This window comes from Dioscorea cayenensis, chromosome 19 (genome assembly GCF_009730915.1).
Source record: "Dioscorea cayenensis subsp. rotundata cultivar TDr96_F1 chromosome 19, TDr96_F1_v2_PseudoChromosome.rev07_lg8_w22 25.fasta, whole genome shotgun sequence".
Lineage (NCBI taxonomy): Eukaryota > Viridiplantae > Streptophyta > Magnoliopsida > Dioscoreales > Dioscoreaceae > Dioscorea > Dioscorea cayenensis.
In genome coordinates, this window is record NC_052489.1 from 13,270,539 (window position 1) to 13,342,627 (window position 72,089).

At 35.9% G+C, this 72,089-nt stretch overlaps 3 protein-coding genes, 1 long non-coding RNA gene and 1 other non-coding gene across 5 annotated transcripts; 2 read left to right on the plus strand and 3 right to left on the minus strand.

Annotated features, from left to right (window-relative positions):
• Nucleotides 1–1,767: 1,767 nt before the first annotated feature.
• On the minus strand, nt 1,768–7,077 carry LOC120250319. The gene is made up of 3 exons (XR_005532985.1): nt 6,986–7,077; nt 1,898–2,024; nt 1,768–1,821 (listed from the first exon to the last, which is right to left on the minus strand). It is a non-coding gene; the product is annotated as an uncharacterized LOC120250319 (long non-coding RNA).
• Nucleotides 7,078–29,757: 22,680 nt separating this feature from the next.
• On the plus strand, nt 29,758–31,553 carry LOC120250694 (beta-glucuronosyltransferase GlcAT14A-like). Its single transcript, XM_039259526.1, has 4 exons — nt 29,758–30,335; nt 30,424–30,499; nt 30,589–30,704; nt 30,996–31,553. The coding sequence occupies exons 1-4, from the start codon at nt 29,849–29,851 to the stop codon at nt 31,508–31,510; spliced, it is 1,194 nt and encodes a 397-aa protein (XP_039115460.1). The 5' UTR covers nt 29,758–29,848; the 3' UTR covers nt 31,511–31,553.
• Nucleotides 31,554–31,707: 154 nt separating this feature from the next.
• Nucleotides 31,708–45,782, minus strand: LOC120250693 (DEAD-box ATP-dependent RNA helicase 38). The gene is made up of 8 exons (XM_039259525.1): nt 45,535–45,782; nt 44,636–44,929; nt 44,336–44,563; nt 42,930–42,995; nt 34,720–35,136; nt 34,513–34,636; nt 32,143–32,228; nt 31,708–32,047 (listed from the first exon to the last, which is right to left on the minus strand). Exons 1-8 carry the CDS (start codon nt 45,760–45,762, stop codon nt 31,985–31,987), a joined length of 1,506 nt encoding a protein of 501 aa, XP_039115459.1. The 5' UTR covers nt 45,763–45,782; the 3' UTR covers nt 31,708–31,984.
• Nucleotides 45,783–46,497: 715 nt separating this feature from the next.
• LOC120284057 lies at nt 46,498–49,384 on the plus strand. Its single transcript, XM_039290878.1, has 4 exons — nt 46,498–46,695; nt 47,351–47,600; nt 47,657–47,736; nt 49,154–49,384. The coding sequence occupies exons 1-4, from the start codon at nt 46,624–46,626 to the stop codon at nt 49,331–49,333; spliced, it is 582 nt and encodes a 193-aa protein (XP_039146812.1). The 5' UTR covers nt 46,498–46,623; the 3' UTR covers nt 49,334–49,384.
• A 21,466-nt stretch (nt 49,385–70,850) lies between these two features.
• Nucleotides 70,851–70,958, minus strand: LOC120251008. Its single transcript, XR_005533333.1, has one exon. It is a non-coding gene; the product is annotated as a small nucleolar RNA R71 (small nucleolar RNA).
• Nucleotides 70,959–72,089: the final 1,131 nt, after the last annotated feature.

The window sequence follows — 72,089 nt, forward strand, 5'->3', positions numbered from 1 at the left end:
ATGTACTTCCGATGCTATTTTTATTTACAATGGAATTTCCATTATCATTTGTTATTTTGCAACGGAATATCCGTTGCTATTCTTTGTTATTAATTATCATAGCTATTAGCTACTAAATTTGTTTTTCACACAACCTGCATAATTTATTGCACAAATAAAAAAATTTACCCATTCAAACACGAATAATACAAATGATCCACAAAAAAATTATCTCATCAAGTATCCATAATCCATCATTTCAATCATACAAAAAATACAAAAATACAATTAATCCATACAAATGATCACAACATTCAATTCATAACAAAAACAAATTATCCATACAAATGATCCAACACTCCATCACAAACCATAAATCCATCATCAACAATTCTCTAATCCATCAATACACTTGTCACCAACAAACAAAGTGAAATAAGAAGTCATCGTGAACATTACTTTGATTTTCTCTGTTCCCTCTTCTTGGCCATTGTCTTCCTTTATTAAAATCATAAAAATTTAAAATCCATCAAATAAAATTGCTATAGAAATACAATTGTGAACAATAAACAAAGTAAAAGTAATATATGAAGGTACATTTAATTACCTTGAGTGTTGCTTCTTCTTGCCTCCAAGATCTTCCTCTATGAAAATCATGAAATTTTAAAATCCATCAATTTAAATTGCAAGTAGAAATCTATATGTAAAGCACTAAAACTTAAGAGAAGTAATATTCAATTTATACCTAAAATTATTTACTTGTTGGTGGAGGAATATTTGATCCAAATTTCTCCATCATGAAACTCATCATAATCTGAAATTGATTTTTTAAGTCGCTTATGTCACCTACGGCATTCTTCACTTGACTCACATCATTAGTCAATGATTCAAGCTTCTGCTCTAAACTCACAATTCTATCATCATTAAGAGAAACATCCATATGTGGAGTACTTGTAGAAGGACCACAAACTGAGTTAGTTGTGCTTGCAGCTGTACTAGAAGTAGCATCAAATAATGCTTTAGAATTGACCATGGTGCCAAACCCATATACATGAGTGCGTGTAGCTATCTTTCCTCCAATTGATGACGCCCATGCTTCTGGATCAAACTCAGGATGATCAGAAGTATTATCACCATATTTTTCGGATAATGTAGATTGATATTTATCCTATAACAAGTGAAAAACATTAAAAAAAAAAGTTAATTGATTTAAGTTTACCAAAATATAAAGTAACAATTCACAATTTAAGGAATGAATTACTAATAATTAACATACACTAACAACTTTGGATTTATTATCTACAAAATCGCCACTTCCTTTTGACCATTTATGAGTTCTCTCAAATAATTCTGGATAATGTATTGGTCGTTGAAGCTCTTCTTCCTACATAAGAAAAAATTTTAATTAGACTATACATATATTTTATTATTGCAAATATGTGTATAACAAATTGGCAAAATTAAATCCATGATATGAGTGAAGTGAAAAAATTATATACCATTAGCTTTTGAGTAGCAAGAAATGAACGAGAACCGCTAGTGTGTTTTGTAATACTTCCTTCTTTTTCAGTTAAACGATTGACCAATGCTTTCTTGGATTTGTTTTGCCAACTCTCTGTACTCCAAACTGTATCGATTAAAGCATCCCAAATTTCAGTTGGCATCCAATGCCTTTTCATTCCTTTACACTTCTAATATCAACAATATTAGTGACACCAGACTTTCTTTTCATAGCTTTTTGTTCTTTTCACCATTCAATGTATCCTTCAATCGCTCCTTACATGTCTTTTCCAATACTCTTCGTACATTAGGTTCCTCTTGTAGGGGCCAATTAAAATATTCCTAATATTGTGCATTAAAATTAAAAGTCACCTCCACAAAAGCAAGTTAAGATAAGATTAACACAATTGACAGTTACCCCAAATTTCTTCCACATAGCTTCTTTTACATCATCTGGAATTTTTCTCCACGTTGGCCACACCCCAGTAAAATAGTTTTTAATTATTTTAACAATAGTTGATGACACCCCTTTCTCCGCAAAAACACTGTACCAAGTTATAATTAGCAATTAAACAATGAACATATATAAACAAAAGAAATAGTTAATAAACCCAAAGAAAAAATCACTTGTGAATATATCACATTAAATACAAAAATTTCAATAAATTACCTATCACCAAGAATTGTCAAAGTACATTTTTTATTTGCATCTTCTCGAGCGATTCTATCCTAAAAGTAGGACCCCTTGTTCGACGTTGTCTTGCAACATCTTCACCCTGCAATGATAATCCACCGTAATCCTAATTCCAATGTCTCATTTACTATTGGTTCAATCGACGAATTGATGGCACTTCAAGTGGTGGATCATTATTTGTTGATGTTTGTCAGCTCGGATTACCCATAGAAGATGCCATCATAACACAGTTCCATGGTGGACTCGAACAAAGGAAGTTACTTTCAAAGGTGGACGATATGCGAATCCCTTTGTAGGACGATTGTTGCTTGTTTCAATTGCTTTGACCTTTACCTTTATTTTTTTGTCTTGGGATCTTTTTGGGTCTAACCATTATAGCACTATTGCAAAAAAACATTAATTGTTAAAACCAATTAAAATTGAAAATCTTTAGCTATAGATTAATACAAAAATTAACCAAAACACCATAGATAAGTGTAGATATAAAAATATATGTCCTTCACAAGTACTATATTAAAAGCTCTTAATTATCATTGGAGTAATGAAAAACATCTTCGTCATCATCTTCATATTCATCTCCATCATCTCCATCACCCACATTTTCTTCATCCCCGTCTTCATCACGATTTTCATCTTCATCTTCATTAACTTCATCTTCAGCTTCTTGTTGTTCTTCAACAAATGAATTTATCTCCTCAAATATACCATTAGCAAGAACAATTGGGTTTTCAAGTTCCTCTAAAGGAGTAACATATGTAGAAATGCATATTTCATTTTCTTGATAAATGTCATCAACAAAATCAGCTGTACTTTCTTCATGAGTCTTCCTTGTAGAAACATGAAATGTACTCCTTGCCTTTTGTTTTTGAAAAACAGCCCACCAATCACGGCGATCTCTCTTACTAGAGGGATAAGGAATATAACAAAACTTGAGTGAGCTTTGATCAGCTAAAAACAAATGGTTAATTGCTAAGAAGTGCTAATTTGTGTTTAATTTCAACAAGACCATGACGAGGATCAATCTTAACCCCTTTTTCCATATCAAACCAATGACATTTAAAAAGTATAACTTTATTTCCAACACCAAAATACTCTAATTGGATAATATCCTCCAAGACACCATAAAAATCTATCTCATAATCATTGTAAGAACTCCCTTTCACGCAAACTCCACTATTTTTGGCATTGCGATTATTCCCATAGTCTTGTGTATGGAACTTGAAACCATTTATGAAACAACCTTTGTAACATTGAGCAATTCGTCTAGGACCATATGACATTTCGACAACACGAGGATCAATTTCATCTTTATGTTACCCCACCTAAAAGTGTAAGACATAGATCAATAATGTGTCACATATATACACATTCACTAGTAATACAACCATATCTTTATTTAAAACTTACAAATTGTCTAAACTATTTTGGAAATCTTGTATCTCGTAATTTCTCTAGTTCCTTGTCAGAGATATTCACATCATTCTTTTGCCATTTCATCGAACATCCTATATTTAAGAAAATAAAGTTAGTGATACTGATTAAGTTTAAATTTGTATTTTGCGCCATAAATACTAGTTAGAAAATAATACTTACTCCACATATGGATATATCTCTTCACAATTCATAAGTACATATAGTTCCTCAAAGATAATGTTCTCCGCCTCTAGAAAATCTAGCATTATTCATCGGCCCAAAAAGGCTCGACTCAGATGAGAGAAAATTGAAAGTCGCCCCACTGATTCTACATCTCCACCATCGTCATTGCGAGGTACACAGATTTAATCTTGTTTCCACAAAGAGATTCAAAAATACATCGAACAAAATGATGAGATTTCTTGAATGATATATGCCCTCACATATAGATCCTTCCACACATGCTTGATTTTTTTCACCTTTTTCTTTAAATGATGCAAAAACCTAAACATCAAAAATGGAACTATAAAGTTTAAGTTAAAATGTAAAATATTAGAGTAGAAAATGCAATGGAATACTACCTTTCAAATGGATACATCCAACGATATTGCACCGGTCCTCCAACCTTAGCCCTCATAAGGTAAGTGTATTGGCAAATGTTCCATTGAGTCAAAAATCCAGGAAAATTTTTTCTAGTTTGCATATTGTTTCAACATTGGTAACTTCTAATTTGTCGACATGCACTCGTATGTAGTTCGAGTTGAGCATAAATCCCTAAAAATGTGACAGCTCAGCTGATTGCATCATATACGTAGTTTGGGCACCATATCAATGCGATGACAATTAGAGCAAACGTTATATGAAAAACATGACAACCATGACTTTTCAACCCATAAAACTTGCACTCAACTTCATTGACACACTCGAGATATATTTGATGCAAAACCATCGTGAAGTTTTTAGATGTTTCACCCATGTGCAAACACGCTTTCCTATCTTCTTTGCTCAAAGTGTACTGAGGCTTGTGGGATGTAAAATACGACCATTAGTTTCTACTAATTCCAATTCTTTATGAGAGTGCAATACACCGCCAAGTCCTTACGAGCTTTTTATGTTGTCTTTTTGTTTTGCCCTTTTATATCCATCATCATATTGAATACATTCTCAAAAATATTTCTTTCAATATGCATCACATCTAAATTATGGCGTATAAGATTTGTGTGCCAGTAAGGTAATTCCCAAAATATACTTTTCTTCACCCAATTATGACTTTCTCCAAACCCCATAAGCTTCTCTTCATTGCATTTAGTGCCACATGTAATATTCGGAAAACAATTCAACTGTGTCAATATTTCTTCACCTGATAATCGAGGAATTGGATAGTCACGCTCAACTCTTTTTGAAAAGTTATATTTTTGCCTCCTAAAAGGATGATCTCTTTGTAAAAATTGACGATGACAATCAAAAAGCATGGCTTCCTCCCATGAACCAAACTCAAGGACTTAATATGGCCCATACAATAGGGGACATGATAAAGTTCCATGAGTACTCCAACTGCATAACATGCCATAAGCTCGGGAAATCATTAATTGTCCACAACAATGATGCTCTCATTGTGAAATTTTTGTTTCTTAAAAAGCATCATATGTTAGGATACCATCATTCCATAATTGTTTCAATTCATCTATCAAAGGCACGTAAGAACACATCAATGTTTTGACTCGGACTTTTTTCCCTTGGAATAACCATATTAAGAAATATATATGATTGATTCATGCACATCCAAGGTGGCAAATTGTAAACAACAAGCATTACCGCCAAATAGAATATGGTTTTTGTCAGCAGTCCAAAAAGGACTAAAACCATCTGCACATAACCCAAGTCTCACATTGCGGGATTCTTGTGCAAAAGATGGGTACATTTGATCAAAGTGCTGCCATGCCTCCCCATCAACCGGATGCCTAAGAACTCCATCGTTGCTTTTTATTAGTCACATGCCATATCATGTTTTTCAGTAGCCTTTTATGGACATGTAAAAGCCTTTGAAGTCTCGGGTATAAGTGGCAAATAGCGTAAAATCTTGCAAGGAATTTGCTTTTGTTTCCCCTTTTTTGATTTCCCTAACTGTCTCATCTTATATCGTGGATGCCCACACATAGCACAATGGTCAAGTTTAGCAGCCTCTTTGTAAAACAACATGCAATTGTTTTTGACAAACATCTATCTTCTCATAGCCCATACCTAGACTTTTTCATCTTCTGCTTTGTTCTATAGAAGTTATCATGCAAGCATTCATCTTGTGGTAGCATATTCTTAATCATCACCATAAGACGATCAAAACATGCTTCACTCATGTTAAAATCAGATTTTAAATTTAGTAGTTGTGATAAAGCTGATAACTTTGAGTACTTGGTACAACCTTCATATAAGGGTTCGTCTGCATCATTCAAGTAAAAGAATAGAATGTGGATGCCTTGGGGTTTGGTTCTTCTTCCATGAAAACTTGAACCCGTATCATGATAACGAGGAATATTAAAAGTTGGTGAAATAAAATCAATCATCATTTGAGCATATGGATTTCGGGCTTCTATTTGAGGCATTGTGTGAATATGTTCATCTCCATATCTAGAGGATTGTCCAATTTCATGCTCTCCTAGAGAAGTCCAAGTTGTATAGCCAATCATAAAACCATTATAATAGAGATGTTTACGGACCATGTCGGCAATTTGAAACATGCTATTTTCACAACGGCGACAAGGACACTTTATAGAATCCCCACTTACAATAGTAGTTTGAGAATATGCAAAGGAAATAAATTCCTCAACTCCCTTAACAAATTCATCATTGATAAATGAAGCCCCATCCTTACGACAATACATCCAAGATCGATCTCTGTTCATGTTTCAAGTCTAACAAAGCTACCAAGTAAACAATCTGTTCTCACATAAAACAATAAATTTGTGTTACAATTTCAGCAAGGCTTATCTAACTTGAAATAAAAATAAAATCTATTGAAAATAGTTCAAAGTGATCAACCATATTTACTCTAACTAGTATATCATGCAAAGTATAATCACTTTTAATTTTCATAAACACATTAATTCACCATAAACAATAAATAAATACAATCAACTCAAAACAAAACATTAAAAATTAAAATAAAATATGTAACACACACAGAGACATACATGAAAACTTCAGTTGGCCACCAACAAAGAGAATCACTACCCATTCATCAACTTCCACATCATGAGATTTGTTTTATTCTTGCCGTCATGCATGTTGAAAGCATATAAACCTATATATTGTGATTATTATGGGCATGCATTTACTTTACTTATGAAATAAATAAATACATAAATAAATAAATGCAAGAAAATGAAGGCAATTTCAACTTACCAAATATGGTTTCCCTTCAATTGTTCGAGTAATGATGATTTTGTGCAAAAGAAATTCCAAAATCTTCACTCACACCAAAGAAATAGAAGATGTCTTCAATGAACCCGGCCTTCTCCTATAGATGAGAAAATAGAAGATAAATACTCTTTTTTATCTAAAAATAATTATAATCTTAAAATAAAAAAAATTCTTTCAGTTTAGAAATAATCAAGTTCATATATATAATCCCTATTACAATATCTTTTATTTATTATAATATGTATAGTAACATTCATTTAATTTATCAAAAAGGAAGAGAACATAACTAAAAAATATTATATTAACTTAATTAGAAAGACAAAGTCAAAGAAATTCCAAACTCCATATATAAAATAAATAATTTATAATAAAAAAACATTCTAATGAAAATTGACCCTATTTCATATATTAGGGTCAATTTTTGCCCAATAAGCCTTTGTATTTTGTAAGCGGTGCATGTCAAAAATTATCGGAATATATAACATCTAAATATATCATATAATAATTACATAATAATTAGCGGAAGCAAAAATATTTACCTCCATCCACAGCTATTAGACCAAGAGCTGTGAGGAAACCACAATAATATTTCCAATCTATTTTGTTCTCTCTTATAGATTTATAATAAAATGGGGTGGTGTTGGTTTATATATAATCACTCTATTTCAAAATTTAAATTTATAATTATTTAAAATAACAATTAGGATTAATATAGGATCTTAAAATTAAAGTCATAAATAATTTAATTTACAGGTGATTACCCGAGTAAAATAATAATAATCAATTAAAAAAAAGAATCCACTAACGAGGAGGTCCTGTGCATAGCCGCAAATAGTCCGCATGGCCACCGGTTTACTAATTAAAAATTATAGTTACTAATATTATATATATTTATATATAATATTTATAAAAATATCACAATTAAAACATTGTAAATTAACTTATACCCAAGCCAAATACCAATCTATTTCTGAACCAATGAAGATGTGGTGTAATAAATTCCATATCTGCATATCGTAGAAGAACTACCTAACATTGATATTCATCCATGTGTCCTCCCTGAATAACACCTCCCACAATTCAAAAATCTGGTTCATATCTAATTCCTCTTTCAAAATATATATATATATCATGAAAAAATATATATATATAACTTAAAATAAATTCCAACCACAAAAGTAAAAAAGAAAGCTTTTTTTTTATGATGATGATGACATATATTCCAATAGTTTTGAAAATTTCCATGTTGTTCACAAGTACTTTGCAAAAAAGAAAACGTTTAAAAAAGCATAAGAATAAATCTTCTCTCCAGACTCTTCCTTTGTTGCTTAGAAGCCAAGCAAAGAGAGTATCAAGTATAAACCCAAGAATATATCTCTCCATGCCCATTTCTTTGGAACCACTAATCCAATAAATTTACTTAATTAAATAAATAAAATATCAGAAAAAATAAAATAAAATAAAATAAAATAAAAGTCTTTTATTAATATACTCTTCTTTCATGTATACTATTAAAACCCCCGCTTACAAAAAAAAGCTATTTTTACAAAACTCCAAAAAAAAACAAAAACAAAAAATCAAAATACTCTCACAACATATGCACACAGTTAAAGTAGTCGTATATACATATATATGTATGTACATATATACGACCTCTGGATCCGTATATACATATATGTATGTATGTACATATATATATATATATACATATATATATGTATGTACATATATACAACATAAAATTTTATCGTAGAAGAACTACCTAACATTGATATTCATCCATGTGCCTTCTTCTTTAAAATTCCCACAGGTTCTCCCTCCTTAATGCTTCCGCTTTTTCAGGGGTGAAGTCATTCTGGATGCGGAATGTTTCCCGGAGTTCATCAGCAGTGTGATCCTTTATCAATTCCGCAAACTTTTTGCCGCAGAGGTGCAAGAGACTACTAATGAGGAGACTGTTAGCGGCCTGCACAGAAGGCATACAAGGCTATGTGATTCTGTGTAATGTTGGACACCATGCTTGGCTGAATTTTTCTCATGGAAGTGTGACAAACTAAAAAATGTAAAAGATCAAAAACATGGTTAATCCAAGTCAATGTGAAGTCTCACATGGTCAACACAAAAATATAAAAGTGGAGAAAAGGTGAAATGACCTTAGAATTTTAGATGAGTTTTGTTTTTCTTTAATTTATCTACTACAATGTGAAGCTCCCTCATTTGTGCTAATAAAAATTTAAAAGTAATAGTCACATTAAGAATATATTTTCTGTCATATTTTCATTATATGAACTTCCTAAATAGCTGGATGTCTCAGATTTTGCTCACTATATTCAATAGAATGTCATCCCAATAGATAAAAATCATTTTATGATCATTTGTACAAAAATTCACAGAGTTCCCTTTTCCTTTCCCCCAGAGCACATTTTGAAAATTTCCTGAAAGTAAAATTACCGCAATAGATTTAAATCCAATGGCAAATAATAGTTTTAAAGTGATTCAAATTGTTGGAGAAACATCCATTAAATGTTATGAAAAAAGGAATTGTGTCTAAAATCATAATCATGCAGTTGTTTGTACAAGAGGTAATACCTTAAGTTGAAGTTTCAGAAACTTGATATAGTCGATAACATCATCGAGCACAGATTCTTGAAATCGCTTTATGTTGTCAAAGGAGCACAGTTTCAGAAAAGCTTTCAGAGAATAAAAACTGTTGATATGGATAGGCAAACTATCTCCGCCTTCAAAACAAGATATACTATCAAAATCATTTCTGATAAAGTGCCTGTATTCTTGAAAAGATTTTAAATATATGCTAAGACACTGGGAGAAAAATCCAATAGTTTATGTTTCTTTAGAGCTAAGGACCAGGGCTCTTATTGAAGAGAAAAATATAAATAGTCTGCTTTGCATATATCAGACATAAATCCATAAACAATGACATTTCACACAAGCCTTACTAACCTTAAATTCCTAAATTGAAGGTCAATGAGCAACAACACCATAAATAATTGAGGGAAATTGGAGAACAAGAAGCTATTTATGCATTTTTCACCTTGTTTTTCAGCTTGGCAATCTTTGAGATCACGAAAATCCAAATATTTGGGAGGATTAGGGTCGTCAGGGTTGGGATCTACAGGGTTGATGAGGAAGCTGGAACGGAGGTTGACGTCGGAGATGAGGATGAGGCCGAGCTTGGCAATGCGATGGAGTTGAATGGGTGAAACTTCTCGAGGATGTCGTCGATCGGCAGATGAATCCACCACGCAGAGATGGGGTTTGGTGCTGCGATTGGGGATTAGGGTTGGGACTGTTTTGCAATTTTGCTTTCTGTTTTATGTCATTTACTTGGCGACCCGTAGAAATTGCCGAATCATCATCACCCCCTCATCTTTGATATTTCAGAGATTGTTAATTGTTTACCATCCTCATTTATTTATTCATTTATTTATTCATTTATTTTTTAAAGTGTGTGTTTTTTTGTCTTGACCCCTCAGTTTTTGTCAGAGCCATGGGTTAATTTTTTTAAATGATGAACTCGGGTCTTATTTTTTTAGAAAAATAATTGTTTCGATTGAGTTTTTAAAACTGAAATGGTAAGATCTCGGTCAATTAAATAAAGATATTATATCCAAATTTAATCACCGGAGATATTATATATTTATATACAAATTTAAAAAATATTAAAATGAATTTAAACGGACAAAATAAAATAATTTAAAAAAATATAATTAAAAAAAGGTTAAAAAAAGATTCTAAGCTCAATTTGAATAATTTTGAGTTTGATTTCTATTATGATTTTTAGATATACCAAATTAAATAATTTGTATTTGATCGGGATACAAATTTACAGCTAATCAAGTTTCTTAATTTTTTTATTTCTCTTTTTATTTTTTTTCCTTTTATTTTTGTTTCTTTTTAATTTAACTAAACAATGAATTCTTGCTTGTTTAATAGATCTCCAAATGTATACCCTGCATTTGTGTAACTCTGGGGAGATGTGAGAGAAATATGAATGTATCTACCAAAGGAAAGAAAAATAGATAACTTGCCACCAAAAATCTTCATATTCGAATATATTCTTATTTTTATATGCTGATTTTTGCTTTTAGAGGACTAAATATAAAAAAATTGGTTGAGTCATGATAGTCATTGAATGGTGGACGCTCTCTTGTTTTATATTAACAGTAATTATTTCATCAATCATTTTGAGTGTTTGAATCTTTGTATTTTTTTAAATTTATGGATTATACTAACAAATGTGACTTTTTTGAAGGGCATATGTGGGTAAACATTATTAATTTAATGTTGGTTTATTATGAATGGGAATTAATATTAGGTGGGGCATATGAAATTAGTGCCATGATGAAGCTCTGAGTGCTTGGATTGGGAAATGCTATTTTCACCTTTATTATTATTTATTAATAATCATTTGATTTGCTTAAAAATCTTAATTGATGATAATATTTTGGTAACACTATATTAGTTGATTTATGTACATTTATTTTGGATACTAAGGTAATTTAATTTTTAATTATAACAAACATTTTATAATTAAAATTTTTGTTATTAAAAGTGAAAATGTATTAATAAATAATATATAAATTACAAATATTAATAAATAATATACATATATATATATATATAAGTTTGGAATAGGAACTGATTTATTCCGTAGCTATTAATCTAAATTCCGTAGCAATATTTTACAATTCCGTTGGTAATGTAATAAAAACAAGTTGGACTTCTGAAGCTTTATTCGGTCGGTAATCTTATGATGATTCCGTTTCCAATACTTACAAATAGCGACGGAATGAATCCGTAGCTATTTATTAGCAACGGAAATAGGCGGGAAAATTAGGGCGCGTAAGCTCTAGCAACGGAATAGCAACGGACTTATTCTGTTGCTACGTTTCCGTTGCTATTAATCACACTTCCGTTGCTATATTATACAATTTCGTTGGTAATGTAATAAAAACAAGTTGAACTTCTAAAGTTTTATTTCGTCGGTAATCCGACGCTAATTCCGTCGCTAATGTTTACAAATAGCAACGAAACAAATCCGTAGCAATATTTCCGTTGCCTATTCCTATATTTCTTGTAGTGGATTGTCACGAGCTTGACATACCTATACGCATCAAGGAGGTTCATGAAATCAAGACCTTTAATGGCTACCTAAAATGCAGTTGCATGAATATGGTGCTAAGGTATCAATTAAATTGATCTCACCAAAATTCAGAAAGACAATTGTGTTACTCTCAGTGGTGGGGCGGGTGGCTTCCTTTTCCTCGGGATTACTTGCTTCCACCACCTCTTGGCAAGGGAGAATATTTTTTTGATGATTCACAAGGTAAGGGAGGTCCCGCAATCACTACATCTTGATAGCATAATTCTCCCACCAACTCTTCTGAATCATCGGCCTCAGGGTGGTCATTTTCCAATAGCTGCAATAGTTCATCCTTCATGAATGTGTCATGCATATACTCAAAAATAAAGTCATCGACAACATCAACACAATAACAAGTATCATCAAAGTCCATAATGTGTCTCATCGAGTCTCGAAGCTTGAAAATGACTTCTTCATCTCCTACTCGGAGTGTCATTTGACCATCCTTGACATCAATTAAGGCTATTGAGGTTGCCAAAAATGATCTTCCCAAAATAAGGGAAGCGTCAACCTTCTCATCAACATCAAGGATTACAAAGTCTACGGGAAATATGAACTTGTCCACCTTGATCAAAACATCTTCAATAATTCCTCTTGGTTGACGGATGGACTTGTCAGCCAACTGTAGTGTCATTGTCATGGACTTTGGTTCCCCGAGCCCTAGTTTTTGAAAAATTTTGTAGGACATTAGGTTGATACTTCCCCCAAGATCAACCAAAGCTTCTCATCCACAAATTCCCTGATAGTGCAAGGAATGATAAATCCCTCGGGGTCTTTTTCTTTCTTAGGAAGCTTATTGGTAAGTAACGTCAAGCACTCTTCACTAAGTGTCACAGAAGACACTTCCTCAAGCTTCCTCTTGTTTGTGAGCAGTTCCTTCAGGAATTTTGTATACCTTGGCATTTGAGCAAGGGTCTCAACAAATGGGACAATTATGTGCAAGGTCTTGAACACATCATGGAACTTCTTGTATTGCTCTTCTTGTAGGTCCTTCCTCACTTTCTCAGTATAAGAGAGTTTGGGGTTGGTACTTGGGTAACTCAGTTCCACCCTTTTCCTTTCCTTTCTTCTCAATGTCAACTGTGGTCTCTAAATCAATAATCCTAGACTACCTAGCTTCTAACTGAGGTTCAATAGGTTTAGCATCGAACCTCTTCAAAATAAGGCTGGGAAGTTGCTTACCACTTCTCAATGTTATGGCCTTTAGACATTCCTTAAGATTAACTTCCGTGTTACTAGGAAGAGAGCCCGAGAGTCTCTCCTCGATTAGTTTTGACATTTTGGCCATATGATGTTCTAGATTCCTAACTGTAGTGCTAGTGTTTCTCATCATTTCTTCGTGCCCTATGAGACGGATTTCATTGTCCTTGATATACCTGGTCAACAAAATTGTAAACTCAAGAGAAGGTCCCGGTGGAGAAGGAATTGACTGAACATCCTGTTGAGGAGGCCTAGGTTGTTGTGGCACTTGTCCCTTTCTGGGTCAACTCCTGGAAAAATTCGGGTGATTCCTCCAACCTGCATTATATGTGCCACTGTATGGGTTATTTTGATAGTGTCTATTCTACCCAACAAAGTCAACTTGCTTGGCTTGCCCTGAGGCTTGAGAGAGTGACTGCATGTTGTTCAACCTCTTTGTGATAGCTTCAACATGTGAGCTAGAGGAAGGACTACTAGATTCACTGTGAGACCCCCAACTTTTACCTGTTTGTTCCTTTCAAAACTCCACTGATAGCCATTGCTTGCCATTTTGTCAGTCGGATTATAAGCGGTACTTGATTGTTTGTTGCATAGGGACCCACCTGAGGCTCCATCAAGCATCTTCTTAGTGGCCCAGGTCAGCCCATTGTAAAAAATTTGGATTCGCATCCATTCTGCTATTCCATATTGTGGCCATTTCCTCGGCATCTCCTTGTACCTCTCCCAAGTGTCGTAGAAGGATTCAAACTCCAACTGCAAGAAGGAGGAGATATTACTCCTAAACTTGGTAATCTTTGCCGGAGGAAAATATTGTATAAGAAAGGTCTCAGCCATCTGCTTCCATGTGGTAATAAACCCTTGTGGCAAGGAATTTAGCCATTGCTTGGCCCTTCCTCGCACTAAGAATGGAAAGAGTCTAAGGCTAACAATATCCTCATACACGTTGTTTGCATTGAAAGTGCCACAGATTTCCAAGAAATTATTTAAGTGCTCATACGGGCTTTCAACCTGAAACCCATCAAATTGGCACATCTGTTGTACCACGTGTATGAATTTTGGTTACAACTCAAAATTGTTTATTGTAATTGGAGGACGAACAATACTGGACCCCGCTCCTTCCAAGTTTGGTCAGGAAAAATCTGATATGTTTTGTTACTGATTCCTGGCCATTTCTTCCCCTTGGTTTACCTCTATATTGATTTCCACAAACCTGGCTTCATTTAAATTGACTTGCCTCAGTCACCTTTGAAAATTTCTTTCAACTTCAGGATCTAGGCTTGCCAATAGAGTTGAAGTGCTTCCTCGGGTCATACAAGTGTTACTTTACAAAATAAGTTGAGGTAAAATCAGTTCATGATTCAAAAGTAAAATAAGAAAAGAAAATATAAGATGAATGATCAAACAAACAAAAAGAGATATTCACAAATAAGAACAATATAAATAAACTAGATCATCATAATCCTAATATTCTTAAAAGTTGTCAGTCCCAAGTAACGGCGCAAAAAAACTTGATGACCTCTCTGCAAGTTCATGGATCGTTACCAGTAATAAAGTGGTACTCCACGAGGGGGTAGAGTTGTCGAACCTCGGGGACTGGACTTCAAGTACTAGTTGATCCTCTAATGTCTAGTCAATTGAAAGGGTGATAAAGAGATTAACTACTACAAGATTAATAGCAAAGGGGTGAAAGAACTAAGTAGACTAGGGTTGAGTTTTGATAACAAAAGAGCAATGCCCCGGGATGATTCCTAAGTGCCCTAGATACTGACTTGAGTCTAATGCCTACCAAGGTATATTCTAAGATCCTTGTGGGTGCTCAAAAGCGATGTTGCATCTACGGCTATCAAATACACCAAGTTCTGCAAGTGTAACTACGGGCTTCATACAAGCCAAGTTTTGCAACTACACTAGGTAATCACAACTACGGTAATCCACACACTCCAAGTTTTACATAAGCATCTATGCAAATCAAACATCTACACATGAATAAACACAAGAAAACAATAGAACTTCATAGGCATTAGAATTCAAGTAGTCAAAGTATCAAAGACAACATAGTTCACAATCCTAGGGCACCCTGGAACTGTTAGCCCCTCATGAATTCATACAAATGAGAGAGAAATATAAAAATAAGGAAGAGAGACATCTAAACTTTCCCCTTTTCACAAAATCTCCTCAAATGTACTTCAAGAGTTCCATGGAATGGGCAACTCCACTTCTCTGATGTCTCTAACTAACCCTTGGCCTCCTTAGCTCTAGTGGCAATGGCTAATTATCGTTCTCTTGAGAGGTCCCTCACTAGAGAAGAAGACTCCTGACAAAAGATGCTAAGAAACCCTAGATCTGGGCAATAAAAAGGACTTTTCGAGCTCGACACGGTCTGAGCATGGTCGTGCTCAGACAGTGCTCTTCTTGAGGCTTATGAGTAAAAAGGGCTAAGTGTCCTCAAGAGAAAATCACGGGGAGAGCATGGTTGTGCTCCACCCGTGCTCAGCTTGAGCACGCCCATGAAAGGAGCACACAGACCCTGCTTCCCCTAAAAGTATAAGTTACCCAAATCCTAAAGTTATAACGAGGAGATATCACCCCCGTGCTTTGCCCATGCTCTCATTGACAACGAGAGGAATCCCATACAGAGAAAACCATGGGAAGATGACACCCCCGTGCTCTGCCCTTGCTTGTATTGGACACTTAGAAGAATTGTCTTCTTTGGTTGGTTTTGTCCTTGATTTCACTCATATGTGTTACGAGCCCTTAAAACCTGCAACAGAGACAACATACCTAGAATAGCATCATTCATAGACAAAATGCGATAAAAGACAAGCTAAATAGTGCATTGGAGGTATGTAAAATATGATATAAAATGCACTCATCATTGTTCAACTCTTGAGATGAACGGGCATGTGCTTCATTCCAGTCTGTGTACTCCTCTAGAACATGCTCTTTGCATTCTTAGATGTACACGGCCGTGGCCGTGTACATCATATACACGGTCATGTTCTTCTCTACATGACTTTGGTCTGGGAGTCCGCTATCATGTACACGGCCATATACATGGTCTGTATATTTCCCTGGATTTTCAACTTATCAATACTTGAAAGGTACATGAGCAAGTACACACATGGTTGTGTACTTGGCCAATGTATTTCTCTTAATGTTGTTTTCGACCCTATTTTGTGCCCAATTTCTTACTTTGGCTCAAGTTGTGCTTATATTTCTCTAAAAGTATAAATGGAACAAATCGTCAATGAAAAATCGTCAATGATGGCAAAGTAACGGCGGGTCAATACATTGTTGTATTGTTGATATTTATATGAAATTATTTGTTAAAGACTTTAATGAAATTAGTTGTTGAATTTTTAGATATTGCAATATGGCTTCACGTGGTGGATGCTCTAGAGGAAAAAGCATTGTTGGTTTGGCTTCCACTCCCACACCACCTACTTAAGAAAGCAATCCATTTCAAGATTTTGAGAGCCCAATGGAACAATCAATACCGGTTGATGTACCCTCACAAATCGGACGAGCAACCAACTCCACCGAAATTGCCCTCAAATCTAACATTTTTAAAACTCATTTTACAAAATTGTATAATAATGATGGCATTGTAATACAAGGTAAATGTAATTATTGTGGTTCCAAATTTAAACAGTGTAAGGGTGGAGGATATGGCACATTCAATAGACACTTGGAGAAGAAGCATCCGGACAAGCTTGGACATGCTAGATCATAGTCACAAAATAGATTCACTGTGGATGAAGGCACATATTCTCGATCATCTCTATTTACATTTTCACAAGAAAAATACAGGGATAAAATTACGGAGACAATTTCCATCCAGCGCTTTCCGTTCAACTTCGCTGAATGGTGTCAAGTTCAAGAATGTATTAATGACGCACTGCAACCGGCATGCAAGAAGGTTTCAAGGAGGACAATTCAAAGAAAAATATTCAAACTATACAAGAATGGTAGGGAACAACTTTGTGAGTATTTCGTACTTTTAACTCTTCGGTTTCTTTATGTTCTAATGTTTGGACCGATGTTTTTCATGAAAATTCTTTTATGGGTATTACAGCACACTGGGTTGACGACAAGTGGAATATCCAAAAGCGTGTTCTCGCCTTTAGGGTGTTCAACGAGTCTCATAGCGCCGATAATATTTATAGACTTATGCGTGGAGTTATCGAAGAATTTGGTTTAATGTTTAAAATTTTTTCGATTTCTTTTGATTATGCCTCCGCTAATACTACCTCAATTACACCTCTAGAAGATTTTTTGAGGCTTTCATGTGGTGGCAAATATTTTCATATAAGATGTGTTTGTCATGTTTTAAACTTATGTGTGCAAAGTGGTTTGGAAGAGCTTAAAGAATTTGTACTCCCCGTTAGGAAGGTCGTAGCTTATATGGGAAAAAGCATGACCCTCATGAAAAAATGGGCTCACTATTGTAAAGCACATAACATGAGGGTCAAAAAATTCCCTAAAGATGCCAAAACAAGATGGAACTCAACTTATCAGCTTCTTAGTGCAACATTTCCCTATTGGACATTGTTGACTTTGTTAATGATTCCTTGGTTGGTTTTTGTTTATATGAGTATAACTGGGTAATTATCGCTCGTATTATTGATTTGCTTGTGGTTTTTAACACATGTACTAATTTGTTTTCGCAAGTTTATTTTCCTACTTCCCTTTTATTTTTATATGGTGTTGATGACATAGCTGAACAATTTTGGAAGTTTAGATTAGATCCACAATTGTTTAGTGCGTTGATCACTATGAAAATTAAATGGTTGTCTTATTATAAAAATATACCTCCTATTGGTTTAGTTGCATTTGTTCTTAATCCATGGCAGAAGCTAGAAGGTTTGCAAGAATATTTGGAAGCATACAAATTCTTAGGTTTCAATGGCAATGGAGGACAAGATTCCCAACCGGTTCCCATGAGTGACGTGGATACTCAAGAATCTGAACTGGACTCCGACAGCATTGTGGATGTCAATGAAATTGTTGTTGATACAAGGAGTCAACTTGTTGAATTATATAATAGTTATTGTATTAGATATAGTCATATAGTTCCACAAGTTGCACAGGAGGCAGTAGGATAACCGGCCCGTGCCTACCTCTAGGCTAAGTTAGTTTTCCCTCCTTTTGTTTTCTCTCTCTCTCTCTCTCTCTCTCTCTCTCTCTCTCTCTCTCTCTCTCTCTTTTAAAGGTGTTGTTCAATTTTTAATATAAAGAAATATATAAAAATGTAAACTCACTCATGCAAATTTAGACGGCTTTCAAGTGAAATGAAATGGTCGGAAGTGGAAGAATTGGAAGTGAAACTTTTCTTAAATGCAGTTTAAAGGTAATATCATTTTTAATAATTTTGATATTTATTTCATAAGAAATATTAAAAAAAATTTGAAGTGAGAAGAATATGTTGAAATGATAATATATAAAATTTTACTTTTCTTACTTTAATGAAAAATCTTAAAATAGATTTAGTTTAAAATAAAAAGGAGTGATATATAGGGGTGTAAATGATACACCTCTACTTGCAAGCTACTCGGGCTCGACTCGGTGAAAACTCGAACTCGGCCCGGTCACAGTCGAGCCGAGCTCGAGCTCGAGTAGCTCGAGTAGTCGAGCGAGCCGAGTTCGAGTATTATGATACTTGGCTCAAGTGCTCGCGAGCCTAATCGAGTATGTATGTATATATATAATATTAGATTTATTTGATAAAAATCAAGGGGAAAAAACTTTCGAGCTCGAGTTCGAGCATAATGTTTATGGTTATTTTCAGCTTTTTCGAGCTTAATCGAGCGAGCTCGAGTAGCTCGATTTATGTGCCGAGTCGAGCTCGAGCTATAAAATAAATACTCGATCGAGCTCGAGCCGAGTATCGAGTACCGAATTTTCAGTCGAGCTCGAGCTCGAGCTCGCTATTGCTCGGCTCGAACTCGATCGATTACACCCCTAGTGATATAGTAGGGAAAATTACTGTTTACCCCTCAAGAATTTCAAAACTTCCCAAACAGCCCCTATGAGTTTTGAATACCTCAGAAAGCCCTTCCTTTATTATTTCACTTCCTTTTGCCCCCTACAGGTCACTAGGACTGGCTCCATATTATGAAATTCCATCGTTGCCGTTAAAAATGGTAGGAAAACAACCACCCAATCATATCATGCTAAACGTTTTTGCATACATTTTTTATTCTTTTTGCATGTACTCATTTCTTAAACAGAGAACTCATTTCTTTAAACAGAAACCTCATTTCTTAAACTAAAAACTCATTTTTTAAACAAAAACATTTATATTTAAACAAAAAAACCAATATTTACGTGACAAATTAATCTTGGGTATAAAAACCAATTAATCTTGGCCACTCGTACATATTTAAATAGAAACAACGATATTTAAGCACTTTTTTAAATGTAGACACAATATATTAAACAGAAACATCGATAATTAAACAAAGACAACCAAGCATAAAGACGGCCGTTCTTTATTACATGGAGATAATGATATTTACATTAAAAATTTAATAAGTTTGTTGAAAAGAATTTAGGTTAGCATGATTACATTATAACTACAAACAAAAGAATTTAGGTTAGCATGAAGAGTAATGCATGTACTCATTTCTTAAACAGAAAACTCATTTTTTAAACAAAACCTCATATTTTAAACAGAAACCTCATGTTTTAAATAGAAACTCATTGCACCCATGGGCATTATGGTCAAACCATGTCACACTTGCCACAACTTCCCACGCAAAGAACAATTTCGTCCAAAAAATTCCAAATTAACTCTATTAATCACTGTTAGATGCTTGGGGGGTTTAAAAGATCATTGTATTCAAAAGGAAGGGGTTTCTATGGATATTCAAATTTAGGGAGAGAATATGTGCATATTGCAAACTTTGGGGGTGTTTTTAGCAATTTTTAGTTTTTCTTATTTAGGTAAATGAACATCTAAATTAAGAGAAGTAAGCTTATTTTAATGACTTCCCACTACCCATCAAATGAACACCCCTTAATCTTTCTGTAATTAAAATTACTATTATTACCTGCATACTCTCTTGCATAACACCAAATCTAAACCTATACACAAAACAATTTAATCCCTCAAATCCCAACAATTTCTTCCATTATTTGAGACATTGCGTGCATAAAATATTAAAAATAAAAAAATAAATAAAATGTAATCAAAATCCAAATTACTATTCAAAGACGATTTTTTGAGTAAATTTTTCAGGTTACCAAACTATTACCTTTTTTCATTTAGGTATCCCAACTTTGATTTGAATCAAAAAGGTTACCAAGCTCTGATTTTTTTCCCCACCAGCAGGTCACCCAAAATATTTCGGCATAAATAAGCTGATGTCGAGCCCGGAATTTCACAGTCAGCATGTGGTTTTTGAAGTGTTTGTCCATGTAGGTCTTCCACTTCATTAAAAGATGCCACATCACCACACTTGTCACATGTCAAACAAAGTTTGCCACGCTTCACTAAAACCCCATGTTCTTGAGAAATACAGAGGAAAACCGCGGTCCGATGAACCCATGTCTGAAAATAAATAGAGAGAGACGAAGAGGGACAATAGGGTTTTGCTTGCTAGTCTCCCAAACCTAGTCTCGAGGAGAAGAGGGGTTTTGCTTGCCAGACTCCCAAACCTAATCTCATGGAGAAGAGGGTTTTGCTTGCCAGTCTCCCAAACCTAATCTTGAGGATAAAAGGATTGTGGTTGTTGTTGTGTTTGACCGAAGGATATCTCAACGGCGAAGATGGCCGTTAATTGGGAGGTACACCACCAGCCAGAGGAGACCCTACTTACTGTAAGTGCCCTTCTCCGAAATAAAAACTCGTCTTGCAAGTGTAGTGTCTATGTTCTGTATTGTAATAAAGGATGAACTTCAAATCAGGTGTTTAGTGTTTACTATTTAGTTAGGATGAAATAATTTACTATGTGATGAGTTAAAAGGATGATGAAATTACTTAGTTTGTTGTTTTTGCGCATATTAAGGTGGTGTGTGATTTTATTATTAAGTTGTTGTATGGTTTGGTTTCTTTCTTGCATTGATCTTTTTTTTTCTCAATCTATGAGAGAGTTGTTTTGATTTACAGTAGTTGTTTAATTTTACTATCTTGATGTTGTTTACTGCATGAAAAGTTTCTATGTGAACTTAGTCATTTGTTTTCATTATTGATTTTAAGTTTTGATTCTTGAAATGTTTGTTGCCAGTGAGAATTGGAAAGGAGAAATGTGAAAAATGATGTCTTTTTTCTTTCTTATGTTGTTAGAGTCAGTATACACTGTTTTTGTTTTTTTTATGTAATTTTTTATTTCTCTAGGTGCCATATGAGCACATTTTATTGTGATGGTCATAGAAAATGCACTAGTGTTTGTCATTTCAAAGAAATTACTTGAAAGTTGCTGCACTTTACACTTTACATTTAATTGTGATAGTCATACAACTTCATCTTTGGGTTATGTACTTTTTATATGCCACTTTTCAATGGAGTTTCAATTGTTGCTAGTAATTTTTTTTTCATTGTGGAAGTATCCATATTGTTGTAATTTTACTGTCTTTAACCAACATGAATGATTGCTGGGGAATCTGTAATGTTATGCATATAACTAGAGTTGAGACTGTTGATTCATATGCTTAAGAGTATGGTTTGGTTGATGGGAAATGGAGGGAAAGAAAAGTTGAAGTGAAGTGATGGGGAAAATTTGTGGTTTTAAACACAATTAGCATCTTATGAAGATGTAGGTTAGGATGAAAGTGTAGAAGAAAATTTTTTATTTCTTGTGTTTTGATATTCTTGGTGTTAATTGTCTAGTAAGATTAGAAAAACTGTGGTTGATATTTTTTTAAGAGAGTGACTTCATGGTAAACAATCTAATTACTCCTCAATTTGTTTATTACTTCTGAAGTGAATTAAATTTAATTCTGTATGCCCTAATTGATTGTAGTTCTATACATTGCTGAAATTGTATTTCATTATTATAGATGGCATGCCACTTAAGTCCCTAATTTATTTATTGCTTGAACTCATATAGTTGAAATTGTATTTCATTGTTCTAATTACTCAATATTTAGTGCCAGATGCTGAGTTATTCACCATAAGGCTACATTATAAGGTGGATGAAATAGAGGGTCTTGCTAGTTACATAGATTATTGTTCTGGTGACCTTATGTCCAAACTAGAACTAGAAAGCATGGCCAAGGAATTTTGTTTGGATGTAGAAGGATTTTCTATTTGATGGTTAGATGTGAGAAGTGTTGGGGAGGTTATAAAGAGGTCATAATTGACTTCGATGCACTAACAATGGCAATGCTAGTGGGATCAAGTAAGAAGATGTATGTATGTATTAGGCTTCTCGATGGTGTGAGGCCTTCAGGTGATGATGGTGTTAACGTGTCCAATGATGAAGAAGTGGGAATAGGTCAAACTAGTGGGGCTGCATTATTAAAATACGTTGAGGAGTGATAAGTTCTTGTGTATAAATAATACGAAGTATTATTTTCTTACATTGAGCATCACTTTTATCAGGTTTTATCTCTTATTTGTGTGTATTTATGTTCTTTTGTGCATGTAGGGTTGTGGAGACAAAGTTAGAAGAAAGGAAGCAAAAGTAGATCATGGATGCATTTGTTGATGAAGTTCTTAGATTAAACAAACGTGAAGACACAAGTTGTGCTCAAAGATATATGATTATGTGCCAACCTCCATTGTGCTCAAGTGAATACACAAGGTGGAGGGGCACAAAGGCAGTCACACTCATTTATCCATACTTGTGCAATACTAACAAGAACTTCGTCAATGTAATTCCATTGAAGACACGACGCGATCTACCACATGGATATGTGCCCATTCATGTGGCCTCAATAAAAAGAGTGGATTCGGAAGCATTTTTGGCGAAGTACTATGGTAATTACTGTAGCAAATCACTGTAGCAAAATTACTGTAACAGTTACCATTCAAAGCTCGTAGAAAATCAATTCCTGGAATCCACACACCTGTGTGGATGCCCGATTCCAGCCCCTATAAATACCACGCTTTAAGGATTATTGAAGGATCTTTTTTCCATCTTTTGCCCATCTTTGGAGGCACTCACGACTAAGGTTTGGAGAGGCTTTTGTTAGGTTTTTGAAGTGGTCCTACATCCTTAGACATCGAGTTCCTTTGGAAGAGAGCTATTGGGGAAGCTTTCGTCGGCATCAATTCGGTGAGGTGTGCCCTAGGCTTGACAAGAAAACTTTGGAGAAGATGAGGCAGCTCCACAAGACCATCGATACGGACTACAAGAGGGTTTTATCTATGGATTGCATGCATTTACTCTTGATTTCATATTTGTTTGTGTATTGCTCCATAGAGAGCTAAACCCCTAGTGGGTGCTTGGACTTGTAAACCCTATGATGATTTTGTTTCATTGACTCTTATTATGTTTCTTTAATTGATGTTTTAATTTAGTTTCAATCTTGAATGCTTGTTGCATTGATTTTCCCTTAGAGTGACACTAGGGTTGAGAAACTATCTCCATAATCCTTGTGAATGAGTGACACTTCATTAGGGTTAGACAAAGCAAGGTTGGAGAGGGTCGAGAGGGTAAGTCGAGAGGTTGCAGAACGTCCCATTTCCCTTCCGATGTGGTTTATCCTATCTTCACATTCCAAGAGTTCTTTGCGGTCATGATAGAGTGAAGTACTAAGAGACAAACTCCACTAGGGCTTAGTTGTTCAAGCAACAGAGGAAAATGTTGAATTAATCCTTAGTGCTAGGGCTTAATCGTGACTAGGGGTCTTTCTCCTGGACCAAAGGGTTAGATCTATATTAGGGAATAGGGTTTATCACTTGGAGTCCCTAGAGCTTTAATCAACCTTACACAGTGTGAGGTGTTAAGAGCATGCCTTTCCACCAGGGCATAGTGTAGGGTTAGTCATTGTTGACCTTAAGTTTGGGACCATGTGTTTTTGGATTTTCACAACTCATTAAACATTAGTTAGGAGGCATAATGATTAGTCTTGCACTTGAAACAATAGTCCTAGGGTAAGCAATGTCCTGGACCCCATCTTTCTATTGATTACCTCTCCTTATTCCTATTGCGTTTCCTTTCTCTTTTCTTTATTTTATTTGCATTGATATTGTTCACTCAAACCACAACTTGTTTTTCACTATAGTTAAATAGAAATATTTGTGTTTCTGAACACTATTCCCTGTGGATATGACTACTCACTCACCGGGGTACTTTATTACTTCGACAACCCATGCACTTGCAGTACACACACGCAAAGGGGTTGTGTCAAGGAGGAGAAGGAAGAAGAGGAAGTAGATGATGTAAATCTAGAAGAAATTATAGTCGGGGGAAGTCAAAAAGAAAAACCTGTGGATAAGGAGGTTGATATTCATGATTCAAATTATAGCTTCGGTGATGAGTCAATAGATGAAGAAAAAGAAAATGATGGAATGAGTACAGCAAAAACTAATATGGATGGTGAAACAAGACAATTGGGTGATGATGGTGATCAAGATTCTGACTATGATGGTTCAGAAGATTTGCAGTCTTGTTTTTCAACAAATGAGGAGAAGTTGATACCTTATAGACTTATGTACTCTGAATTCAATGATGAGGTTGACATGAAGGACCCGCACTTTAAAATTGGCATGATATTAAGGGACTTCAAACAATTTAAATAGGCAGTGAAAAGTTATGGGATCAAAAATAGGTATGTGATGAACTCTAGGCCTAGCACTAAGAAAAAAATGCAAGGCTTTCTGCAAAAGAGGTTGTCCTTTCTAGTTGTGGCTCTCACCGATGGTTAGAGATCAAAACACAGTTCTGATAAAGGCTGCAGTATTGGAACATGAGTGCTCAAGAAACAACAACAACAAACATGTTAATGCAAATTGGATAGCTAGGCATTACCTTGAACAATTTAAGGCTGATTCAAGTTGGAAAATTGCTGGGATTGTACAAGCAGTGAAAAGCAATCGAGAGGTGGACATTAGTAGACTAAAAGCATAGAAGGCCAAGTGCATTGCACATAGGTATTTTTTTAAGGGAAAAAACATGTTTTATATTTGAATCAATCATTAATGGTTTTCTCTTTGTTTCCATGTTTTTCTTTTTGCTATGCGGGATCATAATGGTGATGAGTTACAAATGGTTAGATTATATGATTATAGGCTGGAGTTGATGAGGACATGCCCAGGGTCAACTATAATCATAGATTCCAGTGAAGCGGTGTTTAAAGGTATGTATGTTTGCCTAGCTCCATTGAAAGCAGGCTTCTTGGCAAGTTAAAAGAAACTAGTATCACTTGATGGTTGCTTTCTAAAGGGGTTGTATGGAGACCAGTTGTTGAGTGCTGTTGGGATAGATGCAAATGGCTGCATATCCCTTTGCATGGGATATTGTCAATAAAGAGGACAAAGACAATTGGTGTTGGTTTTTGCAACTGCTAGCCCAGGACCTAAGGATTATTGACAGCCACCAATGGGCCTTCATGACTGACAGATAGAAGGTATGCCATTATTTTATACTTTATCAATTTTTTTTAATGGGATGTAATTCCATTTATGATCATGTTTTTCAAGAAGTTAACTTGATTTATTCAACCTTCCTTTGTTTGGACTAATTTTACTCTTACTCTAATCTTATTGTTGTGTTGTGCCTATGATGATGATGTAATTTATTTCTAGAGTAGTGAACTACTCCATCATCTGTTAACTTGATTTATTTTAGCTTCTTTTGTTTGGACTAATTTTACTCTTACTTTGACCTTATTGTTGTGTTGTGCCTTGTGGGTGATGATGTGACCTTGAACACTATACAATAGGGGTTAATGCCCACAATGGCCGAGTCATTCCCTCACTGTGAACATAGGTATTGTGTTAGACACATTCATACAAATTTCAAAACATATAGAGGCAAAGCATTAAAGGACCAGCTTTGGTCCTATGCTAGGGCAACCTATAACTCTCCCTATGAGAGGGCAATGGATGGTCTGAAAGTAATGTCAGTAGGAGCTTATAAGTATATGAAGAAAATTGAACCTAGGCATTGGAGTATATCACATTTCCAATCTTAATTTAAATGCAACATTCTCTTGAGCAACCAATGTGAAGTCTTTAATAGTAGCATCTGTGAAGCTAGGACAAGAGGTATTGTTACATTGAATGAAATGGTTAGAACTCAATTGATGAAGAGAATACAAAGAAGGAGAGACACCATGCAGAAAGTAACTACCAACCATTTTCCTAGAGTAATGAAGAAGCTTGAAAAGTGCAAACAATTAAGCTGGTTTTACGGTACCACATGGTCTGGTAGAGATAAATACCAAGTAGAAGGCCTTGATGGTCAATTTGTGGTTGACAAGGCAAAACACATGTGTTCATGTAGGAGATGGCAGCTTAGTGGTATACCTTGTAGCCACACCATTTCAGTCCTCTACTATAATAGGGAAAAGCATGAAACCTACCTAGATTCATGTTACAAGGGCAACACTTATATGGCCACATATAGGCACATATTGAACCCTACACATGACAGGCATTCATGGCCAAGGAGTGATCAAGGTCCAATCATCTCTCCCCAACCAATGAACAATGGGAGAGGTAGGAAAGCAGTGATGAGAAGACAAGACTTTGATTAAAAACATGGCTTCATCCATGGGAAGGTTAGTAAGAAGGTGGGTAAGAATGAAATATAGCATATGTGGTGTCGTGGGACACAATAAGAGGTTCCATGGAGCACAATATGTAATTACTTAGTGTCCTTTATTATAGATATGTATCACTGGCATAATTTTTTGGTTAAACTTAATTATTTTTTCATGTCTTCCAGGAAAATAGAGGAAGATCAGATGGGCAGACACAGCCAGAAACAACTGCAAACAATTTCATGTTGTGCCCTAAATGTTGAATACCTAAAACTACACACTGAATTGCTTTTCTCCATCTTGTGCCAAACTAATAAGGGTTTTTCTGTTACAAATTATAAGGCTGCTGCTGATGAGTCTGCAGTGAGGGTTGAATTGACCATAAACCAGGTAGAGATGAGAAATGACTTAACAATGGCAATTTAGTCACAGGTTTTTTTGACAATGCATGCTCGATATATATTTTCTGGACATGTGTGGACCATTTTTTTAATGCATGCCCATGTTTTACAGTTTATTACAGTTCCTGTTCAGACAACACACTTGCCTACAACTAGCATGACAAGCCAATTGATTACAGTTCCTTCACATGTGAGTTTTTGCATCATTTATTTAAATTTTTTGTATCAATTATTTGGTTAATTTTATTGTTATGCTAAACTTAAAGGAGCCTCCAAGAAGAACTCATCTGAGTATGCAAGAGTCAAGAGGGAAAAAAACCAAGTTAGATTCTGCAGTGGAAATGGCTCAATGTGGAAGAAATCCCACTAGCAAAACATCAACTAATGCTTCAGCTGTTCCCAAGGTAAGGTCTTAGGTAAGACACAAAGATGCCAGAGAATTCAGCACAAGTGGCGTTGATAAAAAGAGAAAAGTATTGGTGCCACCAGGAAGTGGAGGCCATGCTTGTGTATCTGATACCTACAAGAAGGCTCCTTGAGCCATATAGATGTTTAGAGACTTATTTTCTTCTTCTTCTTTAATTTTGTAAAGCACCCTATCAAGTGCTTATTTTTGTAAAACTGACACATATGTTTATGTGACTTTTTGTAAAACTGACTTGCTAATGACAATGTTCAATTTTGTAAAAGGCCTATTTTGTAAAGCACTCTCTCAAGTGTTTATTTTTGTAAAGAACTATTTCAATTGTGCAGTAATTATAACAATGGTAATTCTCGGTTTCTATATATTACTTGCATTCATAAATTTTTTTTTTTGAATTTTTGTTATGTGACTTTTTGGCAAAGTTGCAGCTGCAATTATTTTCCTAAATCTGCATAATCATCTCGGCAAGGTTGCATATCTGCAATTGCAATTTTATCATTTCCAAATATTTAGTTTTTTTCCAAATCTACAGAATAATCTCGGCAAAGTTGCAGATGCAATATACATGTAAGTCTCATATTTGCATTTTTTCCAGCAAAGTTGCAGCTGTAGTTTTGAACATTTTCAAATCTACATTTTTCCAGATCTATTGAATCATCTCATCCTCATGTGTAGTTTTGCAATTTCATTTAAATTTGGGTTTGTTCTATAGTTCAATAAAGATGCAGTTTCATTTAAATGTAAATTTAACTCATTTCTGTTTGCAATGTTATCATTTCAACATCACCATTTTAAATGTTTTGATTTAATTACAATAAACACTTAAAACTTCAAAACCTCCAACTTTTAAAAAAAAAAATTAAGAAACTCCAACTTAGTTATGTGTTCATCCAATAATTGCATAATCCATTCTAGCAAGAACAATTGCGAATACAGTCGAAATGGGGATACAAAACTTACAAACAAAATAGTAAACTATACAAACCCTGATTCAAACAACAACCACGTGTGAGAACTCAAACCCTCTTCTCCTCGAGACTAGGTTTGGGAGACTAGCCGCAAAACCCTCTTCTCGCCGAGACTAGGTTTGGGAGACTAGCAAGCAAGACCTCTCTTCTCCCCAAGACTAGGTTTGGGAGACTAGCAAGACAAACCCTCTTCTCTCTCTTCGTCTATCTATATCAATTTTCAGACATGGGTTCATCGGACCGTGGCCTCCCTCTGTATTTCTCAAGAACATGGAGTTTTAGTGACGGGTGGCAAACCCTATTTGACATGTGACAAGTGTGGTGATGTGGAAAGCTAGGTGGTGATGTGGCATCTTTTAATGAAGTGGAAGACCTACTTGGACAAACATGCTGACTGTAAAATTCCGGGCTCCACATCAGTTTATTTATGCTGAAATATTATGGATGATCTACTGGTGAGAAAAAATCAAAGCTTGATAATTTTTTTATTCAAATCAAAGTTGGGATATCTAAATTAAAAAAATAGTAGTTTGGTAAACTTCTGAAAAAATTTACTCACGGTTCTTAGTTTACCATTTCATATGTTCAAAGTAAATGATAATTACAAATCTTTTATAACAAAAAGAAAATACACAATCAAGACTATCATCTTGTCATTTAAAAAAGGAAAAAATCTCCAAACATCACATGTATCAACTGCACAGTATTGTCCTTGAATAAATTAATAGAATTCATCCATGTGTCCCATCCCGTTTAATGGCTTCCTGCACATACCAATACAAACATGACAAGTGGTAAACACTCCCTTGGAAGTAAAGCACAAGATCTAATCTTCATAGCAAAACCTTTGCTTTTATTCTCATCATATGAATACCACCAATAATTGACACTTTAACTAACTACCACCCTCCAAGATAACTACCTTTCTCCTACCTTTCTCTCTTAACCTCATTTCAACACCATATCCCTCTTCTCCATTCATCATCTTCTCTCTCTCTCTCTCTCTCTTCCAATTCTATTGACAATTCATTGAAAATGGGCACAAAAGAGTTGATGTTCTCCTTCATGTTCACTTCACTACTACTATCCCTTTTATTAGTCCCATCTCTACTCACTAGACCATTTTCTAAACTCTCTCCAAGCAATTCAATCCCTTCGCATTATCATCCCGGAAACTATCCGGTCACCTTCGCCTACCTCATATCTGCGTCGAAAGATGATGTTAATCGCCTAAAGCGCACTCTCACTGCTCTCTATCACCCTGCCAATCACTACCTCCTCCACCTTGATCTTGAAGCATCACCAGAAGAACATACCAAACTAGCTCATTTCGTATCGAAACATGCCTTTTTCAAACATTTCAGCAATGTTCATATCATCAAAAAGTCTAATTTGGTCACTTACAGAGGACCTACAATGCTTGCCACCACCCTCCATGCAATGTCCATTCTGTTGAAGAGCTGCCATTGGGATTGGTTCATCAATCTCAGTGCTTCTGATTATCCATTGATAACTCAAGATGGTAAGGTAACAAATTGATTATCATTTTTTAGTCATTTTAATTCACTATGATTTTTATATGCTCATAGTATGATCTTATTTTTCTGCAGATTTGATTCATGCTTTCTCTAATTTGCCTAAGAATCTCAACTTCATTGAACACACAAGTCGCTTGGGTTGGAAAATGTGAGTTCTAGAACCATTTAATTGAAGATATTTCATGCATTTTTATTGAGAACAGAGATTTCATTTTCAATGTGGTGTTGTTAATTTAGAAACAAGAGAGCAAAGCCAGTTGTTATAGATCCGGGGCTTTATAGTATCAATAAATCAGAGCTTTTATGGGTGTCCAAACAGAGGAGCCTGCCCACTGCTTTCAAACTCTATACAGGTACATATTCCATAAATACTCTTTTAATTGTATTAAATTATATTAGATTAGATTAGATTATCTCTGATGTAAACATATAAAGACATGGCATGTGGAAGAGTTCAGACGAGAGAGTGACAATGCTTCTGTGGGCTACATCTCCAATGTAATTGCACATGCACAGGGCCATGTCTCATTCAATTGTTTTGATAACCAGAACCAGAACCATCCATTGATAAGATGCAAGAAATTGATTATTAAAATAAATAAATAAATAAATGATATATGGATTTGGTAACACTTGATTTCCAGGTTCTGCCTGGACAGTGCTGTCCAGGCCATTTGCAGAATACTGCATACTGGGTTGGGATAACCTGCCAAGAACTCTCCTCTTATACTACACAAATTTCATTTCATCGCCAGAAGGATACTTCCAGACGGTTGTCTGTAACTCTGATGAGTACAAGAATGTGACAGTGAACCATGACCTTCACTATATTGCTTGGGATACTCCGCCGAAGCAGCACCCGTTATCGCTTGGAATGAGAGACTATAGAAAGCTTACCCTGAGTAATGCTCCATTTGCAAGGAAATTCAAGAAAAATGATCCGGTTCTTGATAAGATTGACAGAGAGCTTCTCCGGCGTCGCAAAGGGCAATTCAGTTATGGTGGGTGGTGCTCCAACGGGAAGAACGCCAGTTGTTCTGGTTCAAAAGTATCGGAGAACTTGGGTATAGTGAGGTCAGGACCAGGCTCCAGGAGATTGAAAGCACTGACAACTAAATTGCTTTCTCCTAGAAATTTTTACAGGAGACAATGTAGGTGAGTTTTTGTTTTATTCCAGAATGAGAAGGGATTTGACTCCAAAATTTTTGCCATCAAGAAGGCATCAAACACATAAAAACAGTGTCATTCTTCTGTGTTACTGATCAGGACAAATGTATGATGCAATATGTTTTAGCAGAGGAATTTGGTCCAATCACTACCTGTGCAATCAAGTCATTTTACACAAACAATAATAACTGCTTCAAATTAATACACATCATGATATACCACTTTGTTCACAAGAATTTCTGAAATACAGGTGCATCGATAATCAAATGGCATCCATGTAACAGAGCAATTTAAAAGAGGGGTTTTTAACCACTCAACTCTTTCTAAAAAGTTTTTTTACTCCATTAACTCAAATTTGGAACCAATAACAAAACAGCAAAAACCAGTTGCAAATGAGCATCTGCATGTATTTGCCTCCTGAAGTCTCTGATAAAGGATGCTGAAATGTAAAGTCTGACAGAAATTTCTATAACAAACCAGCATCTTTAATGGCGTTTACAATACTATCGTCATTCTGGCCATTATCCACCTGAAAATGTATTTGCAGTGTGATTACTTATTAAAAGTTTAGTTTTAACAAGATCATGTACAGAAATCCACCAAGGAATATATTAAAAACATTACCATAGGAATTTTGTGCTGGAAATGGTTCTCGATCATCTCCAACAAAGCCTCGTCATCTCTGCTACCGAGCAAATTGAACACAGCACCTATTGATATACACATTAAATAGGTCATCATACTGTCAGAATTTCATGCAATACAATAAATCTCAGGTTATGTGAAGAAATGCAGTAGAGATGCTAACAAGTGGAAAAGGCAGATTACTAAACCACCAATTTATTGCTCCTATGCTACATTTAACTTCTGATGCCTGTAAGAAAAACCTTTACTCACTCCAGCAAAAGTATTCACAACTTAACCATTGATCTTACCCTTGTTTTTCATTGTTAAGTTGTATGCCTTCTGCTAATTTTAAATTATGTGGCAAATGTTTCCAACTAGTAACATTTTCTGATACAAACTAGAAGACATTGCAAATGTGTGCTAAATATTGTGCAATTTTAAAGGCATAAAATGCTTCTTCAATTTCAGTTTATATAAGGCTTTGAAGAGCAGAACAGTCCATCATACAGTATGATGGACACAGTTAACCAAATCTTTCAACAGTTACTTGGGACCCCTCCTAAATCACACCAGATATCTTCACTGCACATAATGACTATTTAATGTCTAATGATAAGGTTGACACTATATGGGAAGTCACATAATTCAAAGTTTCAAATAAGTCATTAAATTTTAAGCATATCAAAAATTAAACAAATGTGCAGTGGAACAGTCTATGGAATGTGACAATATTTGCTTTACAAAATCCCAAAATGCAGTTCAACCTCAAAAACCTAGAACTGCAAACTTTTCTCTAAAACCGAGAAATACAAGTCTCTAGCCAGGCTGTTCTAATCCCATCAATGACATATGGAAAGTTAATGTGGCCTAAATTATTGAGGATTATGTCCATGGTTTAAAATGCTTGAAAGCATATAAAGGTCAATTCACTACTAAAACAGAAAGGAAACGACTCCAAAAGAATTTACTAAGATTGTTGCCTTTCCTAATGATTTAAAATTTCAAATAATTTGAGTTTCCTCTGTAAACTATATTTATAGGTTGCCAAGATAGGAATTACCAAAGTCCAGCCCCCTCCTACTTTTCATAAAATACAATAGAATCCCAAATTTTTATAAACCATTCCAAAATGAGCCTTTTATTTTGTTTTCCCTATTTTATTTTTCTATAATCCTCAAACTATCCCTGCTTTAGGCATTCTTTTCCATCAATTCAAGAAGAATACTCAAGTGTGCAACCACAATAGATAACTGTCAATAATTTAATTTTTCATGAGGTGGACATAAATATTTAAATGGTCAACTATTCGACTCGAATAGTCAGCCGTTCAACATTGAAATTTAACCATTTATGCACCAAATGTACCGTGGATATACATTTGGCCAACATGGCAAGGCAGATACTTAACAGTCAAACTTGTTCATATCACAGTTCATGCATCTGAGTGCAATGGTCAAGTTGAAGGAGCACTTTAAACAAGAGCAGAGGAGAAATGAGGGCAAAGAAAATAAATGGGGTTTTCAGACTATTTTGTAAAAATGGAGGGATCTTTTGTATTTTATGTTAAAATTTGAAAGGTTTGGGTTATGACCAAAATTAGGATCTTACTGTCCTTATCTCACGAAGATCATAATGCCTTCAGAACAGATACACAACTGCACAAGAAACCCATTTCATTCAACCAATGATTTCAACCATGATGTTCATAAGAAAGATGCAGTACTTATCAACTAACTCCAGAGGCAGAGAAGTATCAATCCAAAGAAAAGTATCCGTTCAGGTTATGGCCTTTACTTACTCATGCCCTCATTATACTCTAACTCAGAAGGAAATTAAAAGGAAACAGACAAGCCTAAGATGGTTTTAATGTCAACATTCACCATTTACTGTACTCAAGTTATTTGACCAAAACTATACATTCCAGTCAAAGGATCTTTGAATTCTACTGTTCATAACTTATCATAGGATAACAGAAGCATAAAGAATTTAAGAGTTACGGCTTAGTTTAAGCAATTTGGTTAGATGCAACTCAAAATGTTGCATAAGAGGTTCTAAACATTTGAATTTGTTTTGTTTCATGTGAACAGAAACCCCAGACTTCTTCAGAGGAAAAAAAAAAAAGTACCAAACATTCAGTTAAAATAAATAAAATAAAATTAGAGTTACCACTTTAACAGATCCTCTATTTAACAGATGGGTAGTAGATCAGATGAAATTTATTCAAAAATAAATGATTACGAGCTTCAGGAAAAAAGCAAGTAATGTTCATCCATAAAGTTAATCGTACAAAAAGAAATTTAACCATAGAGTGCCATTAAAAATAAAAAATAAAAATAAAAAAGAAAAAGGATGTCGAAAGAGGCTTACCCTTGCGACCAAAACGCCCAGTTCTACCAACTCGATGCAAGTACACCTCACAATCAGGCTCAGGTGATCCTCGTCTATAGGACTCATAGTTTACGGGAAGATCATGGTTGACAACCAAATTAACCTTTCAATCAAATATTAAATTAGAATAGAAGGTCCCCAAAGTGATAATAAATTTTTATTTCTACATATGCCAGAGTTGCTTACCTGTGCTTGATCAAAACCTCTAGCAAGGAGATCAGTTGTTATAAGGACCTGGGTTAATCCATCTTTAAATTCTTTGATTATTTTGTCTCTGTCCTCAATAACAAGAGCACCTTGAATGGATGTGCACTCGTAACCCTCACTAGACAGTTGCTTGTGCAAATTTCTGGCACTCTCCTTTGTTCGAACAAATATAATCGTCTGCCCTACCTTCTGTCCATATTCAAGAATCTTCTTTATCACTTCTATTTTGAGACGCTCATCTGGACGTTCACGGTCTCGATAACACTTAACCTTGTACTGTTTAACTTTTTCCAAAGTGAGATCTTCTTTCTTCACAAATATCTGGTTTCCATCCCGGACAACATTCGATACGAATGCTTTAACAGTTTCATTGAATGTAGCAGAGAATAGAAGCACCTGATGCAAGCAGAAAAAGAAAGAACTTAACTTCCAACTTCTCAAAAATAAAGACAGAAAAAAAAATATATAAGCCTGGAACCATTACAAACAATGGAAGCCATGAAAATTTAAGATATATATGAGAGTAACAATACCAAATGTAGCAATATCTACTGTTCCACCTAAGGCAGAAACTACATAGCTTTCCCGCTAAATATGAGTAATGTAGCAAGTTACATTAAGAACATAAAATCTTTAACCTTGCTGCGTTGATACAACTTCTTCCATAAAATTTGTTTAAGAAAAAAAAGGTTAAATTCTTTCATATGAGAATTCATACATTCAAACTCATAATTGGAAAAAATCGCAATGTTTAAGACTGAAAACATCAATTCCTTGAATTCATGAAGCGGCAGGAAGACTTGTCTTGTTATCACAACATCAAATATCAATGTTAAGAAGATTAGAAATGGCATGAATATCTAAGCAGTACACAAATAGATTCATAGATGCGAATGCAAACAAACTTCCTAGGGCATTTGTCAAGAATATGATCAGAAGAAAAGCACTGACATATCATGCCTACTTAAGTGATTGATCAATTAAAGCAAGGAAGGATGGAGCAGCCCTTCCTTTGTGTTACGAAACAGAATTAGATCAAAACTAATTAATAATTGTTACATAATTATACAGTTAAAAGATCAGCAAAAGAACATAATAAATGAAAACGGCAAACAAGGTTTTTAAAAACCCAAGGCGGGTTTCGAGGCGCTTCTCAACCGTGAGGCGAGGCGTAAGCCTCGAGGCGTTTTGAGGCGTAAGCCTCAATTTTTTTTGAAAAAAACAACAATAATATTTTCTACCAAATACAAAGTAACAAATATATTATTTTTATTTATAAAATAAATTATTTTTTCAAACTTATCTTATCTGATTAAAATATATTATTTTTATTTATAAAATAAATATTTTTTCAAACTTATTTTATCTTATTAAAATATATTATTTTTGTTTATAAAATAAATATTTTTTTAAAAAATTAATAAAATTATAACTTATCTTATTTGTAACTCATCTTATCTTATTTGTAGTTTATTTTGATAAATTTTGTCATTTTTACATAATCTTTAAATTAAAAAATTAAATTGGTACGTACTACTTGCAAAACCATAGGTGTTGATGAGTTTTTCTTTATTGAATTTTACATATAAAAGTTTCTATTAAGGAAAGTATATACATATAAATATTTTTTATTTGCTTTAAAAATTAAAATGATATTACAAAAATCAGGATTTTTGAGGCTTAAGCCTCACACGCACTGATGCGGTGCGCCTCAGTGCGTGCGCTTCTTAACAGTGAGGCTTAAGCCTCAGTTTTCAACCTCAAGGCGTGCGCCTTGAGGCTGTTCCCTTGCGCCTCGCCTTGAGGCGCGCCTCAAGGCGCACGCCTCATCCGATTTTAAAAACCAGGACGGCAAATAAAAATCATACAGTAGAGGTATGCTAGCAAAAAACAATGAGGTTCTACTGAACATATTAGGCAGTACAAGATGTGATAGAAAATTAACTATTTATAGCTTGGAAATGTGGCAGGTTAATGTCAATCATTTCTGAAAAAAAGCTTGCTTAAAATCAAATAGAGTAGCCATATGAAGAAAAATTCAGGAAAATAATTTCACAGATAAAACAAAGACTGGGCCTGAATATGAAAGCAGTTGCAGCTGGTTCTTTTATTTCAGTCGGACATTTCTCACTAGTTTTATGATTGATTTCCTTTTAGTTTTTTATTGATGGTTGTGTACTGTTTAATACTGTGATTTGATTTTTTTTTTTTTTCAGTGGGCAAATTGTTATCATAATTTCTGATTAAAAATCAAATAATTCGTGTTCAGTTAGATGGGACAAATTAGACATATTAGGCTCATCTAAAGGGCAAAATTGATAAAATCACAATAATCAAGCAATAGAGGCCCCAAGACACTAATGTCAAATTTGAAGAGAGGGAATTTGACATTAGAAAGAAAAATTCTAGGTTGACTAATACTGCTTACCATCAATTGGAAAACAATTAGCTAAATTTAAGTGCCCTAAGGATGCACTGGAATATTTATCCATATCATACAGAGTAATTCAGCTCTCTGATCTCAATTAGAATATAATATTAAAAATCAAGAAAATGACTCAATTCATGAATTATATGTGCATATGACTTGTCTTTGGGATCAACTGGCTTTAATGGAGCCTCGGTTTACCAGCATTGTTGATGCAGTTGCCTTTAATAATTAGAATGAAAAGACCAGCTTGGTTCAATTTTTCATGGCTCCTAAACCTGAGTATGCCCACATCTGAGATACTCTTCTTCCTTGTTCACTTCTTACCATTGACCAAGATCTATCTCAATTACTAGGTGAAGAACAGACTCACAAATCTCGCTCAAACATTATTGCAAATCCAGAGCTTGCCATAGTATCAAATAAAAATTCTCAAAACAATTACATTCCTCAAAGTCAAGTTGTGAAGGCTCATGCTAAGCCTTCAGGCACTCCAATTAGTTGCAAAAATTTTGAAGGACCTAGTTCAAGTGATAATCTGTAATTACTGTAAGCAACAAGGGCACTGGAAAACACAGTCCTATTCCATCACTAATTCATCGACATTGAAGACATTTACCTCGATCATATTAGCAACCTTGGTCCCATCAATCTGTCGGTGTTGTTGCTGAAAATGAGGCATTCAAGTCTGAACTTAAACCTCATATTTAAAGCATTAGTGATGAATGGAAGCGACAAATGTTCCTAGCTTCCTAAAGCCCTGCTTATCTTCAGCTACTTCCTCAGCAATCACTCTTACCACTTCTCTTTCCTCAGGTAAAGCATGGATCTTTGATTATCATGCTTCTTGTCACATGACCTCAAGTAAGTCTTTTTCGGTTAATTGTTATTTTCTGATAAATCACCTACACCATTAGAACTGCTGATGAAACTCCTTTGTTTGTAAGTAAGCACTATAGATAGGTAATCCTTCAACTTCTTTGGGCATACTTTCTTTGCCTAATGTTTTTCATGTTATTGATATCTCATTTAATCTGTTATCGATTAACAAACTTGCTGAAAGTTATTACTAAATCTTATTGTCATCTTTCTGCCAATATAATATAGAACCCACATACAGGACAGGAGATTGGGACTGGCATAAATTTGGAGGATCATGTGCCTATTGATCAGAAAGTGCTCACTCCTATTGCATCATCAAATAAAACTAAGTTTTCTCTTTGGCATTCTTTGGCATTCTAGATTATGGCATCTTTCATCAAATTATTTGGAACAATTAATTTCAATTGATGCCTTCGAAAAAGTTCATATTATAGACATCACATATTGTCTTGGATGTCACTATACAATTGTCATGATTTATCATTCAATAGAAGTAACTCTGTTTCAACTGAACCATTTGAACTTATTCATTCAAATATTCGGGGATCAAGGTCACCATCTACTGATCACATTACTATGCGTTATTTATTGATGATTATTCCAAATTTACATGACTTTCCAATGAAGACTAAATCTGAATTTTATGATGCTTATGTTCACTTTGTCAATATGGTCCAAACACAATTTTCAGCTAAGATTAAGACTTTCCGTTTTGATTTAAGTGGAGGGGGATATAATTCTAATAAATTTTTAGAACTTTTAGGAAAACAAGGAACAATTCCTCATATACCTTGTCCATATACTCGAGTAAAATAGCATACCTAAAAGGAAAAAACAGGCACATTCTTGCCATTGCTAGAGCTCTTCATATTTCTAGTAGTCTTCATGTGGTGTTTTAGGGAGAAGCTTTTCTCACATCTGTTTATCTCATCAACAGAACCACTTTTTCTATTCTTCAAGGAGACTCCCCATTTCTAAAATCATATAGCGTCTTACCAAATTACAATCATCTTTGCGTTTTGGACATACATGTTTTGTGCTTCTTCCATCTAAGGAATGCACAAAACTATCTCCTAGATCAGTCATTTAAGTGTTTTTGGGTTATGGACTTGAACACAAAGGATATTGATGCTGTGATCCTATAAGAAATTAGATGCGCATTTCTAGATGCAAGTATTTGTTGAGCATATTCCTTTTAATTCATTTCTAATTTCAAAATGTTCTCCAGAACAATCATCTCCTTATATTATTGATCCTTTTCCCAACTTGTTCCCATCTGAAAATTTTGATTCTACTGAAAAATCAATTAAGCAGTTGCAGGGTTATCATCAAAGACAAAAGGCACATGTTCTTGAATAAGACATCCAATTCTCAAATGGCACTGTCTCTCCTGTCCTCAATGTTGGATCTAAAACACGCAGTTACACCCTTTGAACTCCCAAGCCTATTGATTGCTATGATTTCATGTCATTTACCAATCTATCTCCTGAACATCATGCATTTCCTGTTGCTATTTATTCCTATTCTGAGACTCAGTCCTATAAAGAAGCTGCTTCCTTCCTTGACCAGAAGCAAGCAATAGCATAAAGAATTAGTGGCATTGGATGAAATGCAATCATGGGACCCAAGAAGCATGCTATTGGTTATAGGAAGATTTATAAGATTAAAACTAAAGCTGATGGATTTGTTGAACTCTATAAAGCTCAGTTAGTTCCTAAAATCCCCTCCTCTTAACCCTATTGCTAAAATCCCCTCAATTAGGGCTTAAATGTTGCTGCTTCGAATGCATTTCTTAATGGCTTCTTGTGTGAAGAAATTTATGACTTCTTCCCCCAACCTTCTACATAAACCCATCAAGCTTGATATGGGCTAAAACAGGCTCCACGAGACTTGTTTGGTTGGTTTAGTATTGCTGTACAAAGTCAGAGCTATCATAATTCTGCACTATTCTTCTATCAGTCACATAGAGGTCTTCTTTTTTTACTTCTCTGTATTGATGATGTGAACATAACAAGTGATGATTCCCAAGCCATTGCATTGCTAATTTCAAATGCATTTTTTCTCGTCATATGAAAGATCTTGATGCTCTGCAATATTTCCTTGGTATTAAGGTTGGGTATTCTTCAACTGGTTATCTTTTGTCTCAGTTTACTTACCTTAAGGATATTATTAAGTATGCTGATCTTACAAATGACAATAGTTGATGTCAAAACAGAAGGCACCCTCCTTTCAAATCCCACTCATTTTCGTCAAGTAGGGGTTAGTCTTGTTTATTTAACTATTACCAGAACTATTTGTCCTATACATAATATCAGCCAATTTGCTGTTGTGCCAGCTAATGCTCATTGGCCTGCTGTGCTTCATATTTTACTATCCTCGTAGAACATCATCAAAAGACTTGCTTATTTCTGCCACAAGTTATCTTGTTTTAGATGCATTTTCAGTATCTAATTGTGTTGGCAATGTTACTGATGGGAGATCTACAATAGGCTTTTGTATTCTCCTTAGGGACTCACCCATTTCTTGAAAAAGCAAGAAACAATTAGTTGTTTCTCGTTCTTCTGTTGAGGTCGAGTATCAAGCATTACTGAACATGACCTTTGAAATAATATGGCTTTTGATAGCTTCTGCAAAATATTGAAGTTGATACTCAATCTCTTGCCCCTTCTTTCAGTGACAACAAGAGTGTTATTCAAATTGCTCATACTGACATATTCCATGAGAGCATCAAGCATATAGAAATTGATTGTTTTTCTTAGGCATCATGTCCATGATGCAAGTCTCACTCTTCATTCAGTGCCTTTATCTGAACAAACTGCAAATCTATTTAGTAAAGCTCATACCACTCCTAGTTTCTATTATCTTCTAACCAATCTCAAGCGCAAAGATTCATATCATGACTGAAATTTACTGCCAAATTAGCCATTAACAGTCATAAGATGCTACTTTTGTATACTCCACTCATGTACATATGCTAATGTTGTGCATGTCATTCTAAGCACGAGTAGTCATCCATATATGAGCATTAGCTGGTCTCTGTGAGAGATGGGCATTGCCTCTTTTATTTCCCTAAGTCTTTTAGCTACCTCTAGTTTGTTTCAACCTCCATACTTGATACAATGCTAGACTCGAGCTTATATAGATTAAACATAAAACTTCCCACTAATAATATTAGAAAACAGAAATGTTATATACAACTAATAATAGCATCAAATATAAACTCTGAAAACATACCAAGATACAAATCATATTTTAATACTAGTAGATGCTCTTAATATACACAAGTATAACACATTTCAGCATTCATCCTCAAACTCATGGTAAATAACAATTTTTTCCAAAAGCAGATGTAAGATAGATGGCAAAAGTAACCCAATAGTTACTCATAATGATCAGCAGAAATTGAAGACGAAAAGAAATAGACAGTGTAATAAACTGAAGTCAACATTTTTAGAACATATTGCTGAAACTCAACCATCTCAAACTAAGTTTCAGCATCTTCATGGGAAGCTCTTTTTAAGTTCTCCAATACTCCCAACTTATCTTTGTTCACTGACTTTTCCTTTATTACCTCCTTAAACATCAAGACTCTTAAACCAATATCCCAGAATATTTATTTTGTCCATCTCATCAAAGCCTCTTTCAAGAAAGATAAAACTGTATTAACTTGACTTACTTTACTTTGTCATTTTCTTCATCGTTAGAACCAGAGCTATAATTCTCAGGGAACTTTGGTATTTTTACCTCACATTTAGGCGGGGTGAATGCCATGGAAGCTTGCTCCAAAATATGAAGTTTATGAAGTTCACGCTTGATTTTTATGCAAGTATTAGCTTTGCGCTGGAGATAACGTAGTTTGTTGTTGATTTGTTGACAAGTCAGCTGTTAAGGTAAGGCCATGTACGAGGTGCATGAACTCCTCAACTGTGAAGGGTTTTATTGGAAACCTAGTGTGTTGTTGGAACTCAATTGTGGCTGGTGATAGAATAAAGTATCATTGGTCTTGGATCCATTTGTACGACATTGAGCATGATTCCTTTGGCTTCTCATGTGGGAAGATGAGGCCAGAGATCTACGACCAAATGAACAGAAGATGATACTATTACTTTGTTGCAGGTCGTGGTCACCAATCGAGCTCCAGTACACTGGTTTTCTAATAAAACCCTTTAGGGTAAATGAGTTTATTGGCATTGTATATAGCTTGTTACATCCAAAAGACTCATCAACAAATCTACAAGAAAGTATGCCATCTTTGTCACAAAGTTAGTACTTGCGTAAAGACCAAATGCAAATCTTATAAACTTCATATTTTGCAGCAAGCTTCCATGGCATTTATCGCACCTGAATGTAAGGTGAATTTACCAAAGGCCCCCATAAATTATAGCTCTAGTTCTAACACAAAAAATAAAAAATAAAAAATTTGATAAACAAAAGAAAGCTAACTGCAGTTTTATACTAGTACATTTTAGAGTTTAAATTTAATGCTATTATTAGTTGGATATAATATATCTATTTTCTAATAGTACTGGAAAGTTCTATATTTAATCTATATAAGCACAATCCTAGCCTTGTATCAAGATGTTGATTGATGGTATGAAAAAAAAGTAGGTTGTGGTTCTCATCTTGTATATGTTTGTTAATCATGGTGGTAAGGAGCAAACACAAACTATATAAACTAATTAACATTAAAGATAAACTTCCATAACATACTAAGATATGAATCGTATTTTTATACTAACATATATTTTCCCAATATACTAAAATATAACATATGTAAACAAAATTCAAATAAGAATTTAAAAAAATAGGCATAAGGAACACTAGATAACAAACTCATATGACAAAAATAATTTTAAGCATGATAATAGATAACACAAACCTGGCATCCTCCACTTTCTTTTCTAATATCCTTCATAATTCTTTCAGAATCATCCTTAAAACCACCCTGTACAAAGAAAGCAAAAAAAGAAAGACAAGAATTAAAGAAAATGAAATGCAATCACAATAAGTACTACAGCTTAAGTACTTCAACTATTGTGCTTTGAAGCCATCCAAAGGTTGTCGATCATATGACACGAACAGCAAAAAGACTCTCATAAGGTAACACATAAGAAAAACCAAATTTGGGAGACAAGCTACAAGTGTTCTCTTCCAGGCATTATGCTAAGCGTTTCTTACTTTCTTTATACAAGCCAGTAAACCTAAAAGAAGTTTGATGGCATCAAATTATATTGTTATTTTGATGACCAGCATATGGTTATGTATTTATACAATTTTTCCTTATGGCTGCATATTTTTCATATATTCAAATAAATTTCAACATATTTCATTTTTTATTTAAAATATTTAAAAGGATTATCATCATGATCGACAAAGGCCGACTTCTTTGTTTTTAGTCAACTTCCTTGCTTATGGATCATAATCAACCAAAAATCACACTGCCTGAAGCACTTTTCAAGGTGTCATGTTGGCAAATAAATGTGAGAAGCATAAAGCTACAAAGGTAGGGTTCTTAACTTCATGCAGAACTAAGGTTATCGGGATGCTCTCATCTCCAACTAGGATAGTAGGCTATAAACAAATTAAATATATACATATATATATATATATATGTAAATACTTGGTTTAGATTGCAAAAATCTTTCCTTAAGTGAAAAAATCCAGTTAATATTGGATCATAGTGCATGGTTTTATTGGTGAATTAACCCTCGACCAAGCACAACTTATCATCCTCATCCATGGAATGCAACTCACTTTAAAGACAGTGTGAAACTCATCTCTGCCAGTTATATTATGTTGAATGCCTTCGGTATCAGTTCTCAGAAGTGGTTTAAATTCCAAACAAAAAGGAGTTTGAATTCATTCCATCAAGAAAGAAGATTTGTAGCTTATCTGAACAGCAGATAGGTTAGACAAAGTTTATCACACCAGCCTACAGGAATTAAATCAAGACTGAAAAGTTGACTATTAAAGTCTTGTCAGAATTGCATTCCAAAAGAGCAATATACCATTCAGCAGTAGGAGAAATATTAATTCATCTATCCAGGTATCATCACCACAATGGATGCATCATTCCTTACATATGTTCAGGCCAATGACTCATTACCAAAGATCAATTAACAGAATCACATGATTACCATTATGGAATAATATCAACTAGAATGTACAAACAATGAAAAAAAAGGCAGTGGTAATATGATAATGATAAACTAGATAGGAAAGTGAACAAGTCATTAACAAAAAACATGGATGAAAATTTAATAAATAAATAAGCACAAATATTACTTCTGCAAGCATGTGATCTGCCTCATCAAAAACAAGTATCTTGATATTCCCTGTCTTCAACTTCCTCCCAGTCATCAGTTTTTTAATAGTGCCTGGAGTGCCAATGACAACATGCTCTTTTACCTCTGGACGCTTATAAACAGGTATATAGCCTGCAGACTCTGATGGTATAGCACACATTGAAGTTATACCACTGTACTTTCCCATCCTCATGAGAACAGCTTGATTCTGCAATTTCTTATACAATTAGAAGTGAATAAAATGAAAGAAATAAAAAATTCACTTTGGCAAAGTGATAACCTGTTGTGCCAGTTCCCTAGTAGGACAAATACACATGGCTTGTGGTCCTTCTTTAGTCGGGTCAACTCTGCTCAGCATGCCAAGCACAAAACAAGTGGTTTTACCAGAACCATTATGTGCTTGAGCTACAAGATCTTTGTATGGCGGAGTCAGAATCATAGGTAGAGACACTGCCTGAATCTTGCTAGGGCGAGTGAAACCCATCTCAACATAAAGTCCTTTGATCAGGTCTTGGGACAGGTTAAGATCCTCAAACTTCACAGCAGCCTCATAAACTGTGTTTCCCGAAGTAACCTAGTTCCAACACAATGCACTTCAGTAATCAAGCTTAAGCAGGACTAGCGATTTGCAACCTTAATTTGCATCAAAAGAAAAATTACAGAAGTTCTTCACAAAGCATAAATCGAGTTCCATTTCAGACATTCAACCATTTCCATTCATGAATAAACATGCAAACTTTGAACAGTAGACCATCAGAAAAGTAAATAATAATCACTTTTTCCACATAAATATATTAAAACTGTCCATTAATCATACTTGTCAAGATGAAGAAATCAAATATTAAACCGAACAGGAAAAAAAGTAAACAAAATGGACCAAAAATTATAATAAAAAATCAGAAACTTCATCATAATCAATTAGGTTTAAAAATTTTCACCTTTTCCAACTAGGGTTCCAAATCAAGCAACCAGACAATCACAACAATTTCAGAATGGACTTTCTATACAGGCGCAATTTCTAATAAAAATACAAAAATTCATAACATAAAGATCTCAGTAAAGTCATGATAAAACCATTCAATAATCCAAATCTCTGTTAACGAACTTGAAGATTAAAACTAAAACTAGTATCATAATATCAAACAAAGAAGGCATAAAGAACTTGAGATCAATCCTCACCGCCTTGATCTCAGAGTCCTCGGGATCATCTAGCGTACGGCTCTTCTCAGTGATCGAGAGCTCCTCGATCTTCTTGAGCTCGGAGGCCTCGCCCTCAGCGGCCTTACCCTCGGCCGCCACCGAAGCTGCCGTTACCAAGGAAGAGGACGCTACCGACGAAGAGTCCTCTTCCTCGTCCTCGTCGCCCCATGCCCGCCGCTTCTCCTCAGTCTTCGCCGGGTCCGCCATTGATGAATGAAGAAAGGTCGGTGCTAGTGGTAAGGGAATCTAATATAGAAGATCTTTTAACTTTCACCCCTTAAAGTTTATGGAAATTAATTAGTACTAGTTATGTAAAGGAAAACTCATCTTTAATTATATATTTTTAAAATATTAATTTAAATAAATTTAAAATACCATATTTTTCTTATGATATGATGGAGATGAACTTTTAATTTAACATGTTATATTTATTTTTTATATTTTTTATTTATTTAATTACTAACAAAGCTCAATTTATGTGAGTAATAATATACTTTAACAATGTATACTGTGTTGAGAGTATATATGCGAACAAAATGAATTTTATACATATAATTATGTGAATTTGTAAAAATATACTGATAAAAAAGATTTAAAAGAATATTGGATCAAGGTTTCAGTCTTTCATGAATTTAAAATTATAATTATTTTCCTTATTTTAATAACAAAATACATTTTTTATCAAATGTATAACTGGTTGGTAAAAGTAAACAATCAATGTTTTTTCAACTTCAAATAGATAATTAGAGGGGCATTAAAAAAATTTCTTTTACTTATTATATGCTCAAATTATGTAGACTAATAATAAGTTTTCTTGGGTTCTGTTTGAGAAGGAGTGAATAAGAAGTAATTTCTATAATTTTAAGGGTTCATGTGGTAAATAATGGCCAATTTATTTTTAACACTAAGCGCTTTGGATTGACGCAACCGAGTTATCGGATCCTCAGAGAACGAAAAGATCCGAATCTGTCCCAAAATATCCAAATTGGATTTGGATGCAAAGAAAGAAGAGAGAAAGAGGTCTCTACCAACAGCCAATGGAAGTAGTAACAAAAGAACAGGAGTTCAATGGATGATGAGATGGAGGAGAAGAAGAAGTTCCAAGCAGAGCCTGAAGGCCCTGAACTTTCTCAGCCATCTGTAATCCCTAACGCTCTCTCATTCTTTCTTTGAGATATCTTTTGGTGTAATTTTCAAGTGCACTTCCTTTAAATAACTTTTTTGTTGTTTCTGAGTTATGAATTCGTGATGAATCTAAATGGTTCTGGCTTTGAGTTGCTGTTTAGCACTTGGTTTTTCTATTATTGTCATCAAAATTGTTGCTTTTCTGTTGCTATTTGTATATCTAAAAGGGATTTTTTTTTTTTTCAAATTTTTTCAATGGATATTTGGGTTTTATGGTTAGTTTTGTGGTTTGGATGCAATTTTACTATTCTTTCTGAATAACTTTTGTTTTCTTATATTTTGGAAAATACTGAATGTTTGCTTGTGATTTTGAACTTTTGTTTTAGTGTGTATTTCTGCCTTAATTTTAAACCTAGAGGACATTATCTTCACTATCTTATTCTTGTGATAATTTGTTTTGACTGTTTCTTGCTCATTTGGTTATTTAACAAAAATGAAATGTTATGTGATTCATATAGCTCATCAGGTTATGTGATTTTATTGTTGTTGTTGTTGTTGATAATATTATTATTATTGTAAATGAAATCAATTTTGCTTCTCACACTATGCTTTTAGAGTTTGACATCGATGCTTGAAGTAATGAATGTAATTCTATTTCTTCTAGGAGTAGTTTCTCGAGGTTTCGTGCAAGAGCTCTGGCAAAATGAGGCGTTTTGCTGCTGTTACAGAATCTGGGTTTGCAATATTTTTGATCAACCATAAATTGGAACCTAGGAATCCACACGCTTTGCATATTGAAGCTGTTAAAGATGGCGAAGAACCTGTTTGCTTTGGTAAAAATGCAATTCTTATCAACTATGGCAAGGGTTGGAGGTTACAAACGGTTATTGATGAAAGCATGCATAGCATGTATAGAAAAGGTAAACTCAGTCACGTCTTTCAAGCTTTTTCTTGATTATAATTTGGGCTTTATAAGAATTTCTTGTCTTCATCCAATCAAGATTTGAAGAAATGAGAGGGTTGAAGTCGGCAATGAGGCAGAGACCTAGCACAGTTGTAAGTGGCTTGCTTGTTTCTAAGCTTTGAAAAACTGTATATTTACTGTATATTAGTTATTTTTACATAATATAGCAGCAGTTCAGGTAAAGATTTCTCTTTTAGAAATGTAGGGTGCATACTGTTTAAAAATATTTGCAACCTTTGATTCTTCAAGATATATTGATTTTAATTTTTTAAAAATAAGTGAGAAGAAAGGTAGGGGTTGGGTGTTTTGGTGCTTCTGCTTGAATTTTCTGAATATGAGAATATGGCTATCAGGAATTCACATTTTTTGTAAATAAGAAATGATTTTGCAGAAATAGCAAAAGAATAATTCTAGATCATGGAAACTTTTTGTATATTTCTAGCACATCCTTATGCTTCCATACCTCTCTTTAATGAAGTACATATACGAATCATCGGTAAAAGACATTTTTATTTTTGTATAGTATGACAATTTTAAGAGGTGAACCACTATAATGCTTCATAGTTGATCAATAAAAGCATTGGTGTATAACTTGATACATATACTGTTGAATTTTGTGGTTGTGTGTCTCTTGCATGACTCCCTTGAAGATATTTCCTCTTTGTAATAGTTGTTTTTCCACTATTCCAAACTATGACTTGTATTGATGCTTGTGATAGACATCAAAAAACAGTTGATACTAACTGATTATTTTTCAACCTTTCATGCTATCTACAGAAACATTTGTTGAGAAGCACAAGTATTAGGATACCCGGATTCACAGACTGCATTGAAACCTAGAAAATAATCTTTGTCACAGCCTAAGAGATGGAAATATAAGAATGTTTTGAGGTTCACATGGAATTCATCAAACAAACATGAACACAGTTCAACATAGAAAAAGTGGCATATATAATGATGTGATAGATCATTGGCATGCAGATTGATTCACAGCTTGGCAAGCCATTCAGTGTCCTTGTTTACTTGATGAAAGCCAAGATTGTTTAGGCCATGAACTTTAAGAATGGAAATTTGTGCACCGGCGAGATGAAAAAGCAATTAGAGCAACAATATCTTAACCTTTATTTCTCTTGTAGGAGATGAGTCATTGTCCATCGAGATTAGCAATTTTATGTTCTAATTAATATTGAGTTATAGATTCATGTAATCTCCTCAACTCTTTTAGGACCATATAACTTATCTAGTCAAGAGAATTCAATTAAGTCGAAGTTTTTAATACTCTAGAACCATCTGATGAAGAGCTTGTCATCTTCCAAATTACAATCCCTTTTCTAAAGTGAAATCGAGTAATTTGACCTATTTTCAGTATCTAAGCCATTGTGTGTTTTTCCTTGCACGGTGTTGTTTCCTTCAGTTTTATCTTCTTTCCAGAATATTAAAAAAATAAAATAGAATACTAACATTTCTGCCAAATATATATTGACAAAGTATTATGTAATCAAAATGCAGAATCCTTCTGAAATTCAATCTGCAGAGAAGCCTACTGCAAAATCAAGTATCCGCGGAAATTGCAAATATTTTGGGAGGATACTACTTGCTTTTGCCTTCATCTTTCTTCTTGGGGGAACACTTACTGTTTTTCTGGAAAAGCTACCTGAGTTAATATCATTTGTAAGTTCAGCCATGTAAGTTCAGATTTTTTTTCCCTTAGTCAAATATAAAATTACTTTTTGCAGCTCACAGCGTTTTTGCTCTATCTAGCCAAAAATTTTATTATGGTGAATAATGAATATTAAGAATTTTCTCTCTCTGTTAAAGAAATTAGATTTATTTTGCAGAGTCGACATGACCTCGCAACATCTTTCGTAACCATCAAGAATTTATTATTTTTAAATTTATTTCTTGCAAATGAATTGAATTTATGTTTTATTGGTTAGATAAATAGTCAAATGAAAATTTGCACGTCTCTAAATTGCAACATGAACTAATAGAAGTAATAATTAATGTTTGAGATAAAGTTCCCATCTTAAGTATCATACAATCAAAATTAACAAGAATGAGAAATTGAGTATGAAATCATGCATAATATAAACAAATCTGTGACAATAGAACAGCTAAAAATCAAGAACAATATTATGAAGTAGCACTTGTAAATAAGTTCAGAATCACATCATGGATTGAAACTAATAAAACATGAAGTCCATTACAAAACCAGAATAATACATCAGAAATACACACAATTCTTTTAGAAATTTAGATAAATAAATGGAAATCACTATCAAGAATACAAATAGAACCAACAAAGACTTCTTTTAAAAAGAATAGCATGAGTGCAGTGGTTCATTTACTCGTTGGTGCGTAGAGCTCCAACAACAAGAATGCTAGGTAGCAACAAGTGCTAGACCTTGGCCACCATCACCCCAGCACCACATTCTTCCTCTCTTATTGGAAGGCACTTACAAGAACCTTTCACCTAACATTGGTCGTGGCAAAGGTGGGAGCCTCCAAGCTAAGGCCAAGCCCTAAGGATGATGAATAGGCTGATGAGGATGACAAATGGGTTGAGGTCCACACCAAATGAAGGAAGTGACCACCGAGGAACGACACAAAACCATCTTTGCTTGAGGTTTTGTAGATCCCTCATCATCCCTATCCCTTTAGCAAACCTCATCTAGCATTACAAAGGTTTCTGTAGCTTGCTTGCAACCTAGACAATGAGGAATGATTGTGCATTATCACCTGCAGAAGACGAGAGACCATGGGCTACCAACACTGATGCTAACTAGGCTTCCTGCCAGGGAAAACTTGTAGAATTGAATCCCCCCATGATGTGCTACAAAGGATCCTCTGACCAGAAAAGGTACGCATAAAAGGTGGAAGCCTTCCGAGCCAATGCACTTATTATATGACTCAAAAATATTGGCCAGAAATGCTTCCCCCTCAACCTCCCTTCCCCCTTCCCCCCATGGCACACCATGTCTCCATGGTGCTTGATGTCTGTATGGTGAAAAGCAAGGAAAACTATGAAGCTTTGTGGTGGCCATATGGAAAAAACCATCATGGGCACCGCTACTGCTAGCTTGACGTCAATCATTATTACGTTGTCAAGAGGTTTGTAGTATGGAGATGTATTAATTTCTTCATGACAGCCATTTCCTTGTCTATTACCTCCCTTAAAAGCTTACACAAAGCAACAAGAGCCTCAACATAATGTGGTTGCTAGGATTCTCTCTCTATTTCTGACAATGGTCTGTAATCCTTTGGTTGATTGCAAAAGCTGACAAAAGCGACAATGAGTTGTAATTAGGGGCTCCTCTGATGTTAGCACTTGGACATGTAGAATGCATTCTGAAACTACCTATGAGTTACATTTATTTCAATGTCGATAAGACCTTCCCAAATAACCTCCATAGGCTCTTTAGATCTAGCAAGTTTGTCAACTCTAATTCACTATTCGTTGTAACATGAGATTTTGTGGCAAGACGGTGAGGTTAATCTTGATCCCAGCAAGCCATTACTCCCTTGATTCAACAGCTGAATCAATAAATGAGGATGTTGCCTGTTGTTCCCCCTACCCCACATCTCTGTTTCGAAACAAGGGAAGCAATTTGCAACACAACCATAGCCGCCTACTGGCATACCCCATCCTCATACTACTACCTGCCATAGGATACCTCTTGGCTTGTATAACAAGGAACCCAGTGCATGGTACCAACGTTGTCTTATAAAGGAGCAGTAGGTCCCAATGCTTGGTAATGTTACAAGTACCTATTAGCCTCCTCACTATAACTTCAGTGACAAGTATGAATCACTCAACTAATCTAATCGATTGTGTTGTTTGCTTAATATATGCAACAATTAAATGCTAATGCATGTGTCGATTAAATAATAATGTGTGCTAAAATAGCAAGATATTGATCCCACGAGGACTTGAAGTAGTAATCCGGACTTCTCCTATATTATCTAGTCTAGCAGTGAATGAGAATTTGTTAATCAAACTAAAAAAACTAATTTAAGAACTTAATGCTTAGGAAATAAAAGATAACAATCAATCAATAAAGAGGTACTCAGATATGGATCCCCAGGACGTCAATTGCAATTGAACTTCATATCAGCTAAAGGTTAGATTATTTTGGACTATGAAGACTCGGTATAATACCTGAATCAATCCCTCTACTTTTCTCATATTACCCTTTTAGTCCTTCTACTTGAATTTGATCTTTTTAGTCCCTCTACTTTATTTTTTGGGCAAATCAAGTCCAACCTTTGAATGGCATTAGTTTCGCAGTTAGGTTTGTCTAACGTGGTATTTTGATAAATAAAATATTATTAAAAATTTTAAAATGTTGGATAAAAAGTGGATCATTCAAGAGCACAAGCACCCCACTAATGCCGCCGACACTCAGAAAAAAATTACCGAAATTTGTCTTCTTTTCCCATACCCAGACCCTTTGTTAGTATGGAGCCACCTTGGCTATCGTTGCCTTGCCACCTTGGAACCCTACCCTCGTGGCAAGGGAATGTGATTAGGGGTGTAATCGATCGAGTTCGAGCCGAGCAGTAGCGAGCTCGAGCTCGAGCTCGACTGAAAATTCGGTACTCGATACTCGGCTCGAGCTCGATCGAGTATTTATTTTATAGCTCGAGCTCGACTCGGTACATAAATCGAGCTACTCGAGCTCGCTCGATTAAGCTCGAAAAAGCTGAAAATAACCATAAACATTATGCTCGAACTCGAGCTCGACTCGAGCTCGAAAGTTTTTCCCCTTGATTTTTATCAAATAAATCTAATATTATATATATACATACATACTCGATTAGGCTCGCGAGCACTCGAGCCAAGTATCATAATACTCGAACTCGGCTCGCTCGACTACTCGAGCTACTCGAGCTCGAGCTCGGCTCGACTGTGACCGAGCCGAGTTCGAGTTTTCACCGAGTCGAGCCCGAGTAGCTTGCGAGTAGAGGTGTATCATTTACACCCCTAAACGTGATTAGTGTGGAGGGAAGGATCATCTTATGAAATAGTTCAAGAAAAAGTCGTATCATTTCCTTCTTCGTTCTTTTGAATTCATTCACTTTGACGGCTGATTTTGAACACCGTGTAGTGTTATCTTCTTCAACCAACCTCCACCACCATTTACACTGAGGGGCTTGCCTGCGGCCACTAAAGAATTGCTTATACACTTGCTTATATACGCTTACTTGCTCCCCGTGATAGATTGAACTACAGTCTTTTTAGAGACAGAGAGAGGAAGCGAGGAAACGAGGGATGAAGCAGGATGATCAGAGATAGATTTGCTGGAAAGCATCGAGAGCTTTTGAAGCATGTTAGAGAAGACAAGGGCAACAGAAGTGCGGCCGAAGAACGCAATCTGGAGCTTGATGGAGTTAGAGAGGGAAGTCTCATTAGCGAGGAGAGAGAATGGGGATAGAAGACGACTAGAGAGGAGGCATCCAACGAGCGAAGAGCGGTATTAGGGAGAAGGGAGATCCGGCGGGCAGAAAGCGGAGGATGAGCTCACGGAGGAGGCCTGAAGTCTGGGGTTCGTCCATGGCCGCCGGCGATTGGCGGAGATCCAAAGCTAAGGTTTTGGCTGTCTGACAGATAGATTGAAGAAAATAATTCTACAAAACAATAGTAATAAATAATTTTTTAATAGTATTTTATTCATCAAAATGCCACATCAGACAAACTTAAGAGCGAATCTAACACCGTTCAAAGGTTGGACTTGATTTGCCAGTAGAGGGACTAAAAAAATCAAATTTAAGTAGAGGGACAAAGAGGGTATAATGAGAAAAATAGTGGGACTGATTCGGGTATTATCCCAGACCATGTTAATAATATCTTTCTCAAGGCTTCAAGCACCTAATCCTATATGATAATCAACTGAAATCTTTCTAAACGAATCTCCCTACGATTGTATTAACGCTTTGTGAGTCTCTTTTGTAAGACTAACGGGTCCCTCTCTCGATTGTTTTTTTTTCTACATGAAGGATTTCTTAATCTTAACATGCAAATCAAGCATGAATTAAAGCTCTCGCTATATATTTATAATTCATACATCAAGGCACACATAGATGATTCACAAAGCAAATCTATACAAATTGATATGCAAAGATATCTGATTATAAATCCATCATAGGGTTCTCTAATATCCCGATAGCCATGAATGTTTAATTCCTCATCCTAGAGGGGTTTACAACACAATCCAAGAAAGTGAATCAAATCGAACATCATGGAATACTCCTTTGACTTTTCAAGCTTAGTTGATAGAATCCCCTATGATGAGACATGCTTTTCCTCTCCAATCACGCCCTAGTAATGTCGATGACACCACCTAAGATCTCTTGGAGGCTCCCTTAATCCCTAGCTATCACCCTCAAGAGCTCTGCCAAAAGTTAGTGTAATGAGATTGATCAAAAGTCTCTCAAAGAATCACAACTCAACCTTCTATACCTAGAGAAATCCGGGTGTACTTAACCTGCCAAACAACCTAGAGCGAAATTCTCGACAAAATATCACAATGCACCTATTTCCTGTTATTTACACGCCCTTACCATTGGCATGTTCATGCCTGTGTAACACCCAGGAAAAAGTGCTACCGTACTTTTCTACACTATAGGCTAGTGTTTTGGTTCAGTAATTTGCTAAAAAACAAATTAAGTACAAATTACTAGAAAGACCTCAGTACTCATTAATAAATACCTCAAATAGAAACAAATTAAATACTAAAAACACTCAATTTACTAAAAAAAGATAAGCGAAATGCATCAATTTATAATATTAATACATGTATAATCAAGCACTTATCACTAATAATGTCTATGACATCACATGTGCTACCAAGATAGCATGTGATGACACATGGCATGATATTGACTTGGATGACAACATGGATGTCGACATGTTTTGCGGGTCAAGAGTATCAAGTGACATGGATGATACTAGAGTTGCCAATTTGACCTCGACCCATCAAGAACCCTATTTCTTGCCCTATCAGGGCTAGGCTTGAGGATAATATTCGGAGATCAAGGCTGGGCTAAAGAGAGGGTCGATGTAGAGATATAATTCCCCATTAGGGATGGGGATAAGGAATACCCTCCCAGCCCCATCCCCTCCCGGAAATATATGTATATATTATTTTCTATGATAAATATCTAAACAAAAAAAAGTTAAGAAAGGCCCGTATATATATTTAATTATCAAATTAATTAATGATTAAATAAAAATTACTAAAATAAATTAAATAAATTCTAGACTAATATAATCTATATTTAATTTTCAAATTTTTTATGAACTTTTTCAAATAATTTTTTTTAAATCACTTAAAATAAAACTTGAATTAGGGCTTGTGAAATTAACAGATTGGCTTAGAGAATGAAATCCCATGGATTTAAAAGAAATCTATATTTATTTATTTATTGAAAGTGAGGTTTTTATTTATATTAAATAAATATACATATTGTTGAAGGTTAATATGTTTTAAATATTTATATCGAGTAAGAGAATAGATCATGATTCCATTATTTTAATTAATTATAAAACTGCAAGTATTTTGTATTAAAATGAATAATAAAGTTTTAAGAAAAATGAGTTCATAATGAACTATCCAGTTCATATAAAAAAATATATTTGAAAGATAATTTATTTTAAAAAATTAATTTAAAATAATATACTATCAACATATTAAATAGGTATAAATATCAAAATGGTCCTTCTATTGTGTGTTTTTCGCCATTTTAGTCCCTCTAATATAAAATCTGCCTTTTTAATCCTCGTATTTGAACATTTTTGTTTTTTAGTCCCTTCAGTTCATAAGTTGGAAGGACCAAAAAGGCAAATCCGTTAATTGGAGGGATCAAAAAAACAGAAATATGCAAATACAAGGACCAAAAAGACGGATTTTATATTATAGGGACTAAGAGGGCGAAAAACACAAAATAGAGGGACCATTTTGATATTTTGACCTATAAAATAACCTTAAATGCTTGTATACAAAAAAAAACATATAAAACAAGACACAGTAAAAACTACCCAAAAAAACAATCTAAAACTCAAATGCTACTTTTTTTTATTATTCTTTCATTAAAAATTTAAAACGAAACAAATTTGTCAAACATGTGTATTTTTCTGATCTAAAATTGAATAGAACTTCAATTACTTTAAGAGATTTAAACTCCAACTAAATTGTGATTTAATTTAAGATATTTAAATTCGGCCCAAGTTTTTTCCTTATGCTCTTATTAAAATTTATACACCTCTAATATACATCTCTATATTTTAAAATTACATTTACAAATATTCCTTTATAATGAAAATTTTCAGTTACATAAATATAAAATTAAAAAAAAATCCAAATTAAAATCAAAAGCTCTATCAATTGAATTGTCTAGGTTAGCGTATCATAGCTGAATGGTCGTTATGAAATGATGAATCAACCAAACAATGATCAATCAAAATAATCGATTACTTTTTCTACAACTAATAATTTAAAACTCTTTTATAAAACCTTCATTGTAAGTTTTTTTTTATCTCCATCACCAAGTTATTAGTGACCTTATTGTGTGCTATGTACAGGCTAAATGTTAATTTTCAAAATTAACTGAATAATTATAATTATAATTGTTATAAATAGTCATTTTTACTGTATTTCAAAATCTTTAAGATGGGAGCTATTAGTTTATATTTGACAACATACCTAAATAATTTTGTTAAAATTCTTTAAATATTTTTATTTTACCTAATTACTTTTTTCTTGTAATTTTAAAAACAGGAAAGTACTTTAATCCCTGTATAGTTTGCACTTCACTAATAAATTCCTCCAAGTTTTAGTATTCCCAATAGGTCCCTCTTTTATTGTTATTTTCCTTTTCAGTCCAGATGCCTCAAACGGAGCAAAATATGTTGTTAAGTGGGGAAGAAAATTGGCGCACTACCCCTGCTCTTTATCACATAATCCCAAGTCCACGAAATGATGAAAATAACCCTCCAACTGGCATCTGGAACGGCTTATGGGCGGTTGGACGGTTGGTGGCTGGAAGCGTTGGGATGCGTGAAGGAAACCCTTGCCCTTGCTTCGCCTCCGCCGCAACTCTTCGCCTTCTTATTGTGGTGAATCCCCTGGAGCTCCCTTTTTCTTGCAGTCATTTTCCTTGTAAAACCTCGCCTTCAATTTGTTGGTTGATTTTTATAACGCAAGTATATGTGATCGCAAACAAGTAATATAATGATAAGAAAGTATTGTCCCACTAGTTGAGTTTATTAATTACCAAAATTACTATCCCTAATTCTACTTTACTGATGAGATTGAAGAGATTTAATTTAGAAAAATCTAATTCAAGGACTAGAGAAAGATAGTTAGATGAGAAGAAATCAATGTCAAGAGATTCTAGGGTTTCCGAGTTCACCTAGACTAATTCCACCTAGATCATCTAGTTCAATCAATCAATGTTTGTTTCTTATGTTGTTATCAAATTTCTCTAAATTACATATTGATCTTTCTCAAGCATCAATAGCACATTGCACTATATAAGTTACCATCATCTTTGAGATAAATGTGAACCTATGGAACTTATTAAGCTCTAGAAATTTAGAATGATGCATACAACCTCACAAATATATCTATCTTATGATGATTGTACGATATTTCAACCAAGACCTAATTCAATTATCACCTTTCGGTCTCAAATCAAATTACTAATCATGCAATCAGTGATCAAGTAATCACAAGCATTATGCATAGATTAAAATATCCACCACAGTTTTGAAACAGGCATCAATTGAATTAAACAAACATGAATCTAGGTTTCTTAGTCTAGCTACATTGTAGCCCTAGAAAAAGTATTTAGAACATAATAATTGCAAAGCTTGACATATTAACAAGGTTCATAATCAAATAAACAAAGAAAAACTAAAAACTAAAGCTTAACGATGAATCCGCGCCGAATCTTCATTCCCAGCCTTTTGATCTCCAAAATTCCCCTCCTTTTTTCATCTCAACCCTAGGCCCTTTTATAACTTAAAATCAGGGTAGCACCTAGGCGCTATAGTTTTTGTTTTGCACATTTTTATATTGTAGCGCCTAAGCGCTGCATGCTAGCGCCTAGGCGCTAGATTTTCTTTTTTGTTTGTTCTCTCTTTGTTGAAACTTTGCACTTCTTTTCTCTAATTTTGTGCGTTTTATATGTTCTTCCTTCAAATCATTCTCTTTCTTTCCTACAATACAATAACAATAAGATTAAGAGTAAAATTGGTTCAAAATAATTCAATTTAATTTATAATGAGTTAAAGAATGTCTATATATTGAGTGCAAATTATACTTATCACAAGTTCTCCATAGACTTCCATCCTTGCCTTCAAATTGTCCGAAAACCTCTCCTTCAAGGGATTCCATTCAAGGTTTATCTGTGACTTGCTTCAAGGAAAAACCCAGCTAAAAGGTGAGAAGACATACCTGGGCGGGTATTCAAGCAGGATGAGAATATGATGTTGTGTGGTGTAGAGATTTAGTTTTGTAGTTTACTTGTTTATTTCCTTTTTAATATTGGTTAGTTTCTGTATAAAATTTGACATTCTTGGTTGTGTAGTTAGTAATGTTTGTTATTTTGGTTGTTCATTTTTTGTGTATCATTTGTTGCTTCTTGTGTTCATTTTCTGGTTGTTCTTTCGATCATTGACTCATTATGTGCATTTTTTTAACCACAACAGAAGATGACAACAACGCTAGTTAATGCAAGGTGTTATTTGGCTCCTATTATCGAGACGATCTCAGAGTTAAAGAAGAAAATGAACAGGTGATACTGGGAAATCCTTCACAAGACGCCTTTCGCCCATATTATAAAGTATTGATGCATGTTTACTATACCCATAACCGACTCTTTAGTATAGGGAAAAATATGATGTCATTTAGGGCAGAAGACGTCGCAGTCATTCTAGGCATTCGCTACGATGGAGATATCATATCCTTCAAGCACGAGAGGGTCCAATCCGAATTTAAGAAGACTTTTCTGAGCAAAATGCATAACTGACACACCCCTTGCGTGTGTGTACCGCAAGTGCATGGGTTGTCGAAGTAATAAAGTACCTTGGTGAGTGGGTAGTCGTATCCACAGGGAATAGTGATCAGAAACACAATAATTGTTATTTAACTATGATGAAGATGATTCAAAAGTGGTGTGAACGATATTAATGAAAATAGAAATAAAAGAAAATAAGAAAGAGAAGTAAGAGAATAATAGGAGAGGTAATCGATCGAAAGTGGGGCACCCGGACATTGCTTACCATAGGGGTTTAGCTCTGCATATTGAAAGATATAATCAATAATTAAATCAAATATAAAAGCATGCAATCCATAAGTAAAACCCCCTTGTTGTCTGTCTCAATGGTCTTGTGGAGTAGCCTCGTCTCTCCAAAGGTTCCATCGTCAAGCCTAGGGCACATCTCGTCGAATCGATGCCAATGAAAGCTCTACCAATAACTATCTTTCGAAGAAATGCGGTGTTGAAGGCTGTAGAACCACTCCAAAAACCTAACTAAAGCCTCTCCAAACCCTAGCCGCAAGCGCCTCCCAAGATAGGGAAAAGATGAGAAAAAGATCCCTCATAACAACTGAAATCGCGACTTAAATAGGCTGGAATCAGGCATCCACACGGGCGTATGTAATTTCCACACGCCCGTGTGAATTTCCAAGAATCAGTTTTTTGCGAGCTCTGAACAGTAACTACTACCGTGATTTTACTACAGTAAACTGCTATAGTACTTCGCTAAAAAATGCTTCTGAATCCACACTTTTCATCGAGGCCACATGAATGGGCACACATCCATGCGGTAGATCTCGTTGTGTATTCAATAAAAGCTACATTGATGAAGATCTTGCTAGTAATGCACAAGTCGGAACACATGAGTGTGACTTCCCTTCTGCCCCTCCAAACTTTGTATTTGCTTGAGCACAATGGAGGTTGGCACACACTCACATGTCTTTGAGTACAACTTGTGTCTTCGCGTTTGTTCACTCCAAGATTTCATCAACAAAAATGCATCCACGATCTACTTTTGTTTCTTTTCTTCCATACTTATCTCCACAACTCTAAATGCGCAAAAAAAACACAAATATACAAGCATGAATGATAAAATCTAAGAAAAATAATGCTCAATGTAAGAAAAAAATACTTCGTATTACTAATACACTTAAGCTTTTGCTTGTTCTCAAGCAAAAATAAAACATTGAAGCATAGAAGAAGGAAATATTGAAAGTGCTTGACTTAGGTACACCAAAAGCATGCAAAGGAAGCATTCTACAAGTAAGGAAAAATTTCAACGCCGAATAAGAAAAATCAATGCTCAAGCTAAAAACTCGAATAACAAAGGACAACAACCTGAGATCATGTAAGTGTGTGTAAACTCACTGAAGTCAACCCAGCGTATACTCCTCATTTACGTACAAAAGAAATAAAAGAGACGATAGGAGCTTCGCACATCCTCTAAGGTAGCCCTTTCCGAAGCGGCCGCTAAGATGGCTTTTAGACTTTCGAGGTGGTAGCTCTTTCTACCGGAGTAGTAGCTTTCACTCATTCCATGAGATAGCTCTTTCTCTCATTAGGGCATAATTGGTATCCGACTTATGAGAGTAGCTTTATACTTCATAGGTGGTAGCTCTTTCTATCCCCCAATACACAAACAAAACAAACATAATTTTTTTTCTTTTCCTTCATTCAACCTTTTCTCTCTTTTTTTCGAAGAAATTATAACAAGAAACGACTAAACTAGCCCCTTTAAAGGTCAAACTTGAGTTTCCACAAGGTTTAATGAGCGAGTAGTGTAACAAGTGTCAATCGGGCAAAAATTCCTAAAAATTCAAGCAAAAACTAGAGCATGAGAACATTCAATGTTAAAAATTCTCCTAAACTTAAGAATACAACCATTGCAACTAAGGTGAACCACCATTGGCTACATGAGTATGTATAATAAAAGCATAAATATAGAACATGCGTAATGTGAACTCCCCCCACACTTAATATATACATTGTACTCAATATACGCATGTAAGCACAATAAATAGTACAACAATCAAAACATGTGTGGAGATGGGCAAATGAAACAATACTCCCTTGAACTCCTAATGGTACATTTGATGGAGCTATATTCATTGAGAGTTGAGTTCCATCGGGTTATGGATCACACACGGCCATGTGAATGTGACATTAACCGTGTCCATGATTATTCCTCACATTCTAGACTCACAAGACCCTCTGCACATATGCACAATGGGGTTTAGTGAAGCTCAACAAAAAACAAAATAAACTTGAGTATATAAAGATATGAAAATGAAATACAACTCGAGACAACTAAAAATAAGAGATAAACTCAAAAGGAGAATCCTTTCTGAGTAGTACAAGTCCAAAATAAATGTGAAAATAAAATACTAAAGACATAAAAACAAATAAAGTAAAGACGCATCAAGCGTTAGTGTCATCTGCTGGATCTGCTGCAGCTACTGCTAGTGATGATAATGATTTCAGTGGATCAACCGGTGCTGCTAGAACTGGTGATGGTGGTGCTGGTGATGCCGGAGGAGTTGGTGGAGCTCTGGGTCACATCACAAAGGGAGATGTCGCGTCTCACTTGAGGATCTGCTGTAAGATGTCGAGACGCGCCATCACCTTTGTGTAGTTTGCAGCCTATATAGCGCGAACCTCATCAATCTCGGGTTGTAGCACCCTTACAGCTTTCTCGAGCCTCTTAAAGCGATCATAGGCTCGAGATGGAGAAAACATACGCATTGGTGGTGGCTCCTATGCTGCAATTGGTGCCTCAATCTCCATCTGCTCAGGCTGGGGTTGGAGCTCAGGCTGAGACCCATTTGCTGCGTCACCCTCAGCCTCAGCTGTCTCCGGTGGGGGTATAATCATCACATATACTCCGTCTCTGTACCTCATGATCATCCCCATGAGTCTCATTGTCTTTAGGCCAAGGGGAGAGGGTACCATGATCTTCTCAGCATTTTTGATCGCGTCCAATAGACCCATCGCCATGATGAGTCTAGTAATGTAGGGGCCCGAGAATAGAACTCCAACTCTGGCGTACGGGCCCTGGTGGCGCAAGTACTCTGCCAGGATGTGCCTAAGGTGAATCGGCTCGCTCTGCACCATGAAGTACAAGTACAATAACTCCTGTCTGCTCAATACTCCTGTGCTGTCACCACGCCTGTTCACCGATCGGTTAGGAACGGCGTGGATGTACCTATATGCTGGTCGAGAAAGGCAGGTAACCTTGGACACACCTGGCTCATACTGTCCCTGTTTACATAATGCTTTATAAGCTCTCTGCAGAGTTAGACTGTCAGGATAGTCCATCAACAACTGGTCATACTTCGCAGTGTCGGTAAATGCATCGTCATATAAACCCAAACGGACAGCAAATTACGTCACACTCATACTATGATACTGCCCAAATGCCCTGAACTCAATAGCGGCAATGCTGGAAACACTGCTATATGCTCTGTCGAACTCGAATGACGCTAGAACCTCCAGTGTAAGCATACGGTTCTCCGGCTCCCGAATAAATAATAATTGGTGCCAACTGCCCATGGCTAAGAGTTCCTCCACCTCGTCGGCCATCTCATCCACTAACTAAATCTCTCCTAAAGTGTTCAAGTCAAGAAAACGTGACTGCCTGAACTTGAGTCTCGATAAATGCTCAAACCAAGCTTGGTACTCGAGGATCACAAACTATAACTGCTCTGGCTCTGGAGAAGACTCGCGTTGACGCTTGCTAGTTTGCTTTTTCAATATGGGGGCCATACCTGTAAGAATAAAAATGAATTGATCAAATTTCACTTTAAAAACTCAATTTGCAGGAATCCACAAGGTCGTATGGAAATTTCACACGCCCGTGTGGATCCACTGGGACTGACAATCGCACGGCCACTATGCCAAAATTGAAAAATACATTAAGAATTAGCTTTAAAATCACTCGAAAAACATGCACCAACTATTTACACATAAAAACGAAGTAGCATTCCCTATTTAAGCATGATAAATCAAGATTTGGCAGAAAGAGGGCTTACCGACAAGATGAAACTCAGAAACCTCGAATACGGCGAGAAGACACTCTAAAATCTCCATAAATAGATGGTGAGAGGTCGGGGGAGTGAATAGATGCGTTCTCTGAGTGTTCGAGAGTAAAAAGATGAAGAGATGTGAGTGGGTTTTAAAGAAAAATCGCGCATCTTGACGTTCTATGCATCCACATGGGCATGTGAAAATTCCACATGGCCGTGTGCCTCTACAGGGGGGCGTCACAGGGGCAAACACACGCCCCTGTGTGCTCTTGGGATAGCTCAAGTTGTCTCTGAACGCATCCACATGGGTGTGTGGAAATTCTACATGCCCATATGCTCGACCCACAATGACACCCATACGCCCCTGTGGCTTCTCTGTCCACCCGAGAATTTTGGCTAAGTTTCCACACGCCCCTGTGGAAATTCCACACATGCGTGTGGATATTCACAGGGGTACTCATAGGGGCACACACACGCCCCTGTGTCTTCTCGAGATGAAGTCTGAGAACTCTGTAGAGTTTCACACGGGCATATGGAAATTACCCATGCTTGTGTGTAGTTCATAGGGTCATTTACAGGGGCATTCACACGCCCCTATGTCCTCTGGGGATGAGCTCTGAACAAAAACACACGCCCGTGTGGAAATACCACACTGCCGTGTGTCTTCTCTGGATGACTTAGAAAAAATTACAGACTCTGTAGAAAATTTTTGCACACTTATACACACACAAAGTCTGCCTATGCTATGAAAAACTGACCAGAGAATCATGGAAAACATGTTCAAAAGACCAAGAAACTTCGCCAATCACAATTAAGAACATGAAAACACCAATGATCCACGAGTAAAACACAGCAATATCATGTAAAAGATCAAGATACCAACACTCAAGCTCTTATTCATGCAAACACTAAACTTAAACCTAGAAAAACAGTAAAGACTCTGGTTGCCTCCCAAGAAGCGCTTGTTTAATGCCACTAAGCTTGACGTACCTGACCTTACCTCACGGGGGATCATAGATAAAGGTTTTCCTCTTACCTACAACTTGAAAGCATGATGAACATAATCATTTCAAGGTAGAGGGAGAGGTGTCGAGCTTGTTACCACACAAAGGTCTGTCACCCTTACTCCATACATGCATATCCTCACTGGCCTTGGGGCGCTTCTTGTGACGTCTCCTTACTCGATTCATCTTTTGGATCATCCTCTTCATGATCCCCAGGGTAGGTTGTAACTTGTCCTCTAGACCAAGTGTCAAAACCTCATCATTCTCCACCTTTTGATCTAGTAAGTCCTTAAACAAGTCCGGACACATCATTTCCTACACGTATTCATCAATTAACTCATTAGTAGTGTCAAGAAAATATAGAGTATTATCAAAGTCAAGAGAATGTCTCATGGCTTTAGCGAGGCAGTATGTCAACTTGTTATCACCAACTCGTAAGGTCAACTCCCCGAAGTCCATGTCAATGAGAGCCTTGGAAGTGCCCAAGAACGACTTCCCAAGTATCAATGGAACCTCGACATCCTCATCAACATCCAACACTACAAAGTCCATAGCAAATATGTACTTATCAACTTTCACAAGCACATCTTCAATGATGCCCCTCGGATGTCTAATTGTTCGATCGACTAATTGAAATGTCATCCGAGTAGGCCTAGGCTCTCCCAAGCCTAGATTATGAAAGAATGTGTAAGGCATGATGTTAATGCTATCCCTGAATCCGCTAATGGCTTTTCTTCACCCAAATTACCAATGTTGCAATGAATGATAAAGCTTCTGGGGTCCTTTTTCTTGTTCAGCATATTCTTTTACAACACCGCCAAACATGAAGCATCTAAAATCATAGATGCACTCTTCTCTAACTTCCTCTTGTTGGTCAAGAGGTCTTTGAGAAACTTTACATAACGAGGCATTTGAGACAACGCCTCCACAAATGGGATGTTGATGAGCAACTTCTTGAATAGACCCAAGAACTTCTTGTATTGCTCATCATTTTGGTCATTTTTCAATCTTGAAGGATAAGGGATTCTTGGCTTGTAAGATGGGGGTGCCACCTCCTTCTCTTTGGTTCTCTCCTCAACATTCACGATCTCGGACAACTCAACATTGGTCTTCTCACTAGGTAGCCTACTCTCAACCTCACGACCACTTCTCATGGTGATTGTCTTCACATATTCCCTTGGATTGGTTTCTGTGTTACTAGGTAAGTGCCCTTGAGGTCTTTCCGATAACGACTTCGTAATTTACCCCACTTGATTCTCTAAGTTGTACAGTGACGTAGTGTGGTTGCGAAGTGTAGCTTTGACCGACTGAACCTTGTATCGGATGATTGGATGAATTTGGTCAAAGCTTTCTCTAAATCGGTCATCCGGGTCTCCAAACCTGAAACTCAATTCTCCATGTTTGGGGCTTGTTGTTATTGGAAACCCGATGGTACCATGGCCTTTTGTTGCCCTTGGGTACTCCATAAAAGATTCGGGTGGCTTCTCCACCCCGAATTATAGGTGTTGCTATATGGATTCCCATTGCCTCTTATTGCATTCTCTACAAAGTCAACTTGTTCTACTGAAGATGTACCGCCAATAGCAATCAGGAAATTGGATGGAGCATGTCCTCCCCCACATCTGGTATAACTCGTTACGACTGCCAATATAGGAGAAGTTAGAGTGTCTAACTTCTTGCTCAATGACTCAACCTGTGCCACTAACGATGTAACCACATCAATCTCATTGAGGTCGGCTATTTTCTTCTTTTCTCTTGCATTCCATTGGTAGCTATTCAAACCCATCTCTTCAATTAATTGCCGAGCTTCTTCGAGGGTCTTGTTTCCCATTGTTCCTCCCGCGGAGGCATCAAGAAGTTGTTTGGTGCTTGAGTTCAACCCGTTATAAAATGTGTGAATGACTATCCGTTCGGGGAACCCGTATTGTGGATACTTGCGTAAGAGGTCTTTGAATCATTTCCAAGTCTCAAATAAAGATTGAAGCTCCATCTGAACAAATAAAGATATCTCATTACGAAGCTTTGCCGATTTTCCTGGAGGGAAATATCTTGCAAGGAAAACTTCAACCATTTCATTCCATGTTGTGATGGAAGCTCTTAGCAATAAATGAGGCTATTGTTTGGCTCTTTCTTTCAATGAGAATGGGAAAGCTCTCAAGCAAATAGCATCATCAGAAATCCCATTCATCTTCAACATGTCTCATACTGAAGGAAGTTCTCAATATGATTGTTTGGGTCTTCATCGGATAACCCATCAAATTGTGCGGACTGTTTAACCATTTGAATAAAAGCCAGCTTCAACTCAAAATTATGGGCTATTACCGGTGGCCTAACAATACTCGATTGTGTCCCATAAATAGTTGGTCTACCCCTCTTGTTCGGCCATATTTTCAGATTCTTCAACCTCTATTTCAGCTGGATGATTCTGTTCTTACACAGGTTCTTTGCCCCTTCTACGAAGTGTTCGTTCAAGTTTAGGATCACCTTCAACCAATGCGGAAGGGTTTCCTCGAGTAATAACCTAGAGTTGTAACCAAAGAAAGAAAAACAAATTAGAATGATGAAAGAATAAGAACAAGTGATGAATAGCTAAAATAGCAAAGTGCAAAGTGTTTCCAAAACGCCTATTCACCGGTAATGGCGCCAAAAACATGACACACCCCTTACGTGTATGTACCACAAGTGCATGGATTATCGAAATAATAAAGTACTCTGGTGAGTGGGTAGTCGTATCCACAAGCAATAATGATCAGAAACACAAAAATTGCTATTTAACTATGATGAAGATGATTCAAAAGTGGTGTGAATGATATCAATGCAAATAGAAATAAAAGAAAATAAGAAAGAGACGCATGAGAATAATAGGAGAGGCAATCGATAGAAAGTGGGGCACCCGAACATTACTTACCCTAGGACTATTGTTTCAAGTGCAAGATAAATTATTATGTCTCCTAACTCATGTTTAATGAGTCGTGGAAATCCTAAAACACAGAGTCCCAAACCTAAGGTCAACCGTGACTGACCCTATACTATGCCCTGGGGAAAAGGAGTACTCTCGACGCCTCACACTATATGGGGTTGCAAGAAGCTCTAGGGACTCCAAGTGATAAACCCTATTCCCTAATATAGATCTAACCCTTTGGTCCAGGCGAAAGACCCCTAGTCACAATTAAGCCCCAGTACTAAGGATTACTTCAATGCTTCACTCTGTTGCTTGCGCAACTAAGCCCCAGGGGAGTTTGTCTCTTAGCACTTCACTCTATTGTGACTGTAAAAAACTCGTGGAGCATGGAGGTAGGATGAATCACATCGAAAGGGAAATGGGACATTCCGCTACCTCTCGACTCACCCTCTCGACCCTCTCCAACCTTGTTATGTCTAACCTCATGGTGTGTCACTCATCCATGAAGATTAGCAAGATGGATTCTCAACCCTAGTGTCAATGTAGGGGAAAATTAACTCAATAAGCATTCAAGATTGGAACTCAATTAAAAAAAATCAATTAAAGAAACATAATAAAAGGTCAATGAAAAAAAATTATCTTAGGGTTTACAAGTCTAAGCACCCACTAGGGGTTTAGCTCTCCATGGAGCAAGATACAATCAATAATGAAATCAAATGTAAAAACATAGAATATATAAGTAAAACCCCCTTGTAGTCTGTATCGATGGTCTTGTGGAGTAGCCTCGTCTTCTCCAAAGGTTCCCTCGTCAAGCCTAAAGCATACCTCGCCAAATATATACCGATGAAAACTTCCCCAATAACTATCTTTCAAAGAAATGCGGTGTTGAAGACCGTAGAACCACTCTAAAAACCTACCTAAAGCCTCTCCAAACCCTACCCGCAAGCGCCTCCCAAGATGGGGAAAAGATGAAAAAAAAATACCTCAAAACGTCTGAAATCATGACTTAAATAGGGCTGGAATCAGGCATCCACACGGGCGTGTGTAATTTCCACACACCTGTCTGAATTTCCATGAATCAGTTTTCTACAAGCTGTAAACAGTAACTGCTACAGTGATTTTGCTCTATTGATTTGCTGCAGTAACCTGCTACAGCACTTCGCCAAAAAATGCTCCCGAATCCACACTTTTCATCGAGGCCACATGAATGGGCACACATCCATGTTGTAGATCGCGTTGCGTCTTCAATAAAAGTCACATTGATGAAGATCTTGCTAGTAATGCACAAGTCAGAATACATGAATGTGACTGCCCTTGTACCCCTCCAAACTATGTATTTGATTGAGCACAATGGAGGTTGGCACACACTCACATGTCTTTAAGAACAACTTGTGTCTTCGCGTTTGTTCACTCCAAGACTTCATCAACAAAAATACATCCATGATCTACTTTTTGTTCCTTTCTTCCATACTTATCTCCGCAACTCTAAATGTGTAAAAGAACACAAATACATATGCATGAGTGATAAAATCTGAGAAAAGTAATGCTCAATGTAGAAAAAGAATACTTCGTATTAATAATACACAAGCACTTATCAATAACTAACACTGTGATGTAATTAAAGAAAACCTATTCAGACTTCTACACAGAAAAAAGATGAGGAGGAGACATTTGTGAAGCTCTTCGTGGTCTACTTCATGACTATCTTCTTCTCTAATACTTCCCTGAATGTACCTGATAAGTGCTTGTGTATTAGTAATACAAAGTATTCTTTTCTTTCATTGAGCATTACTTTTCTCAGATTTTATAGCTTATTCTTGTGTATATGTGTTCTTTTGTGTATCTAGGGTTGTGGAGACAATTGTAGAAGAAATGAACCAAAAGTAGATTATGGATGCATTTGTTGATGAAGTCTTCGAGTGAACAAATGTGAAGACATAAGTTGTGCTCAAAGCCATGTGGGTGTGTGCCAACCTCCATTATCCTCAAGCGATTAAGTAATTTGGAGGGGTACAAAGGCAGTCACACTCATGTGTTCTAATTTGTGCAATGCTAGCAACATCTTTCATCAATGTGGTTAAGTTGAAGACGCATCGCGATCTACCGCATGGATGTGTGCCCATTCATTTGGCCTCGATGAAAAGTGTGGATTCGAGAGTATTTTGGCGAAGTACTGTACTAAATCACTGTAGCAAAATCAGTGTAGTGGTAACTGTTCACAACTCGCAGGAAATCAACTTCTGGAAATTCATACTGGTGTGTGGAAATTCCTCACGCCGGTGTGGATGGCCGATTCTAGCCCTTATAAAAACCGTGATTTCAGACGTTTTGGGGATCTTTTCCTATCTTTTTCCTAACTTTTCCCCATATTTGGAGGCGCTCGCGACTAAGGTTTGGAGAGGCTTTATCTAGGTCTTTGGAGTGGTTCTATAGCTTTCGACACCGCATTCCTTTGGGAGATAGTTATTGGGGTAGCTTTCGTCGACATCGATTCGACGAGGTGTGCCATAGGCTTGATGAGGGAACCTTTGGAGGAGCGAGGTGACTCTATAAGATCATCGATACAGACTACGAGGGGGTTTCTCTTATGGATTGCATGCTTTTACATTCGATTTCATTGTTGATTGTATCTTACTCCATGGAGAGCTAAACCCCTAGTTGGTGCTTGGGCTTGTAAACCCTAGGATGATTTTGTTTTTTTGGCCTTTATTATGCTTCTTTAATTGATTGAGTTCCATCTTTAAATGTTTATTGCATTGATTTTCCCTTAGAGTCACACTAGGATTGAGAATTTATCTTGGTAATCTTTGTGGATGAGTGACACACCATGAGGGTTAGACAACGGATGGTTGGAGAGGGTCGAGAGGGTGAGTCGAGAGATGGTGGAATGTCCCCTTTCCCTTCTGATGTGATTTATCCTACCTTCACATTCCAAGAGTTATTTGTGGTCATGATAGAGTGAAGTGCTAAGAGACAAACTCCGCTGGGGCCTAGTTGCACAAACAACAGAGTAAAGCGTTGAAGTAATCCTTAGTGTTGGGGCTTAATTGTGACTAGGGGTCTTTCGCTTGGACCAAAGGGTTAGATCTATACTAGAGAATAGGGTTTATCACTTAGAGTCCCCAGAGCTTCTTGCAACCCCACACAGTGTGAGACATCGAGAGTATCCTTTTCCGCCGGGGCATAGTGTGAGGGTTAGTCACGGTTGACCTTAGGTTTGGGACCGTGTGTCTTAGGATTTCCACGACACATTAGACATCGGTTAGGAGGTATAATGAGGAGTCTTGCACTTGAAACAATAGTCCTAGGGTAAGCAATGTCCGGTTGCCTCATTTTCTATCAATTGCATCTCCTTACTTCTATTACGTCTATTTCTTCTTTTATATATTTTCATTTGCACTGATATTGTTCACACAACTCTTGAATCATCTTCACTATAGTTAAATAGTAATATTTGTGTTTCCGAGCACTATTCCCTATAGATACGACTACCCACTCACCAGGATACTTTATTACTTCGACAACCCGTGCACTTGCGGTATACACACACACCCAAGGGGTGCGTCAAGTTTTTGGCACTGTTGTCGGGGAATAAGCATTTTAGAAGCACTTTGCACTTTGCTATTTTAGCTATTCATCACTTATTCTATTTTACACTTTCTTATTCTTCCATCGTTCTAATTTGTTTTTCTTTCTTTAGTTGCAACTCCAGGTTATTACCGGAGGAAACCCTTCGACTTTAGTTGAAGGCGATCAGGATATTGGAAGAAAAATTCGTAGATGGGGAAAAGAACCTGTACAAGAACAGTCAAATCAAGCTGAGATAGAAGGTTAAGGGTGTGAAAATATGGTAGAACAGAATAAGCAGCAGAGGACACTTTCAGATTATGCCAAACCCACAGTTCTTGGCATGCAGTATAGTATTGTGCGTCCACCAATCACAACTCAGAGTTTTGAGCTCAAGCCAGGCTTTATCCAGATGTTACAGCAGTCAACACAGTTTAATGGTTTGGCTGATGAGGATCCAAAAATATTACATTGAGAATTTCTTGGAAGTGTGTGACATGCTCAAGATTAATGATGTCATGGATGATGCTATCAAGTTGAGGGCCTTCCCATTTTCCTTGAAAGGGAGAGCAAAGAAGTGGCTACATTCATTACCTAGAGCATTGATCACTACATGGAAGGAGATGGTAGAAGCTTTTTTTACCCTCTATTTCCCTCCCGGAAAATCTGCAAAGCTTAGGAATGAGATATCTTTTTTTTGTGCAAATGGAATTGGAGTCTCTTTTTGAGACATGGGATAGGTTTAAGGAGCTCCTACGGAAATGTCCTCAACATGGGTTCCCCAAGTGAATGATTATTCAAACTTTCTATAGTGGTTTGAACCTAAGAACAAAGCAGTTACTCAATGCTGCAGCAGGAGGTACCTTAGGAAGCAAGACCCCCGAAGAAGCTTGACATCTCATTGAAAAAATGACTATTAACAGTTATCAGTGGAACACATGAGACAGAAAGAAGGTACCTGGACTTCATGAGATTGATGCAGTCACATCATTGGTGGCCCAGGTTGAGTCATTGAGCAAGAAGTTAGACACTCTAACTTCTCCTAGAGTGGCGGCCGCGATTGCTCTGGTTGTGGGAAAGGACATGCGCCATCTAATTGCCCTATTACGATTGGTGGTACTACTTCCGTGGAATAGGTTAATTTTGCAGGTAATGCAATGAGAGGTGAAGGAAATCCATATAGCAATACCTACAATCCAGGGTGGAGGATCCACCCAAATCTTTTACCGAGTAATCAAGGGCAACAGAAGACTATGACACCACCGGGTTACCAACCACAACATCAAGCCCCGAACATGGAGAATAGAGTTTCAGGGTTGGAAAACTGGATGACCGAATTAGAGAAGGCTTTAACTAAGTTTATTCAATAGTCCGATACAAGTTTTCAATCGATTGAAGCTACACTTCACAACCACACTACATCATTGCACAACTTGGAGAATCAAGTGGGTCAAATTACGAAGTTACTTTCGAAAAGACCTCAAGGGAGTTTGTCTAGCAACACGGAGACTAATCCAAGAGAGCATGTGAAGGCGATCACTTTGAGAAGTGGTCATAAGTTGAAAGTAGGCTCCCTAGTGAGAAGACCAATATTGAGTTGCTTGAGGTTGTGGAGGTTGATGATAGAGCCAAGGAAAAGGAGGTGGCATCGCCACCTTACAAGCCAAGAATCCCTTACCCTTCAAGATTGAAAAATGACCAAAATGATGAGCAATACAAAAAGTTTTTAGGTCTATTCAAGCAATTGCACATCAACATCGCATTTGTGGAGGCTTTGTCTCAAATGCATCGCTATGCAAAGTTTTTCAAGTACCTCTTAACCAACAAGAGGAAGTTGGAGGAGAGTGCATCTGTGATCTTAGATGCTTCATGTTCGGCGGTGTTGTAAAAGAATATGCCGAACAAAAAGA

Excerpts from the sequence above, each read along its gene's own strand:
- LOC120250694 (XM_039259526.1), top strand. The coding sequence starts at position 29,849 with ATGGGCACAAAAGAGTTGATGTTCTCCTTCATGTTCACTTCACTACTA. Across the intron at positions 30,336-30,423 it reads TCCATTGATAACTCAAGATG|ATTTGATTCATGCTTTCTCT; the intron begins GTAAGGTAACAA and ends ATTTTTCTGCAG. Across the intron at positions 30,705-30,995 it reads TGCTTTCAAACTCTATACAG|GTTCTGCCTGGACAGTGCTG; the intron begins GTACATATTCCA and ends CTTGATTTCCAG.
- LOC120250693 (XM_039259525.1), bottom strand. The coding sequence starts at position 45,762 with ATGGCGGACCCGGCGAAGACTGAGGAGAAGCGGCGGGCATGGGGCGAC. Across the intron at positions 35,137-42,929 it reads AAGAAAGTGGAGGATGCCAG|GTGCTTCTATTCTCTGCTAC; the intron begins GTTTGTGTTATC and ends TGCTTGCATCAG. Across the intron at positions 34,637-34,719 it reads GAGGTTTTGATCAAGCACAG|GTTAATTTGGTTGTCAACCA; the intron begins GTAAGCAACTCT and ends TTTGATTGAAAG.
- LOC120284057 (XM_039290878.1), top strand. The coding sequence starts at position 46,624 with ATGGATGATGAGATGGAGGAGAAGAAGAAGTTCCAAGCAGAGCCTGAA. Across the intron at positions 46,696-47,350 it reads CTGAACTTTCTCAGCCATCT|TTTCTCGAGGTTTCGTGCAA; the intron begins GTAATCCCTAAC and ends TTCTAGGAGTAG. Across the intron at positions 47,601-47,656 it reads GCATAGCATGTATAGAAAAG|AATTTCTTGTCTTCATCCAA; the intron begins GTAAACTCAGTC and ends GGGCTTTATAAG.